Below are 69,371 nucleotides of genomic sequence, written 5' to 3'. Positions count from 1 at the left end.
GGGTATGCAGACCCACTGATTTAAACAGCAAGAGCTCTTCTGTAATAAACTCTGTCCCTGAGTGTTGCTTTCAGTAATAGTTACATTATCAATAACAGTACAATATCATATAAAACCATTTCTGAAAGTGTTCACAGAAGTGAATGGTAAGAAGGAATTGCTTGTTTTTATGGGCTTTCTTTGTTTGGGGGGGGAAGGTCTTCTGTTTTGTGGGTTTGATGTCATTGGTTGGTTTTTGTTTTGTTTTGGTGGGGATTTTTTAATTCATGTATAAAATGTTTTTAAAAATGAGCAGATTAAAAAAACCAAACCTGTTTTGGTTCTGTGTTAAACTTTAGCTGATCCTGTCAGGTGAACCTGGCTGTGTGTGCTGTTTGTGCAAGTAAAGGAGTATAAATCAACTTTGGTATTTGAATTACTGGATTGAAGCTCAGCAAGGATAATTAATAAATGCAGTGTTTGTTTTCCAAAGAAGTCGTATATTTCAGAAATGGTTGAAGTTGCATGGAAAAATTTGCTTACAAAGGCTACTTTTCTTAATTATACCTAACATGATCTTAATTCTTTGAATATAAAAGTGAATCCTGCTACTTTTGTAATGATTATGCCCATGCAGGTTGTGTGCTAAAAGTATGTACATTTTGCAAGTCCTCCTATAGTTTCACTTCTGAAATGGAAATCTCTGAATTCATAGCCATATATACCCTCTAAAACTTCATAAAAATAATGCAGTGAATAATGCAAAACAGAGCTTTATGTGCTGGAATTGCTTTTTATGCTTCCCAGTACTTATCTGTGTCACTGATGTATCAATCTCAAAGAAAAATACCCTTTACCATAAATTACTGTAAAAGGAATTGATAGTTTGTGTTTCTGTAAATGTAATAATGCATTGAGTTTTATTTTGCACATCAGTCTTAAATGCTGAGTCAACCCCACCTGAGAACATCATAGAAGTATCAAATGGTTCAGGCTTCTTAATGAAACAAGTAACAATAGATTTTCAAAGTTTTGGTCACCTCCTGCTCTTAAACTACTTTTATCTCTGTGTGATGTTTCTAGTTACAATAATTAGGAGAAAAAAAACAACCAAAAAACCCCAAACAAACAGATTAAATGGAAGAGAACAAATGTGGGATATATCAACTAATTTTCCTTCCTTTAAATTGAGTGCTATGAATAGCCACTTAATTAAGGCTTAGAGCTTTAAGCTCCAAATTAAAAGACGATGGTGGGGAAAATTAATCAGGTCCTTGGAGACCTGCAGTGATTTGTGGCATTTTTGGATGAACTTGAGCTTGTCTTTCTCTAAGATGTTTTTGAAAATTGTGCCAACTGTCCTGCAAGGCTGCACCCTAAGTCTTGGTAGGAACCAAAAACCTGTGGGGTGATGTCCTTTCCTGAACAACCACAACCTGTTATGTGGTCTTCAAGGATGCAGAAGAGAGAGCACTCAAGTGCCTCGATGCTTAAGCACTTAAAAACAGAGATAACTTCTCTGTTTGGTTCATGATCAAGTTTTAATTTATTTACTCTCAGCATTGATTTCACTGTGAAGATCAATGGAAATAGAGGCTCAAGTTGCCCAGTGTCATGCTGCTTCTTTCTGGGAAAGCATTGTACTGCACACCAGCTGGGACTGTGCCAGCAGCCCTGTTGCTGCTGATCCAAGGATGGGTTTAGGCTCTCATGGGGCTGTTGGGTGTGGATCCCCACCTTTCCAGGTGAGGAAACAGTGCCCTGTGAGTGACTGATCCAGTAAGGTGAGTGGAGGTGATGATTTGATGCCTCTGCTGTGGGCACCTGTTCCCTCAGGACAGGAACTCTTCACCTGCATGCACCGAGGGCAGCAGAAAGATGTGCCTTGCCCAATCTCTAAGTGGAAACAGGATCCTAGTGCATCAGTTTGAGACAAGCTCTTGTAACAGCAGTAGGCACAGTAGTTTGTGATCACACACCCCTAGGACAGCCTTATCCCATAAGTTGTCAGTAACCATAAAGGTGCACTTTGTGCGTTTTCCAAGCGCACAGGGAGGCAAGAGTAGTAACTGCTCCTGTTGGAAACAAAATCAGGGGAGGCAGAACTGTTTTCAGAGCTGGTAAACAGCACAGTTGTGGTCTTATCTGCCTTGCCTTGCTGCGTGCCTAGGGGCTGTGCCTGTGCCTCCATAGCTACCTGCTAGGCAGCCCAGCCCTCCAGCCTGGCATGCCCTGATGTCCAGCCACAGCCAGAGGGGGCATTTGGGGCCACTGGTGTATTGAGGCCAGGGCTCTTTTGTCAGCAGAATTTTTCCTAGAGCTGTTTGGTTTTGGTTCCCAAGGTATAAACTTGTGGATCTGACTTTGTACCAGCTCAGTGAAGGTTTTCTCAAAAATCTTGGCGTTTGGATGCCTTTTCCTTGTTGGTGCCCATGACAACATGGGTATTCTGTGTCAGCTCTCTCTGTGGGCAGCGAAATTCCTTTGCAGCTTTTATTTGACCTCACTAAAACCAGGCAGAAAGATTCACCCTGTTATGCAATTGTCCAGCTGATATCTGTGTATATAAGTAGATTTTTTTAAAAAGAACCACATTTTGCTCATATCTTAGAAGTAGCTGAGTTGCACGTATGTTTCTGCAATGGAATTGAAAGTTACCCGTGCCAGGAGATATAAAGGGTGCTCTGTAATGTTTCTTAAAACTGCTGACAGGGTTTGGGGGGTGGGAAGATAATTCCTTATCCCTGCAGTTGCTTCATAAAATAAAATTTCAGTCAGATCTGGTACAAGATCTAGTAAACTCCAAGTTTCCTTAGAAAAAGAAAAACTCCTTCAGTTCCTTAGAATGGCATTAAACTTATTTCTGTGCTTGACCTTTCTACAGCAAAGCTAATGCTATTTTGCATCTCCCCATAGGTAAAAATTAATTAACTTGCTAAATAGGACATCTTATTTTTTTTTTTAATCGTGCAATGTAGGTGAAACAAAATGGAATAGTTAAATAACTTGAAATGCAGAACAGCTTTGTTTGGAAAGTTGTTTAAAGATGGAGAAATACTTGCCTGATTATTTTATTCCTTTCTCTAATTATGATGGATTTTGATTTGTGTCTTCTGAATTGCTTAAAACTGGTTTATCTGACTTGATCTTGGGCTGTTTTAAATCAAATATGCATTTTCAAAGGAAATAAGATTGTGAAAATTTGTAACATCCTGCATCATCAGGAGACAGATCAAGTGTCATGTTTCACCATTTTTTAAATATAATGTACTCCTGTTTCTGTGTTTACATCACTGTGATTTGAAGGTTTCAAGGGATGTTGAGAAGTCCTTGATGCCCATCTAATGTGATTGTATGCAGACATTTGACACTAACACTGAGAACTGAGTGTGCCAACTGAAACACATCAGGTATACATTAAGCACTGGTCAGGGAATGGCACTGATGTGTTAGGTTAGTTAACATGATTTAAATTTTTGTTTTGTTTTGGAACTAAAATGGCTTGAGTGGAGGAGGGCCAGAACCCTCCAGCTTTCGAAAGCACAGAGAAACTCGGATGTGCAGCAGCAATCTACTTCAGGGTCTTGTCACAGCTTGGAGGGAAAAAGAAATCATAGGCCCACAGATGTTACTGGGGAGAACGCTCTTCTGAAAGAATAATACCTAATGTGTGATATTCTGTAGCTGACAAAAAAAAAAAAAATTGTGTTGTCTTTTGAGTTTCTTGATACAGTATTTTTGTAGGTGCCTTCCAAAGACCAATCTTGCCCAAAGAGAGACAGTGTTTCTCTCAGCTGGTGCCCCCAGCTTTCCTGTGGACAGCAGGACTTGCAGGAAGGGCTGGGGACTGCATTCCTCTCTCAAAACCTGTGCAAATTCTATAAACTCCCTAGAATTGCCGTGTATGTGAGTGTTATCCTATCTCTGCAAATCTCACATTATAAATGAAATCCTTGGGTTGGTTTGTAGCTGTTTGGTTTCAAACATTCCTTATAGTTTGCATTCTAAATATAGACTGAGTCTGTGCCAAGGATCGAGTGCAAACATACAAAACCATCATTGATGGAAGTTCCAGTGTCTTTAATTACTTCCTCTGGAAACTATAATTTGAATCATATGATATTTTGGAGTAGCAGTAGGAGGGAATATCTGAAAAAAATTAGCTGTAATTTAAGCTTTTCATCTCTACAAACTTGACTTTGTATGAACTGTCCCAGTCATTTCATTCCTCGATTATTTGGCAAGACTAACATTTTCTGTAAAGCAGGCCAGATCTAAAGAGAACAAAATCTAGGCATAACTAGTGTGTTCCTGTGAGTTTTTTGCCTTTTTTTTCCCGATTTCTAGCACTTTAAAAAAATGTTATTTTATGGCAAATGCTTGTTGCTAACGCGTAGTTGTGGCTGTGGCAGCACCAGAGCTGTGGGATTGGTTTAGTTTAACTGGTGAGACCAACACCATCTGGCAGTGTGCATCAACCAGGGACTGTTGGCAACGTGTGCTCCCTGTCTTAACTCCTGTCAAAGGAAAAGGCAAACAAGCTCTTTTTAATGGGAGGAAAGCTGTGGGAAAGGAAAAAGTCGGGAATGAGGTGAAATGGGGGAAATGACAGACACGGAAAGGAAATGAGAGGCTGATGAAGAAATAAAGACAGTTGGAAAGAGGTAGATCTGGTTCAGCAAACAAATGGCAGGAAACATTAGGTTAGAGTGGGAGTCCTAAAGAAATGAGGATTCTGAAAGAATAAAATAATGAGTTGAGGACAAAGATGGTGTCAAGCTAGTGGGAAGACAGATGGGAGGTGGAAAGAAGATGATGTCATAGCAGGGCTGGGTGAAAATGTGTGTACTAAGAAGTGGAGAGGAGGATTCCAGCCCTAGTTTCATAGGTGTTCATCAACTTCAAAAACATATCCTAGTCTTGGAAGTTACACACAATTCTGAGGTTCTTCCTAGATGAGTACCCTGGGTGAAAGCTGGGAAGCACTGCTGTATTGATGTGCACTTCCATTCCTGTCCTAGACCAGTGGTTAAATACCTAACCTTTTCTCACCTAATGTCTTTGTGCAGCTTCCATAAAGAGGTGATTTTTGATGACTGCAATTGCAATTTGTTAGACATTTAACAGATGTTTTTTTTTCTTGCATCAAAACATCAGTATGATTTAAAATACCAGGAATGTAAAACATTAGTTTCTCGGCCAGGAGAGTTGAGGATATTGGCAATTTCTACTAAAAAAAAAAATAATCATAAAACAGAATCAAAATGTGTGCAAGTAAACCAAGATGGCAATAAAAAGGATTAATTTTGAGTGCAACTTTCATCCAGCTTATTGGATTTGCGTCCAGTGCAATGACAAATAATGTAAACTTACTGATTTCGCAACCCTGGAGGAGAGCAATAGCCAAGAAAGTAAGCTGAGGAAAATGTTGGGCTTCACGGATATGCTTTGTGGAACTTGCTTAAAATACTCGAGTGCCCGACAGCTCCCACTGAGATTTCTGGCAGGAAATTTGTAGTTCTGTGAAGCTGTTTGTGTGCAAAATGCACTCCTGTGTATAGTTCTCTCCTGTTGCTCTCGCAGTGAGGACAGTGAGCAGCTGACCTTATCTGCCTCTGGGTACTGCCATGTGGAGGATTACAGAGGTGAACTGACTTGCTTACAGGTGTACATTGGGTCACTTCAAAGAAATCTGAACAGTCACAATGAGTGTTCGCTCTCTGTGAGCAGAAAGTACCCACAGAAAGTGTCTACTTGGGTGCAGTGTTTGTCAATTTGTTTTCTGCTTTGTCTGAAACTTAAGGAAAGTCCAGTGACTTTCTATCCTTAAAGTGATTGGCATGTAGCATCTTTCTTTCTGGTGGACATTCGGTTGCCCTGAGGAGCTGTAGGTGCCTCATCCCTGCAAGTGTTCAAGGCCAGATTGGATGGGACTTTTTGTACAACCTGATTATTGGAAGGTGTCTCTGCCCATGGCAGGAATGAGATGATCTGTAGGGTCCCTTCCAGCCCAAATCATTCTGTGATATTCTCATGTTCTGTCCCATACTGTGCAGCTTTTTCACTGAATGCTAACTAATGGGATAAGAGATATTTGTAAAATTTGCAAATGGCATCGAGTTGGCAGAACACAATTTACACTCAAAACAAAATGAAGAAACAATGCAAAATGAGTCACAACTCAGTAATGGCAACTCAATACAGGCTGCTTGGAGAAGAAACCTCAGGTGAACAGTATTCAAGGAGTTTAAACTTCATGGTGTACAACAGAGGAAACAGGCACTGGAGTGTGATGCTGTATCCCAGAATAAAACAAACTGGCTTGTAAATAACATATGGAAATATCTATCTTGTGCAGCTTAGTAGCTTAGTATTGCTGAGGTTTCATCTGTGAAATCATACCAGTTATCAGTGCTGATTCTCAGTTTGGAGACAATCCAGGGGAAAGCAAAGGAGACACGTGAAAACACAAATTGGGAAGAATTTTTTAAAAATGCCTTATTATATATAACTAACAAAAAGGGTATGTGAGTATAGGAAAGAGGTGATTGCTATCAGTGTCTGTTTAGGTCAGGACTGAAAGCAAATATTTGTCTTAGAGATCCCTCTTGGAGGACAAAGATAATTATTGCTGTAAGTTGCATAGGCTTTGGAGTCCCTACTAGTGGAGATTTTTCTGGACAGATTAAATAGTTATGAACAGTGCTCTAAAGTACTGGATCCTACCACAAAGATGGCTTAAATGATCACCTGTAATAGCTCAGTCCTTCACTTCTGAGACTCCTTGAAAAGAGAACTGATCCTAATTCAGATGCTTACTGAGGGATGCTGCAAGAAGAAATCCCTTTAGAAAAGCCACAGTGATGCACGAGGGAGGGGAGCAGACTTTTGGATTCTGTAAGTAAAGATGGAGTTGATTCCAGAGTGAGGGGTTTGGAAAAAAAAAATAAACCAAAAGGAATTACTATAGAGAAGAATTATTGGTAAAATGTCAGACAAAGGTAAAAAAGCTTATGACAAAATTGGTTATGCTTTTAATCAGCTGACTTTAAAAAAATTAAAAATTACTACTTAGCTATGTAAGTAGTATATCAGTCCAAAGGAAGACATTTTAAGAAAATATTTTTTTTTTTCTTTTCCTCCTATCTACAATGGCAGACAAGGATTTTTTTTGTATATTTTCTGCTTCTTCCTCCTTTGTTTTTTTTTCGCAAAAAAACCTTTTATCCCACTCATTGCCAACATCAGCAGCCGCTGAAAAGGAACATCTGGTAACTTAGATTTGAGTGCCCAAATTGCAGTTCCTGTATCTGTGCCTGCAAGGGATGTCCTTTGCTGTTCTGTTCTCCTCTGCTGGCAGGGGAAAGATCTGGGCAAGAGCTGGGGGGAGAGTCGGTGCTGGGGGCAGAGTGTGTGTGGGGGGCACATTGCTCGCAGGTGAGACTCTGCAGAATATGAATATTTTAGCTTTTTTTTTTTTTTGCTTGGTTTTAAGTTCCTGCCACAAACTCAACCGTGTGTAGCTGTATTATTTCACAACCAGTACTCTGCCATTAGCAGTGCCTGGGTGTTTTAAGGCAAGTGGTGAATGCTGTGTTGTCCCAGCCAGTTTTGCCAGTGGATGGCAGGGGACCTAAGTTTGTATCTTTTAGTCTAGTTTTTTTTTTTGTAACTTGCCGTGAGTGACAGTATTTGCTTATTTTGGCACCAGAAATGCATGCACACAAATTATCCAGTCTTTGGTGAGTGGCTGCTCCCCTTAGGGTGAGATGCAGAGCTGGAAAACTTCTGCTGTTTTCTGTGTTTAGGATGTTTGGCTTGTGAATATATCGAGGGAAAGAATCTTTGTGGTTTTAATAGTTCTCCAAGTAGTCACCTTAGGTACTCACTGCCAAGCTTCCTAATTAACCTACAGATTACTTGTTGCAGTTTAATGATTGCTTACCCTAGCACAAGTGTGTAAATGGTAAATATTTTCTGTAATGTGTTGCTGAGGCAATCAATCCATAATTGACTTAGATTTAAAGTGAGTCTCTTGCTGACATTGTGTTTATTGTTTGGAATGCCAGATTAATTACAGCATGTATTGCAGTTGCTGTATTATGAGCTCCATCTGTTTTTTATTAACTTTCTCTGTAAATGAGAAACTGTCAGTGTGTACTGTTTCTTATGTTCTGAAGAAAAATTCCCCCAAACCCTATAATTGTGTACTTTAAAAATTAAAGAACTGTTGTGTTCAGATCCCAAGTTCGTTTATTTCTTTTGTTTCTGAAGCAGCTGACCCAGGCAGAGATGACTCCTCCCTGTTTTGCAATAAATAAATGGACAGAAGAGACCATCCCAGGGCATTTGAAACTTGGCCACAGGAGTTCGTGTCGATTCCCTTGGATCTCAGCAGTTAGACACGCACAGATCCACAGCATCCCTTGTGCCAGCAGCTGGCAGCAAATCCTTCATTTGCTGGAGTTATTTACACGAGCCACTTCAGAAACCAGACCCATCCATTAATTCTCGCCCTTTGCATGCAGTGTAGGTGACAACCGAGAGAGCTTTTAAAGCCACATTTGCTTGAGCCTTTTATCTTGTTTGTTGTTGGCTTGTCAGTGTTTCTGTGCTCCGGGGTGTGGGTGAGCCCACTGCAGCCATGAGCGCTGCTTCTGCACAGAGCTGTAAAACCATTCATTTGTGTTGTCTCGGGGGAAGTTAAAATACATTTATGGTGACACTGGTGACTATTCTAAGGAAACGAATTCCAGGTAGCTCAGGAGCCAGCAGATGTGCACTGTACTTGTAGGTAAAAGTGTGATTTGAACTTTGGTCATTTCTGCAGGAAGAGCATGAACAAGATTTTTGATCTTTTCTGTGTTTAATCAGGACTTGGTGTGCTTTCTGTGAAGAACAGCAGTTTGCTTATACTTGGGCAGATAAGGGAGAGGCAAAATACAAAGACAGTTGTAATATGAAGGGAACTATCAAGGGGCTTAACATCCAGTCAGAGTGCTTGGCAGTAACTGCAGTAAAAACTGTAATTTCAAGCTCTGGAATGCAGTAACATAAACTCTTATTGCTTATTGCTGTAATTAAATTACTTGAGAGTACAAATTTGTCACAATCTTACAGTGAAAACTGGAATTAGTTGATGTATAGGTTTGGATTTTCAGGATCTTGTAGCCATTAGCAGGTAAGTTGCAGTGTGCTCTGCACTGCATTTACATGCAAACTGGAGAGGGAGATAGTGTTTCACTCTGATTCCCATCCTTCTATTTAAACTCAATTTCTGGGACATGAAAAGCAATTTATCAGAATGGCTGCTGAAATTCACCTCACAGAGATGCTCAACAGCTGATAAATTTCCCAGAGGTGAGTTTTGCTCTTGGTCTAATACTGGGGAGAGACTGATGGACAGAAGTGATATAGAGAGAATTCATCTGAGAACGGCTCAGGAATGATTTCCTGATTTAAAAAGCAGCACTGGACTTCTCTCAGGTGTTTGGTGGGGTTTTTTTGTTTGTTTGTTTCTTGCTTTTTTTTTTTTCCAGCATATCACAAAGAAATTACCCTTACAGTGAAACAGGGTAGGCAGAGAGTTGTTTATTTGCTATGAACCCTTTCTTAAAAAGAAAAGGAGAAGCTTTTTGAGCAGGTCACTGTTCTTCAGGAGCTGAAGGTTCTCTTCCCAGGTCAGCTGCAATCAGGGAGTCATGCTGGAGAAAATAATTAAATATCTGTGAATAAGAATAACCTTTTTAATGTAAGATATACAGCTGTCACAGTGCCATATCAATATTGCCATGCTAAAAGCCAAGAAATGGTGGATTATTACATGCTTAAAATGGGTGATTCAGTGTTCACGGAAGAAACGGTTTGTATAAAAGCGTTTGGAAGGTTTTAATAGTTACAAATAGTTGTCACCAAATGGCCAGTCTTTTTGTTGATTAGGTGCATCATGAGAGGGGTTAGAAGGAAGATAGAAACACTATTTCCCCTATCTGCTTATTTGCTTTTTTCTGCCTGGAGACCACGGCCTGCACAGCAGTGATGAGTGGGAAAAACTAGGACACTGCCATACTGGCTATAAAAACAAATATTCACCTTATGCTTTTAAAAATTAATAAAAGAAATAATCTTGTTCAATGAATGGCAGAAACTACTTGATAACAAACATAGCAACTTTCCAGTCAAATTTCATACTCTTTCTATTATTGTAACTTTGAATACGTATGGATGTTTCAAATTTCAAGCCCATAATGTGGAGATGGAATGTATGTGACAATGACTTGTATCTCAGTGAAAATGACTGCCCTCTTACATCTTTACAAAAAGGGCTGAGGAGTTTTTTCTTCTTTAGTACCTACCTGTTGTAAGTAATATAAATTGTATCTGGTACATGGAAAGAAAAAATAAGTTATATGGTCTGCTTGTATTGGAATTCCCCTTCATCAGAGCCTAATAAGCCATTAAATCAGTGTTACTGTGCAGTGTTAGACTAGGGTTTTAGTGAATTGTCCAGTGCTGTAAGAAAACTTCCTTGTTGTGCTGCTGTGAGTCCTTGTCATGCCTGTGTCTGTCACATCTCTGTGCCCTGACACCCCCCGGGCAGCTGGTGCAGATACTTGGTCACTGGGATTTATGAGCAATAAGACCTTTCTGCGTACACAGGTCTTACTTTATTATAAAGTAAGAAAAAGTAAGTACTGTCAATAATGTCTTCGAGATGAGTAAGAAAAGTTCTGTTAGAGCTCATAGTGCATGATCTGATACTGCCTTGCTGTGACTTGAAATAGGAATCATCATGTACTTTGTGTAGCTGTTGCTACTTGGTTAGCTCTCAAGAGCACTGCTGAGGTCTTTATTGGACTTCTAATTTTTCTCTTTATTTAGAAGTAACAAAACAGCACAAACAAAAATTGTTCATCAAAACCTGTTCATCGGGAATACAGTTGAAATAATCCCTGAAAGTATAATAATCCAGGAGAGGAGAACTTTTCTGGGGAGAATTCATTTCACAGTGTGATACTAAATCAGAGCAAGTAATAAAGCATTTGTGATGACCAAAAATTAGCTGCCTTTGTCTTTAGTCACCAGATGTCTGATGTCCTGTTGAGAACCAGCTGTTTCTATATTTCTGATAATGTTTCATTTCATCCTGCTCTCAAGAGGGCAGGTTTTTGTGTCCTCTTCACCCAGGTGTATGTCATGCACTTGTCTTGGCTGAAGACTCGCTGCATCCTCCTGTTCCAGCCCTGGAATTAATGCTTTCCAGAGGCCAGATCAAAACCAACTCACACAGTGCAGTCAGTTGGAGCAATGAGACACTAAAAGGTCCAGCAACTTGGGAGCAGGAAGGTGCAAAGGGAGTGTAGTTGGCTTTGGGTGTGGGAGCGCTGCAAAGGCTGGGCCTGGGGCGTGCATTTAGGCTCGGGAGTCAGATGAGGGGTTTTATTTAGCGAAACACGGTCACAATGATGTTGTTGACAATGTTGTTGTAAGGAACTAAAATTATCTCATGGCTTACGCATCAAAATTGTAATCCTGAGTATGAGTTTGTGTGCAGTGAAGATATAATGGTGTTATTTTTGATAGGAACGTTGTGGGTTGTTTGTCCTCTTTCGAGTGGATCTTATACTATACCTATTGTCTTCCCTTTATTTCTTATTTTCTTTCCCAGGGATTGTGATTCTGCGTTTGTGCTTTGAGATACAATAGCAACAGACATTTGAGTAATGAAGTGTGAATTCATTGGTTCCATGCTGAAAAAAACCAAGACATAACAGGCTTCCTGTCCTGCTGAGAGATTGCCTTGCTATTTTGGGTGGCTGCTTAGGCTAAAGGCTAGAGAGCAACTGCCCAAGAAGGAGCAGAATTGCAGCATGGTGTGTGCTTTTTGGTGGCTGACTGCATTTACAAAATGTCCCTAATGCCTTTTTTTAGAAAAAGTAAAATAAGGAATTTGAGCTAATTGTGGTGGTAAGAAACTGAAATTGTGTAACTCAAATGGAGTCTCTGGGTGACTACAATTAATTCATTCTTATTTCTTCTTTTCAGGTTTTCTTCTCTTCCACCTTGGCCTTCCCCTTCAAATCTGGTCACTTTCCTGTTCAAATTGCCTTAAGATCTGTTACCTCTTCCTTGTCTTACCTCTTTGATTGTGCTTTAAGCGAAGTCTTTTCAACTTCTGTCACTGGTCCGAAATCCTGTCATCAGTAGTTTATTTCTCCAAACATAGGTGCAGGTAATCTGATGTTTCTGGCTAATTTTCACTTAATTCTGGGCGTTCTGAAGATGATTTTTCAGTGTTCTGCTGGGCTGTTTCAAGGCTGCTAAGAGACCCAAATGTGGGCTTCAGCTACAATTTGATGTACAAGTGCATCTCATTTCATTTTTGAGGGTTTTTTATGTAAAGAAGCCTGTTGCAGATTTTGAAGTTGTCTTTTGAGCTGCACTGAAATCTTTGAGAAACGAGATTCTTTGCTCTGCTCTAGCAGAGGTTGCACAGCATTTCTTTGTGTTTCTGTGTGTAAGGTCAGTGTCTTTACTCAGTCTCTGCTTTGTGACTGCCTGTGTATGTATATGTGTGTTTTAAGAGTAGTGAGGGGGGATTGAAGGCTTGACATCATAGAGTTGCTGCAGGGCAGGGTTGAAAAGCAATGATCTCCTAATTAATGCTCCTCAGGTGATTGAAAAGCAGTGACCAAAGTGTAAAAGCGTTGAAGGGGTTGTGTGTAAACTGCTTTCCCTGGAGCTGTGGCAGGAGCAGTGCAATAGCTATTTACTTTTTCTCAGCCTCCTTCTCATGTTCTGAGTTGAGCAGAAATTCCTCTAAAGAAGGTTTGGAGTTAGATGCCAGTAAGTGGGAAAGTCAAGAGTAAAAAAGTTCTGAGAAGACAAAGAGTCTTTCAAGTGTGTGTGCACATATAGACAGCAGCTCTTCCCAAGGACGTTTCATAATCAGTTGTTTGTCCACAACAAACAGATCCCCTAGCATGCCCAGACCCTCAGGATATGTCTACTCTGAAGACACTTTTAATTGTTTGCAGCCCATGTTGGGTTTCATGATGCTTTGGGTAGGCTTTTGATTGTGCCCAAGTTAGCCAGTTGAAATCTTGTTCAGACACGATGATGCTGAAGTCTAATTTCAACTAAAAAAAAAAAAAAAAAAAAAAAGTACAAAATGAAAAACAACCAAAACTATGTTGTTAAGTGATATCTGAGGATACTCAGGAGCCTGCAGTAGGAAGCACTTCATTGTGCTCTGCCTTAATACATGAGTACCTTTTTTCTTCTGTGATTTAAATCCAGGGAGATGAAGTGAGTGCACTGAGAGGGTGAGGATTCTTTTAAACTGATAAGCCAACAGCAACCAGTGGCCAAGCAACGAATTTACTTCATTATTCTATCGAGTTACTTTGCATGTACCCGTGAGCATTTGCTGAATGCTTTTAGCCTTAGTGTTTCTTCTCCACAGCAATAGTTTGAACCTGTATCAAGTCTCTCGTGGCTATTAGCAGTCCATCTAGTTGGGTCAGTGAATATCGACTTCTCCAACTGTACACACAGTATTTCCTAATTTATTTAAAACCATTAAATAAATTGTTTCAATTAAATTACGCTCTTTTCCCATATTAACAGGAAGCCTTACTTGACCTTTTTTCTTAATTCACTTGTTTTAAAGGCCTATGTTTCATCTTCTTCTAGTGGGGTGACTAATGTCCTTGCCCTTTCAGCTGAGAAACCACCATCTTCCGTGGGTTCACTTGGCATTCTCTTTTTATTTTAACTTCTCATATAACTTACTGTGTTTTTGCTGGTAATTTTGGGGTAGATATTTTTGTAGCCTGTCCGTTAAAAATGCTGAGTCTCTTTTTGTTTGAATGGCCCAAGTTCAGCCATACTCTTGGGCTATTCAGATCCTAATCAGCCACTGATTAAGAATGACTGTCATCTGCCCTGGTGTTGCCCAGTTGTCTGGCTATTTTTAGAGCAGTGGTATTTGTGTTACTTAAGTCAAGGCTGCTCATCCTGTAAACAAGCTGGATGCATAGCTGTGGTCTGAAGAGCTGGCCCGGGCATTAAATGTAGCCTCTGAATTGCAGGAGGGGCCTACACAGTTAAATGGCTTAATTATTTGAAATCCTTCTGGCCTGGCAAAAGTTAGTGTAGATGCATTCGCGCCGGCACAAACAAATTTTTGCTTGGAGGAGTTTTGTTTTGTTTACTGGAGTTTTGCACACAATAGTAGCAAGAAAGCTGGAGGCTTGCTGGTATAGCTTTGGACAAAGACAGGAGGGGAAACCCTGCCAAAGTGTGGGGTGAGGAATTTGAGGATAGCAGCAATAAAAGACCACTTGAAGGCAGGAGTCTGGCAAAATGAGGGCTGTTGAGAAGAATTTCCATCATTTTCTGTTGTATAGCTTTAGCTTTCTATTCTATGTAAATATGTCCCCATTCTGGAGAAAGGGGGGAAAACTTCTTAAAATTAACATTTTCTTTTCTATTCTTAAGGAAAAATATACTGCCCTTTGAAATTGAAAAGATAAATTACTGTATAATTTTTAACACTTCACAAGACACTAACAGTGTTGTTTGTTTCTTACGAGCCAAAAATCTTTCCCAGTGTCTGCTACTACACTTGTATTTGAAGCATTAGAGCCCAGGGTTCTGTGGGAATTGATTGGCCTTGTCCAGTGGGGGTTTTCATCCCAGTCAGGGCTGGGTGCAGGTGCTGTGGCCACTTGGATCAGTGTAAATACTGACTGGAGGGTGAGTTTATGCTTATCTGTACTATCAGTACTAGACAAGCATCACATTTATTATACTTTTACACTTGACAATCCTCTTCAGGCTTTTAAGAGTGCCATTTATATATTTTTGGGACTTGGACAGTGTATTGCTGCTGTCACACTCTGTAGGCATTTCAAATACTAAATGCAGAGCTTTATCCAGCAAAGGTTTTTGTCTTAGTACGAAGGTGAGGTAGTTTGGTTTTTTTTCCCCTAAATTAACTGTAACTGTTAATCCATGGAATCGACAGTTGTATCTGGGAAATAGGTGGCAGGGAAAAATTCTATGTTCAGACTTGCCTACTGTAAATACAATAGCAAACAGACCTAACTTGTCAAATGCAAGCACTAAACACCTTGAGTTTGTGCTGACAAGTAGTAATAAACTGATTGGAACCCTTCTTAATCTATTTAGCTCCTTACTGGTGGCAACAACTTCAGAAAACACTTGGAAAACTAAAGTCAACTGTTTTAATTACTCCCTTGTATTGATGCACAAAGACCTTGCACAGTAATTTCACTCCTACTCAGAAATCCTGACGACAGTCTTCAGATACTTTTGGACTTTTCCACAGAATAGTTCAGATAGAGTAGAAATCTGAAATGAAGGTAAATGCAGATTTCATTAGGGACTGGTCTTTTTTTTTTTTTTTTTTGTAAGACATTTGAGGTCAAACACAGCATGGTCTGCACTGGACTGCACTGCAAGAAGTTTGGGACAACCTTTCCTTTTGCTTCTCTCTTGGTAAATCTGTCTGTGCTGTAGTGTTTTATAGTGTTTACAAACAGAAACAGACTGTCCTTTACTTTGAAAATAAAAAACTTGGCCAGAAAAATAAATAAATAAGGCAGCTTCTCTAGCTTATTTTGTATAATGCTTTGTCAAAAGAGAGTGTTTAGGGTTGGGTTTAGCAAAAGAGTTGCATAATGATAGGAACAAACAAGCTAATTGATTCCATAGGTGTATTAAGAAAATTAGTTTCTTTAATACTCAGAAAACCATGTTAGATGATCTAATTGTCTCTAAATTTTTAATCAATTCCTGAAACGATCTGCTTGTTGGCTTAGTGTTATTTGGGTACCTGTGGGTTTTCCTGGAGATCATTCATATTTTCAATGTACTTTCAACTCCTGCAAAGCCAGTTCCAAGTCTTGGAAAATCTTTTAGTTACAAGCAACTCTTCCCGGGCAAAATCTGATGGTGAAGTTATATGTAAATTGTATTTCCCTGAAGGAAAGAATGAACAAGTTCCAAAGGAAGAATTTCTTTAACTTAAAGCTGAGCTACTTCATATCCATTACCAACCACTGTGTCATTGAGAAGTCATGTAAGGAGAGGGTTCTTAAGACCAATTTTGAAAGATCTGGTAGCACAGTTTAGAATTGTCACTGGCATCAATGGATTCTCTTTTGCTTTGTGGGTGGTTCTTTAGTTTTGCTTTTAAAGTGACTAATTGAGCTTTTTTTCATCTGAAAGGAACAAAGAATAAGTGTAGAAATACAGGAATTTTTTTTCTGAAGTTGTCAGGATCAGCAGAAAAGAGGTGTCCAGCTGAGGTGGAAAATGGAAAAAACAGGTGTTCTAAAATGTATTTCCACCCATGGCTAAACAAATAGTATTATGGGATGGTTGTAATATTCTTTGGTACTAATAGGATGCCAGGCTTGATTTCAGACATTTTTCGTATTTATAACCAAATGTGTATTAAAATGTAACGTTTGCAAATATGTGAGAAGCAGCTCCCAGGGGGTGGTGGTCTGGTCTTCTCTTTTTCCTGGTTGCATCTAAAGAGCACTTGGAGCACACAGAATGTGCTAGGATCTGCTTCTGGGAATTTCTGACTGCGACATCCACTTCAAATATCAGTCACAGCTTAAACACATTAGAACCACATGGCTTACTGTCAACTCAAAAAAAAGAAAAAAAAAAGAGAAGAAAATTTGCCCTTAGGACTGTTTTGTTGGGTTTTTGTTTTATTTTGCTCCATTGTGAAAAGGCTGAAGCAGCAGATTTTTGAAGCTTCTGTAGAGTCTGTGTGAGTACCATGTTTTTGTGACTACAGTTTTTCCGTTTTTAAAAATAAAATATGTTTCTCAGAACTCCAAATGCTGCATTTTTCTTGCCTTTCACGAAACTTGGCAGTGAATCCTGTGTTCCTTCAGTGTTTCTCCGTCCCCAGCTGAATGTGCTCAGAACTTCCCAGTGGTGAAGACTAGAGGCTTTTTTATTTTTGTTGGTGGAATGTAAAGAGTATCCAGGCAAGGTTTTAAACAGTTTCAACTCTCAATTGAATAGAACAGGTTTATAATCTAGAGTTGTATTATTTGGCATTTCTTTAGTAGGGAAGTGATTTCAATTATTGAGATGATGGGAAAAGCAGATATGTTGTGTTACAGCTATGTTTTCTCCTGCCATTGAGAATATATTTACTTTTGTATTCCCTAAGATGCATATATTTGCCTTGCTTAATGCATATGATTAATTTATGAGTCAGAAGAGGGTTGAGAATTATTTTTTTCTGAGAATAGTCCATTGCACCTTGGGAGAAAACCCCCCTTTTTGATTGCAAAAGGGCAGAGGAGTCAAGAACAGGGGAAAGAGGCATCACCTGCAATATTATGTCCTTGTTTCCAATAATTAAAAAGGTTGGTGGTAGTTGGGCATTTCTTTGTTTGTTTGCTTTAGTTGAACCTTCCTTTAATGTTTTGAGAGTCACTTTTCACTGTGGCACTTTATGCTTCTGGACACCAGATGGTGCTGCTAAACTTGCTAATGTGGAAATCTCCCACTTTTTTTGAGTAATTGGTACTTGTTTTAATTCCAAAGCCAGGTCTGTACTTTCCAACCAGGTGTATTCCAGGATGCAGAACTGTTCCTGATAGCTCAGGCCAAAACCTGCTGTTTAAGGGCAGTGGTTTGAAAATCACCGTGTAAACCAAGTGGGTCATAGAATCAATATTTTACATCTCCCTGGGCAAAACCTGCCATCAGCTGGAGTTCCTCCCAGGAATACAGCTTAGTAACAAATCTAAATTTCTGTGCTTGACACTTCAGAGATTTGATTTACTAAAGTGTCACTTCAATTTGATTTGATAACTGCAATCAGAAAACTTGGGGTGGAGGCACTTTCTAGTGCCAGGTTAGAACTGCCAAGGTTAGTTCTAGAGACTAATTAAATATAATGAAGTGATGCCGAGGGAGGGTTTGAGTTTGGTGGGGCTTTCCTTAGACATTATCTGTGTTAAGCTTGAGAAAGGCTGCCAAAAAAACCTGTTGCTATTTGTTTGAGAAGACACAATGGCTTAGCTACATAGACAGTGCTTATAACAATGTGATGTACATTTGGCATTTGATTTCTATTAATTTTCATTTGGTTGTCATGTTTAACAAATCCATCTGGTAATCCTAATTGTGGGGCTGAAGGGATGGAACAAGATAATTGATTTTTAGTGAATCCCAAAGGTTGGTGGTGCAGTTTTATCACTGAACTGTAAATAATGGGTTCAGATTTATTTAGGCAGGGAGGAAATTTGTTGATAGATTTTAGTGTATTTTTCTTATAATTTTTTATTTCTTTTATAGATCCCCATATCAAAGTTTCTGGAAAAAAGGAAAATGTTAAAGAAGCAAAAGAGAGAATCATGTCTGTCTTGGACACTAAAGTAAGAAAACTTACTTAGAATGCCCCCTTAACCCCTAATTTTGTGGTGACATTGATCTCTTTAATGGGCACATTGAAAGGGAAGGTATTTATGGGCACTCTGAAGCAAAGTCTCCAGTATATGTCCTGCAGATGTTGATATTGGGGTATACCCACATATTTAAACATTATGCAAGAAACTACTTGCCTAAAGCAGCTTTTCCATATCTGAAGTATATAGAAATAATATTGCCAGCTATATGGCTAAAACCCTGTATGGTTTGTTCACTGGGTTGGGTTTTTTCTTTAAAATCTGAAATAACAGCTTCACTGCAAATGGTAGGTTATGCAACTGCTTCAGAGAACCTAAAATTTTGTTTCTGCTTGAAATTCAAGTTCATGTGGTTTTATTTCTAATGGTTACTGTATTCTTACCCTCTGATACATTAGGACCAGAATATCTAAAACATGGAGATCTTGGCCAGGGGTCTCTTATGTTCATCAGATCTTATTTTCTTGCAGTAGCAAGTCTTTTGGGGCAGTGTCTATGGCTCCTGTGTAGTTGAATGGCAACTTTCTGATCCTCTGAAATTATTACCAAAAGGAAGGCTCCAGTGACAAGCACCATTTTTTGAACAACTATTAATATTATTATGGATTGTTTAACAATGTAGCTTTTAAGAACAGCTGTAGGCAATGTTTGTGTATTTCAAAAATTCAGTACAAGAAAAATTTGGTTGTTAAAAGAGGAGAAAACACTTTGTCCCATGGCTTTGATTTGCAAAGTCTTCATCATGTGATCTGTCAGATCAGACAGGGGTGTGTGACTGCCACTGAAAGGACATAGAATTAAGAAGAATTAGAATGGACTGCTAAAAGACATTTAAGTCACAGTCGATAAAAACTTGGGTGCATTTTAAAAGCCTTAGACTTTTTTTTTTGAAGATGGATTTTTTTGTTATTTATTTCCATGTTATTTCCTCACCGGGAAGAAAATGTGGCAAGTTTGGCATCCAACTGTGATCCATGTTAACAACATCCCTCAGTAGGAACCAAGGCATGGCAAAAGTACTTTGGGAATACAATTTTGAATCTCATTCTTGAAGTCACATAGCTCTTTAGAACTCAGGTTCTGCTGTGAACAGATCTAATGGTGGGTGCTTGATTTCCAGAGCAATCGGGTAACCTTGAAGATGGATGTTTCCCATACAGAGCATTCTCATGTGATAGGTAAAGGTGGCAATAATATTAAAAAAGTGATGGAGGAAACAGGGTGCCATATCCATTTTCCAGACTCAAATAGGAACAACCAAGCAGAGAAAAGCAACCAAGTAAGTGTTGTTTAATACTGAGCTCGTTTATATTGTAATTCCCAAGAGTATAAAACGTTTCTAAACTTCTTTCGTCAGTTTGGGTTTTTTGGGGATGGTGAGTTTGTGTTCAGGGAAATAGATTTTTTGGTATTTACACTCTGTGGAAAGCACAAGGCTTCCTAAGTGAGCAAATCTTTTAAAACAGATGGAAACAATTTGTGAAGGCTCATTAATCACTTTAATTTTTTTAAGCTGAAATTACTTTGTGCTTTCAGAAGTCAACAACTTGGTGTGAATGGTAGAGAAGCAGTATGAAAAGATCTGTAAATTTTTTTTTCCCATTCAACACCTGATTTATTCAGCATATTGATTAATTTCTTGGTGCTTTTTGCTTATGGTGTAACTTGGCTGAAGACTAAACTTAGTGGCTCGCTGACAAAAGTGGATGTCCTATTGTGAGAGTTCAACTTCACTAGAATAAGTCACTGAACCTGAATTGTCCATCATTTCTAGTGCAAATACTGCTGAAATGTTTACCTTCAAGCCCCTCATCATTGTACTTAGAATTCCCCCATCCTGAGCAAAATACAGTAATTTCAAAACATTCAAGAAAAGCTGCTGTTGTTGAATATTAGCACTGAGCACATGTGTACAGTAGTCATTCCATTACTTGACTCAAGCCACTGTATTGGTTGATGTATCCATTTTTTTTCTAGTTGCTTGAACTAATGTAACTTAAGATGCTATAACATGCATAGAATTTTTTTTTTTAAAAATGGTTATAGTTTTCAGCTAGTGTTTAGAGAACACTTAGGGTGTCACTAGGTGTGAAATAAGTGATTTTTTAAAAATTTTTTATTTTTATATTTCTTTTTGTAAGGAGAATACTGACGCCTGAATAACTTTTCCAGTGCCTCAGCTGAAAATGTAATGAAATGTTTTCTCTCTTCTTGCTCTTCCAGGTGTCTATTGCCGGACAGCCAGCTGGAGTGGAGTCTGCAAGAGTTAGAATTCGGGTAAGAAGTCTATTTTAGGACAGTGTTCCCTTGCAAAACATCTGAAAGGGGGAAAAAAGTATAGATTTGAGGACCCTAGGGTTGTCTGGCTCTGTCTTAAGACTGCAGAAATGTAGGAACAAATGTGAGTATCCATGTGAGTAATATGCAAGAGGGTATTATAAAAGTGATTCACCTTCTGGCTAAATTTTTAACTAGCTCAAGGTGGACCTTGAACACAAAATCTACAGGATAAACAAGATGTAAATTATTCCACACCGTGTTGAAAATTACATCTTAACTTACCCACCACAGATGGCCTGTAGAAGCCTGGGCATCTGATGTGAATCTGTGACTTAGGGAAGAAAATTGCTGCCTCTTAAATTTTAACAATTTTCATGTGTAATTTGTGCAAATAATTTGGTGGAATTCGGTGCCATTCTCCACTCATAGCAATTTTCTGTCCTTCTAGTTTTGTATGTTTTGGCATGGATAATTATAAATCAAATAAATTATGAAAAGTCCCTCACAATTGTTTAGTGAGATTTGTATTTTACCCAACGTTGGTCTTGAAAGTCGTGAACGAAGCTGATGTTTCCTTAGCTTTGTAGCTGACTTGAGACTTCCAGTTAATCCATGACAGAAAAGAGACTTCTCTAGCAAGTTTTACAATTATTGACCTGTTTGTAGATCTGCATGGATAAGTCTGGGAATTTACTTGGCTTTCTTGTTATTAAATAATTGCAAATGCTTCTGCTGTTTTGGATTAAAGAACCCAAACAAACAAAAACCAAAAAAAAGTCTATGCAAAAAACCCCCACTCGAGTGTCCCTGGAAAAATTGGTGCCATTTTCCAACTAATGATATGATATTTTTATCAATGAACTCTGGGCAGGGGTTATATTATGTCAGTTTAATCATCACTGACCAACACGTGATTGAGGAATAAAGTTGTTGTCGTTCTAGTGAGTATGATTTTGGTTTTCAATATTTGCTCTCATGTGTTGTTGTAGGAGCTGCTTCCATTGGTACTCATGTTTGAATTGCCTATTGCTGGAATTCTCCAACCCATCCCAGATCCTAATTCTCCGACAATTCAGCATATATGTCAGACTTATAATATTTCAGTTTCCTTTAAACAACGCTCTCGAATGTATGGTGCTACAGTCATTGTCAGAGGGTCACAAAATAACACTAGTGCTGTGAAGGTAATGTGTCTTCTTAGTTCGCAATTTAGATACCTAAGAAGAGTATTGGTTTAAAAATGCGTAGGAAATAGTTTTAAGTTTAGGATTTAGAGTTTTGTTTGTGATAAGCTTTTAATCTGCTTTTCACGTCCCGCACACTGCTTTGGTTTCCAGCAGTTCTGGAATATGTGCTGATCTTACCCATCTCTTAATTTGAAGAAACCCCAAACAAAAATCAGAAAACACACCTCCCGTCCTAAATTCTGCATGCTTAGCTCTTCTCAACATACACTCAAGTACATAGCCTTGAAAGTTGCCCGAACAGTCAGTAAAACTGGTCTTGCGAAACCAGCACTGGGAGATGTGAATTGGGCAGTCAAGGAAAGGAACTGCCATGAGCCTGTTTATCTCAATAAAATAGAGTGTTCTTGTGAAGAACTGGCAGAATGAGACATTGATACGGTCCCACGTGGGTGTCTCTCAAGCCAGTAGCAACATCTTAGGCCAAAACTGAAAGACAAATTTTGCAAGTAAATGTTACCCCAATAAATCTCCATCGACTTTCTTACTGCCATATGTGGCCACAGAAAGTCTGTTGGCACCAAACCATGTGACACTGTCATACTGCCTTTCTCAGTAGCAATGAAATGCTGCATTTGGTCATCAAGTGGGAGTTAGTGGGTAGAGTTTAGTCCATTTATTACCCTTAACAAATTGTGGGTTTAAACCAAACAGTATTTTCTTTGCCTTGCCCGTGGAGCGCATGACAACTAAGGAAGCACTCTGGAATGTTTTGTACGCCTGTGAGCACTGTTTCACCGGTTTCTTTCATTTCCCCCCACCCCAGGAAGGCACAGCCATGCTCTTGGAACACCTGGCTGGGAGCCTGGCCTCTGCAATCCCTGTGAGCACACAGCTCGACATCGCAGCTCAGCATCATCTCTTTATGATGGGTCGCAATGGCAGCAACATCAAACATATCATGCAGAGGACTGGTGCTCAGATCCACTTCCCTGACCCCAGTAACCCACAGAAGAAATCCACTGTCTACCTCCAGGGCACAATTGAGGCTGTCTGTCTTGCCAGGCAATATCTCATGGTAAATACTTTTCAGTGAGACTTGCATGAAAAAACGGCCAGATTATAGAAAATACACTCATCCTGCATGTATTTATGGGTCAAGTTGCAAGTTAGCCTTAGAGGGGGGAGGATTGCTGCTCTCACTGCAAAAAGCTGACTCAGTTGAGTGCTCTATTTTTGGCAGTTTGTAGTTATCTAAAATACTTGTAATCTCTGGTAACATGATTTGAAAAATGACCTTGGTAATAGAAATGCATCATAAGCAATTTAAATTTATGATAACAATATGCTTCTGAGTTAGAGGCAGATTTTTGAAGTGTTATGTTGGTGTTGGATGATGGGTTGTGTTTTGTTTTGCCAACCTGCCTTTTCTGTGTTTTGTCAGGTAAGTAGGTTTCTTTTCAGAGGAAATGTCAGGAATTTCTTAGTTCCCACAGATGCAGGTTTTCAATGAAATTGGGAAACTATAGGAAATAATTACTCATTCTGCAGTCATACACTTTTTTTTTTTTTGGTGTCACAGCCACAGTTCTATGAGGCCTTTTATAAAAATAGCTCTGGTGATGAATATTATTTGTTGAGATTTTTGTTATATTGGTCTTTAAACTTCACAGGAGCCTTTAGGCATTGTTTTAGTGCTAATTTATGTACACCTTTTTTATATATGTGAATATTTATGGACAAAACATGGAAGGACTGGACTCAAATCCAATGCAAAGCTGGTAAGCGATTAAACCATGATATCTTTTAATTCCAGGAGTCCCCACATGTCCCTCAGTGCACTGTGCCTTGCTCTATGACAGAAAATAAAAATATGGTGCCTTTCTGTTTACACAGTTATATTCAGATTATTATATTCTAGAATATTATTGTCTGTAAATGCCAAGAGATAGCCTTATTCTATGTATTTCTTCAGTGAGGTTTAAGTAGTGCTTTTCTGATGGTTCATGAAGTAGAAGGAAATGCAACCAAATTACCACATGAATATCAAAGTACCTCTTTTCTCCAGAAACCTGGAATTATGTGAGGGCTCTTTTTTTTTTTTTTTTAAATACTGAAGTTTGATTTCATTCCAAACACATCAGTACAACTTAATATCCCTCATCAAATCCTCTACATCACCCTTTAAGAACTGCAAAGACCAGGAAACTTGGTCTCTGTCTCTTTGAACTCACAGACCTGACATATCTTGAAACTGTTGTTTCTGGTTTTATAGATAAAACAAGTCTTGTTTCAATTGTTCTTGTTCTCTTTTTTCCTCTCACCCCAAAGCCTTTGGTTTCAGCTGTAGTTTGTCATCAAAAAATGTTGAGACTTGCTTTTTGTTGGTTTTTCATATAATAATGAGGACTGTACCATATTTAAATACAGACAACATTGACAACTTAGTTTTTTTAAATCCAGTTCCTGTCAAAGAAGATTATTTGTTTCTTTCCCTCCCATTATCTTCATGTAGATGCCCTAAACATACAATAATCAAGTGGTGGGGAAAAAAAGAGCCTTTAAATATGCTTATAAAACCTGACATTTCAACTTGGAAGTTTTGGGGTTTGTGTTTTTCTTGTTAACCTTTAGTTGCATTTTCATTCAGCCGGCTTTTGGCCATCGTCTGATATGATTTTCTGCAACTTTTTTTACAATAACATTTTGAAAATCCAAGTATGAAATGCTCTCAACAGTTCTGTTACCATTAAATCTTTGATTATTGACTTCAGTGTTTTTAGAAAGACTATATCCATAATTATTCTTTTCAGACAAGTTCATGTTGTAGAGTTAAGCTGTGTTTGTCAGTCTTCTTGTGGTCAAAATGTTTAGGATGCCTTGCTTTAATTTTCCTGAAGTTAAAATTGCTTTAATTGAGGTTTTGGTAGTGCTGTGCAGCTATAGGTGGAACTGTCAAGAAACGATATTTAATATTAAATTACAATGAACGAGTGATCTGCAGACTAAATGCACCAATTTGCTGCTTTTCATTCTGAAGCCAAAGCAGGAAACTGATTAATTAAAACCATTTCCTTGAGTGTATCTTACTGTAGATTTTTCTCTGACACATGTGATACTGTTTATTGTGAACCTAAAATCACCAGAAGTAGGATTTGTTTTTTACTGACTTTTTACCCTCTATTTTTGTTATTTTATGAGAAGTAGCAATCTGATAATTTCTAGGTATCCTGCATCTATTCAGTTTTTTGTTGTTTCATTGGTCTGGGCCTTTTTTAGGGGTCCTTTTTTTTTAACTCTATAAGGTTTTAGTATGTCAAGTGTGTTACAGATGTCATCCACATCACTGGAAAATACTTATCCAGCTGTTCTGGGACAGGGGAAGAGAAAGCTAAAAGTTAAGGCTTAGGCAATGGTCATTTACAGAAAAGCTTTTTAGAGTTGTGTTTCCTTATCTCAGACATAGTTTAACATGAGATATTTCAGTGTGATGCCTGCTATCTAATTTAATAAGTGTTAAATAAGTGTTAAATAAGTGTTAATAAGTGTTTTCTGAATTTGAATCCCCCAAACACTTCAAAATCTATATAAATAACTAACCAGGGTGCATATGTACTGATTGGAATGCCAAATACTTAACAAATCATTTCACACTTATACTAACAAACTGTTCAGATTCACAGGACAGAAAAATACACCTGTGTTTTTGCATACAAGGAAACAGCCTTCCTTAACATTTCATACTGGCTTTTTTTCCCCCTGAACTTCTGTTATCTCAATGTGTAAATGTTACCATGTCTGTATTGCAGTTTATTGCTAACGTTTTCATGGGGAAAGGGTCAGTTGTAAGCATTGGGAATTTTTGTGCCTTTCCTTTCAGGGTTGCCTTCCTCTTGTGCTCATGTTTGATATGAAGGAAGAAATTGAAGTAGAACCACAGTTTATAACCCAGCTAATGGAGCAGTTAGATGTCTTCATAAGCATTAAACCCAAGCCAAAGCAACCAAGCAAGGTTTGTGCAAATCTTATATATCCCTTTTAGGCTGTCATGGCAACTTTATAGAGCTGATGAGTTGACATGTATGCTCTTCTTCTCTGACTTAATGGATCATAAACTTGCAAAAGGCATATATATTTTGTGCTTAAAATACCAGTTTAAACGAGCCAGCAGCTCTACTTTATGATAATTTGCCTTTCATTAAATGTTTGATAATACAGAAGTTAGATTTTGCATGGAATATACTGATAAAGGAAATGAATTATGAGGAGACAAATTGTATGTGACTAGGACTACTCTTGTCTGATTTTTAAAGAAATTTGTCTAAAATTGCAGCTCCCCCACAAAATCAGTGTTCTCTAGCAATCAGAATTAAACAAAATGAAAAAATATTGTGACTATAAGAGTTGCTGTTACATGCAAGATCCTGAAAAGAGTCATGAAAAGCAAAAATACAAAATACTCCTGACGAAAGGTGTTCATTGTAAAATACTCAGGCCTGTATGGCAGTTGTCTGTGTGTTGTATATAATGTCATTGCAGGCAAAACCTTGAAATATTAAGTGATCATTCCACTGGGCCAGTAGGTAAGCTTCCCTGTGTAGGGATGTATAAAATTGATACAAAGAAACACTGTAGAAAATGTACACAAAACAATGGCTTTTTGCAATTTAATTTTCCAGGTATTTATTACTTTTTTCGCAGACAACTATGGATTTAATAGCTGAATTTTTTATGAACAATTTAATACGACAATTTTCTTGTCCACTTCAAAGTACGGACCTCAGGTAAAAGAGAAGATAGGACTTTTAATGATTCGTTCACTTATCTGGATCTTGGGCCACTTAACATTTGTTGTGCTAAATAGCACCATGGTACAATAATAATTAATTTTTTTTTAGACAGGGAAGTCTTCCATCATTCTCATTGCAAGTGCACATGAAATCCTAAACTTACTGTCAAGGCCACTGAATTTGACTGGCTGGTAATGGATGTTAGCTCATGCTGTCTCACACTGCTGTTATTGACGGACATGGAGAAGTATTAAGAAGTTATCTGTGTTGCAGATCCATGTTATGAAGCTGTGTTACTCACTTATTGTCCTTTTCTGTTGTGTTTCGTTGTTGTTTTCTTCCCCTGCAGTCTGTGATTGTAAAAAGTGTTGAACGAAATGCCTTAAATATGTACGAGGCACGGAAATGTCTCCTGGGACTTGAAAGTAGTGGAGTCACCATAGCATCAAATCCCTCTACTGTCTCGTGCCCTGTTGGTCTGTCTTGTCCTGGTTTGGATATTTTGTCCTCAGCGGGACTTGGACTCACTGGGCTTGGTAAGTGTTTATTCTTTTTATATTTTTATATTTTTAATAGGTATCTATTTGTTTGAAACTTAATTCACTTGTACTAGAAAAAAGGACCAGATGTGTGTTTTGCGTAAGAATTCATGTTAAGGCATTAGAGAATTCCAAAAGCCTTTCAAGGGATTGCTGTTATACAGCTTCCTCCAGGGCTCTTGTAATCAGGTGTGCGACTCATCCCTGTAGAAACAAAATCTCTGGAAGCACTCGAACCACTCAGCTGAAAGGGAGGGAAATACAGGTGAGGTGGGATGTGCCTTTTACAATGTCTTTGGCATCCTGATGCCTCAAGCTGCCCTGAATTTGTGTAGGTACTGAAGCCTGTCAGCAGCGCAGGGAAGTTAACACAGCTAACAGCACACTTCCCTTCTGGCTGTATTTCACTGTAATTTAGGGATACATGAGCTTCTAGTTTAGACCTTGCTTATCAGTATGTAATTCAGGACAGAAATGTGTATGTTTCGTGTCTTAATGTAATTTTATAGAAGCAGATCGTAGCCCAGACTGGAATTACTGTTTTATTTTCAAGCTTTGTGTCAGAAATGTGTAGAAAGCCAAGCGGTCCCAGAAGAATTTTGTGACAAACCTCGGCAAAACTGGTTCATGAAGCTGAGTTCTCCTGTCACCACCATGCTCCCTTGTGACCTGCCACACCTGCTGTGTGGTTCCATGTCAAAGGCTGCCCTGGGGTCACACAGGAACAAGTGTTTGTGCCATTTGACAGTGGGTTTTAATGCTGCTTTTGTGACTTCCTGTCATGCCTGCACTTTGGGGGATTGGAGTTTTTACCTTTCTAGTGTATAGTGCTGAGTTTATAAATCTTCTCACGTGAAGAGCTGGTTTGAGGGAATGCTTTGGCAGTAAGCAGTGCATTTGGGGGGTGGCTTGCAGTCAGTATTGAAGATGCAAAAAGGAATTGAGTGGTCTTTAGTGTGGAAGTAGTGATTCATTCATGGGAGCTTCTGAGGAAAGGGGTTATTGTCTGAAATGAAAGTAAGGTAGTGTAGTACAGTTGCTTTCTTGTCTCTGTGTGATGTTCCTTTGAAACAAACCATCAGAAGCAATAAAGGGGATACAAAGGGATGGTGGGGCTGAGAAGCAACTGGTGCAGACTCTGGTAGGACAACAGTTAGGGTCCAGTAGAAGGACATAAAAGATGCTCCACTTCTTCTTGGATATTTGATTCTGAATTCAAGAACAGGCATTCTTAGTGTGCTCTCTGCACCAAGTGAACAGCAGGGTTAATGTTAAAATTTGTTTGTGAAATACATGCTGGTGCAATTTAGTGGGGTTTTGTTTGTTTCTTTTCAATTGGTACTTCTGTGAAAAATGCTTTTCTGCAGGTCTTATCTAAAAGTTCACTTGCATAATTTTTTGCAGGCCTTTTAGGTCCAACAGCCCTGTCAGTCAACACCTCAGCTGCTCCGAACTCTCTTTTGAATGCCCTAAACAGCTCTGTGAGCCCCTTGCAGAGTCCAAGTTCAGGCACTCCTAGTCCCACGTTATGGGCAACATCTCTTGCTAACACAAACACCACAGGTTGGTGGAAGTTCAATGTGAATTACATGATCTGTGCAACACTTAAGAGTGACAATTGATGAGTCCAGAATAATTTGTTCTCTGGAACCTTGATTCCTACATTTATCTTAACATGGATAGATGAGTAAATATGCACATTTAAAATTATAGCTTAATATAAACTTACAACGTGCAGTCCCATGGGATGTTTTTATCTGTTTTATAAAAAACAGCTAAGTTGATCTAACCAGTAATGGACAGATAAAGCATTATTTTTTGGGATGTAATTCCAGTGGAAACTTTTTAGTAATCTATCAGAGCTACATAAAGACTTGTATAAAGTTATATAATGCCTGAGAAGATTAAATGAGAAACTTAATCAGAACATAACCCAATTTTGTTCCAGGTTTTTCTGCTATTCCACACCTAATGATACCATCTACTGCCCAAGCAACCTTAACTAGTATTCTGTTGTCTGGAGTGCCTAATTATAGTCAAAACACTCCATCTCCACCACCAGGCTTGACTCCCGTCGAAGTCCACGTTAACGGCATGCAATCAGAGAGTAAAAAAGTCTCACCTTCTTTAAATGGTCATGTAAAGGTAGGTGCTGCCTCTGGAGAACCAGATCTCTTTGTACTAGACCTCTGCTGTGGAAAGCTGAAAGAGAAAACTTATCTATGTCAGTAGGTTCTTAAAGCTTTTAAGTTTATAAATATAACAGCAGTGTTTCCAAATATGACTAAAAAAACAGAATATTCAGACATATTGTTCTCCTGTACCGGGGATGGGTTTCTTTTTCTCCTGCACAGATAGGAAATTGCTTTAGTATTTCCTTAAACATAAAAATCACTTTTAGGGGTTTTTGACGATCGTTCCAGGCCTCAAATATCAAGTATGCTGCACTGGCTGCCACATCGCTGGGGGAGAATGTGTTGAGCGCAAACCACAGTGATCCAGTGAGACAAACAAGTACTCATGGTGCCTCAGAACAAGTAGCTGCCAAGTCAAACAGTGAAGAAGGTAAGATTTTGATGTTGCATTCCTTTGTCTGGTAGTGTTTGTGCAGCTGACGTGCATGAAGATATTCCCTCTGCATTGGGTTTGCAACCATGTCACAGGAAAACAATCCTGGATCTCCCAGATTTGTTGTCAAAGAAAGTAAACAGAAGGAGGGAGATGTACTGTTGATACACCTTAAATAACCTAATGCACTTGTAATATTTCACACATTCCCTAGGGACAGAGGGAAGTAACCTATGAGGATTTTTTTTTTCAGCAGCTTAAAACAATCTCTCCTGGTTTAAAATGATGTTTTATGTTTGCTCTTTAACAAGGGGAAATAATTAATGCCTTTGAGAACGTTCTTGCAGAAAATTATGTGTTTAGAACACACAGATTTGTTCAAAATCCTTAGTCATTTCTAATTGTCAGTCTTCACATTTAATACTAATTAATTTTAAGTAAATATTTTAAGAAAGAGAATGCATAGTGTGTCTACTATAAATGTGAATGCCAACACCTTTTTTGGGCATTTGAACTTACATACCTGACTTCCTAACCTTAACCAAGAAGACCACAACAGTTCTGTGAGGAGGAAGAGCAGATTTTATCCCATAGTTGTCATTCCTTTGGTAAATTCACTAGAGCATGAAAGGGTGGTTGTTGTTTAACTGTTCTTTTTATTGGTCTTACAGGTTGCAATGATGCTTTTGTAGAAGTGGGCATGCCAAGAAGTCCTTCCCATTCTGCAAATACCAGTGATCTGAAGCAGATGATGAGCTCTTCCAGGCAGGCCTGTGCCAAGAGGCAAACAGTTGAGTTACTGCAAGGCACCAAAAACTCTCACTTACAGTAAGTTGAGTGTATAAATACAGATTAATGGGACTTTCGCAACACAAAATTACTTAATATGTTTTTGTACGTAGAAGGAGTGGTTCAGTCATAAGATACTCAAAGAACTAATTTATTTTGGCCTTGATTTTTAATCACATTAGGCATTATTATAGTCCCCAGTTTATCTGACAACTGCCAACTTTCTGTACATCGTAAGTATTTTTTGTTAAAAAAAATAAATGTCTTTCTTCTCCCACAAAAGAAAAGGGATTTTTGTCATAGGAACTTTCATTACCTGTTGCTAAAGGATATATTTTTACACTTTCCTTGTTTATTGTTTGCTTTGAGAATAGCTCCTAATACAACTTCTTCCTTTTGTGTGTACCTGAGGCTGTTTGCTTCTCAGAAAAACAATAATCAGGGCATTAGCAGCATGCTCTCGAACAGTTGTTTGGTTGGGTTGGGTTTTTTTGACGAGACAGCAGTGGGAAAGGCTCTTTTGAGTCACAATACCTCTTGGCAACGCAGGTTTTGTTCCTAATGCAATGTTTTTGTTTGATGTAGTTGTGTTTTCACTGTCTCTCTTGGGAGCTGTTTATCACCACTCTTTTGAGACGCATATTTTCTTTTGCTTCGTTTATTTACACTGTTAAAGCTATGATATGTATTTCATTAACTCTACTCTCTTAGTTTAGAAATCCAAGAATTCCTGCTAACCAGATTCTCTTGTTTGTATGTCAGTCAGTTGTTTGCATGCCTTGTTCTTTTCGTTGAGGGCACAGTTCTCACAGTTTCCCTAGGGCATATTTTCGGGGTAGTAGTTTACAGCTTCTACGACATAATCACGTGGCTTTGAAGTCAGACATTACTGTTCTAGAGTAGCCTGAAATGTGGCTGATTTTTTTAAGGGAAAAAAACCATTAAGGTTGCATTAGGAGGTAAGGTAGGCATGTAGGACTGCAATTCTTGAAGGCACGTAGGACTGCAGATATTGGAAGTTTAAAGGCAAGTAGGACGTATGTTAACTTTCTTAGTCCCTTGTTGTGCAATCTGTATCCTACAACTACCTGCTAGGATCTAACAGGTAACGTAGATAGGATCTATTTCTTAAAACTGTCCTATAACTACCTGTTAGAACTGCTGGCCTGAGCAAGGCATTCAATTATTCCAGATACCAGACAGCTCAAAACTGAGTCTACACTCTGCCTCTTAGTTCATAATATAGGAGGGAGCAATACATGTTTTCTTTCACCGACCAACAGGTACAGGGGAGCTGAAACTTTGGGAAATACTGCTAAAAGATGTTTGTGTACTGACACATCTTTAATTTTACGGCCAAACTTCTCGGGGTAAAGCTCTGTTATCAAAACTGCGTTGCATGTTTGCTGCATGTAAAAAGATGGCTGAGTTAACAGTACCTTTGCCCCTGCAGCACCGCAGAGAGGCTGCTGTCAGACGCGGAGTTAAGCGCTCCCGAGGGCCCCGTGGCTGACAAGAAGGCTCCCGGCAGTGAGCGGGCGGCAGAGCGAGCAGCGGCCGCCCAGCAGAACTCTGAGCGAGCCCGTCTGGCCCCACAGCCCTCCTACGTCAACATGCAGGTACACCTCTCCCTGAATACAACCAATTCCAGCACAAAACCTGCTAATTGCTGAGGGAAATTAGCACGGAATGCACAGGTGACTGGAGACTGAATTGTCGTTAGCATTTCAGTAAAAGCATTCACAACCAAGTCATTAACTCTTTTGACCTCGGAGTGGGTTGTCAACAAAAATTCTGGGAGGCAGAAAAGCTTCTTATGCTTCTGTTGAATAAGAAAAATTTAGGTACAGAAAAATTGAGTGGCTGTGTTAGTCTACATAAGCATCATTTGCCTTTAAGAAATCTTATATTGTTACTTTGAGAGAATTGCATCTACAGAAGACCTTTTGCAACTTTCCACAATTGTGTGTCAACGCAATTTTTTTTTTTTTATAGCTTCAGGTTTACTATATGGGGCTTAATTACAGTGGTTTTGCTATGCAAATGTGAATCTGTACACAGATTTTTTTCTTTTTCTTTTCTCTTGTACTGTTCCTACCTGGTTACCCACAGCCTACTACTATAAATGTTACTGCAAATCCCTCCAAGGAGGAAGGGAGACCCCTTTGACTGTTTGTCAGGCAGTAGTAATAGGGTAGTTTTCAGTATAGATCAGAGCATGGGCATTACCAGACTGTAAGGAATAGTGGAACAAGATGAAAGTTAGTGTTTTGCAACTCTTTTCCTTAGTTATTCCTCTAATTATTTGTAGTAGAGAATGTAACACTTCAGGCTAATACTTCTGTTTTGTGTGTTTAGACTTGCTAACCTGTAATTCTGTGAGATGCAGCTTGTTTGATCGGGGGTATTTAAACTTCACATCTTCCATTGTCATAGGCAGTACAGATACAAGCTTTTCTAAAATTCTCACAACACTTAAGTTCTTTCCATTTCACAAGATGAGTGTGTGGACAAGAACTAAACTTGAAAGATTATTAAAAATAACCATGATGCCTGGATTTGCTAAGATATATTTTATCTTTTTGGTACTGTTGAGGAATGTTTTAATTGTGGAGTGCAGATGGTTAAGGAAGAGAAACTATGCTTGAAAAAGTGTCTTATTAAAAACAAATTAAATAAAAATTGTACCTAAGCAGTTTGTAAATATTGCTACACCCTCACTCAAATGGATATTGGATAGTTAATCAAAATCTTTATCTATGTTTCAGTGAACTAAGGCTCTAATTGGAATTTTGTCAAATTATTGTGCAGTACTTCAGGTTTCTCCTAGATATATTCACTGGCCACTCTAAAAACCTTTGTTTTCACAAAGAGATGAGTACCAGAGTGACATTTAGTTAGAATGGCAATTAAGCTATCTTCTGCATGTTTAATTTTTAGGCATTTGACTATGAACAGAAGAAACTACTGGCAACCAAAGGTACGTGCACGAACAGTGACTTCTGAAAAGTTTGTTTTGTACATGGATGAAATGATTTTCTGAATCTTCAGTTCTGTAATTTGATTTTTAATCAAATCTGAAATTGTTAGTGAAACACTTGTCTATTAGTTTTGTATTCCAAAAAATTTTTAACACCAACATAGCATAAAATACAATATGAACAGCTTGCAGATGGGAAATGTAAGTATATCTGTATGCAAATGATCCATATTGTCTTCAGAGTGCTCATAACCGTAATACCTGACTCTATTTGGATGCAAATTAAATTTATGATGTTTGTCATGTTGGCTAAATGGCTACTTACTTCAGGGATTAAGTAAGTTACAAAATTGTTAAGGGACTTCACCATATCTTTGACCTTGTTTAAAAAAAAACTCACACCAAAAGAAAACCAGCAGCTCCTCTTTTGAAAACAGATATGATTCTTTTGGCTTCCATGCAGCCCTGTGGGGCTTAACTATCTTCTGACAGAGTAAATTGCCTTTAGGAAGGGCAGGATTCAAGCTGTGTAGCAAATAGAGATGTTTGGAGTTTGCTGTTTGGGCTGCAGTTGTTGCTGTTCATGACTGCAGGATTAACCTCTCGCACCTTCACTGAGGCTGAGATTTACTGATTTCTCTCTGTATTTTTTCAGCTATGTTAAAGAAACCAGTTGTAACAGAAGTGAGAACTCCAACAAATACGTGGAGTGGTTTGGGCTTCTCTAAATCCATGCCTGCAGAAACTATCAAGGAACTAAGAAGAGCGAATCATGTATCGTACAAACCATCCATGACAACTACATATGAGGTATAAAAAAGTACATTGCAAGGGAATTTTACTTTAATGAGTGATACAGTTATTTCTCTTGAGAAATGTCCATAACTTCTGTAAAAAAAAGTCTTGCAGATAAGATTTTTAATGTTCTGAATATATTTTATGGTGAAAAATGCTTCTTACATAAATATTAAGGCATATGGAATACATTCAGCCCAACACACACAGTTATATCTCTTTTACAGGTCTTATAGAAGTCACAGAGCATGGAAGTCTGCTTAAAATATATTTGTTTAGAGAAACTTAAAACAACTTATGGGGCCAAATATCTTAGTTGTTGCAGACAAGCAGTAGAAATTTGGTAACCTAATGAAAACAGTGTATACATAGCAGATAAACTATATAATGTGAATCACTGCATGATGGAGCACAACCTCAGAACAAGAAATGTCTGCAGCAAATCTTATGTTGACAGAGCTGTAGAACTGTAACAGCTTTCTCTATTTGCACTGTTCACTGGCTCCAGAAATTTCCCAGGCAGAAGGCAGCCAGAGTCCAGCAAGTCTCTTCAGAGTCCCAACATGGGAATCTTGCAGTGAATTTGTTCTTTACTTTCCAAAGGCATTCTAAAGTTGATTTTTAGTGTGTTTCCTTGCTGGAACCTTTCCCCACTTCCATATTGGACACCTTTTTCAGTCCTACTTACATAAAATGTAAGTGGTATGCTTATGCAGCTTCTCTCTGGGGTATGCTTAGCTTTTGATGCAAAAGAAATACTCAACCATGATAATGTGCTGTGATGTTCTCCAGTTGACATGCCAGCTTTTTGAGTCATTCAGCTACATGAGTAGGCTTGGATACACATAATGCAGTAGGAATTAGGGGAGAGAAAAAGATACAGCCCAAATCTGTGAGTTTTTTTTTTGTTGTTGTTGTTGGTTGGTTTGTTGAAATGGGATGGGTTTTTTCCACAGACCATGATGTCTAAAGTCTCGAAGTGGGTCTGTCATTCCAACCAAGAACACAGTGTCTCAGTCACTTGGAGTCTGCCCACGAGCAGACCACAGACCACGGCAGCTCTCTCTACCATGTTAGGACTCCAGTTACCACTGTTTGGGATGAGCTATTGTGGAAACATCTGTGGAGGCTGAAAATCTTGGATTCCTTGTAGTATCCTCCTCTGCTTAGCAGTTTCAACACCGTTTGTGTTGGAGACAGTACCACCAATTTCCGCTGCATATGCACCTTTGAGAGTCACGTGCTGAAGCCTTTGAGAAGATGAAGTATTGGTATCATGATCCAATGTCTGGGAAGTGAATCTGTAAAATAAGCTCACCAAACGTGTTTCATCTTTGCTGTGGTATTTTACTGTGCATTCAGTTTTCCAGAAACATTGGATGACATCTTTCTTTTACTTGACAACTCTTAGACATCATTATTAACTCAAGTAATGTAGAGGCCCTGAGTCTTCTTGCTCTTCTGTAAGACTTAAAGTCAGTCCTTACCTTCCTTCTTTTCTGGAGCCATATTAACTGTAGCTCACACCATCCTGATTTTACCAGTGATAAGGAGCTCTTGCCTTGTTTCTTCAGTGCTGTCAATTTTACTGAATAGTATAAAAGATTGCAGTGTCCTGAGTGATGCTTTTCAATGGCAGTTTAGTGGAAGTGTATAGAATGAAATTGTTAATTTCCACAATTTTTAGCTTATGTAAGTGTGTGGTATCAATGTCATTTTCACTGGGCTATGTCCCCACTGAATACTGTTACCTTATTTTGTAACATTCTTACCCACAGTGATGAGAGGTCATGATTAGTATTTTACAGGAATATAAAATCTCTTAAAAAAAAAACAAACACCTTACAAACAAAACTGCAAATTCACAGGCCATTGCAGAATTGTTGTAATATTGTGTACTTCAGCCACTTATCTTCAGATAAATGTTCTGTTATGTTCTCTTCCCTGTGAAGGGATGTAGTCAATAGACTGCTTTGTCTAGAATTTGTGTGGGAATTCGATACCGTGGAATGTTTTGGAAACAAACTTGGAAATACCGAGCGGTTTATTTTGAATCATGGTCTTTAAATAACTCCTGCTTAAAAACTGTAAACTGTGTATGCTTTAAGCACACCTGCTGTTTTTGTGTCCGGTCTGCAATTATTTGACCACTGATCAACTGCCAAAAGAATGTTTGCAAGCATTAAAAGCTGGGATTTTTTTTTTTTTTTTTTTAACTGAGCTGTTTCAAAGAAAACATCTGAGTCACAATGAAACCTCTGTTTTTCTGCCTAAACTTTCTTTCTGTGATTTGCAGGGCTCATCGATGTCTCTGTCCCGGTCCAGCAGTCGGGAGCACCTGGGAAGTGGCAGCGAATCTGATAACTGGAGAGACCGAAATGGGCTGGGACCCACTGCTCATGATTTTGTCTCCTCAATCGGCAGCCCCAAACGGAAACAAAACAAATCAGGTTAATTAACTCCTAATACCTGATTTTTTTAAAAAAAATAATCATATTGATATCAATAATATTTGCTTTAATATAAATGCATCCTGACGTCACTAGGGATTTAAATTACTGACAACTGTAAAACAGCTTTGTGGGTTTGGTTTTTTTTTTTTTACAAATTGAAATGTAAAAGCACATGCAAGCTAGTGTCACATGATATACAAATGATGGTCCAAAAGGAAAACTTAAGGAAATTTTATAAATGCCAGACATTCTTGCTGGAAGGCTCTTTGCTGTCATGCAAGTGTTTTTTTCAAGGTGTTCTGAAACCAGACCTTTATAAAAGCTTATTTCTAGACCGCCATTGTTCTGCTCTGTTACCAGTGCAAGAACAGCCAGGTCTTTATTGGGCTATTTGCTCACTGAAGAAGTCATAATCTGTGCTGATACTGAATTGTAAAGCACAATTGTGATCACAGGAATCAAATTTACAAGAGCCTGTAGTTGACAGGACAAGGAGGAATGACTTCAAACTGAAAGAGTAGATTTAGATTATATATTATGAAAAAATCCATTGCTGTGAGAGCAGTGAGGCCCTGGCACAGGTTGACCAGAGAGGCTGTGGCTGCCCCATCCCCAGATGGACTTTCTAAGAAAGGATATCTTCAAATACAGAAAATACACTGGAAGGGCAGGAAACTGTTCTGTGGCAGCTCTGGCTTTCCCAGAGAATAAAATGTGTAGAGGAAGGATAAAAGAAACAGCTCTGAGTTGGCTGGACAAGTGTAGTTACCTTAATGTATAGGTGCTGGAGGACTGAAATGTGTGACTTCATTGACACAATTGCACAGTTGTGTTGAATTTCTCCTTTATTTTTAAGATAATGCTTCCTGACTGCAGTAAGAGGAACGATTGAGAATTTCTGTTTGGATATTTTCAGTGTTACTTTGGTAGTGAAGAAATCAAGGCACCACCTTTTAAAGTCTTAAAAACTCAAATTAGTTATTGCTTCACTTGTCAAACCTAACACTCACATTTTCAACACTAAACAGTTTACTGTGTTTTAAAACTCTTTTCCAAAATGGAGCTGAGTTTGACAGAAATTCTCCAAGCTCTGTAAATCCAGTCCCAAATGCTTCCAACTAGTTTGTGCCCAGAAAAAATAAGAAACGTAGCACAACTGGTGGTGAAAAATGGCAATTTTTCACATTCTTTTGGCATTCTGTATTAAAGGCCATAGCAGAAGTCTCTGGGGAAATCCTAATTTTGCTTACCTGGGAAAATACCCTTTGCCTGCTGCAAGCTGCTTATGCTTTCAGTGTTGTTCTTCCCTTGTCAGTAGTGAGGGAGGGAGCACCCCCAATGGCTCCACTTACACTCGTGCTTGATGCACTCCCTGGGAGCTATTCTGTTCTTGTACATCATGAGGAAAAATAATTAGGAACTATGTGATTGTGTACTATCAGTATGCACACATGGAGGAAAGGGATTGCACTGCCAAACCAGGTTTCTGGGGGTTTTTTTAAGAAACTCATTGTGGAAACTTTTTAAAGCTATTACCTTTGGGGAATGTAATTTAAAGTTGTGTAGGGAGTGTATTTCCAGCCTTAGTATTTTATAAACTATTCTATTTATTTTTTGTCTCTATTGTAGTAAAATAATGGCCACATCATATTCCTTTTATCAGGAATACCTCCAGTGTGATTTTTTTTTTCCCCATCCAGACCAAAAAGTGCTGGTTGCATTTGTGTGCAATCATGTTTTCCAAAATAGTCACTGGAGAAAAGAGGAGAGGGCTTAAGAGGAGGAAAAGCCATGGGGTCTTGCAGCTCTTTCCATGACTTTCTGACTTGTATCCATGTGATTTCATCCCATAATGTGATTTTATCATTTAAATGTTTTATCATTTAAAATGTTTACCCAAATAGAAATATATAGAGAGAGAACAAACACTGGAACTTAATGAACAAAAAAATTGTGTCATTGTGTTCATTCTCTTAGCCCCCTGAGAGGCTTTCTTTTCTTTTCTGGAAAACAAAGATTTAAGTATTTTGTGATTTAATGATCTATTTGAATATAATGTCGGTAGAAAATTGTGCTCTTCTGTGAAGTGTCTAAAAAATACCCTTCTTCCCTTTCAGCTGAGCACTATCTCAGTAGCAGCAATTACATGGACTGCATTTCCTCGCTGACAGGAAGCAATGGCTGTAACCTGAACAGTTTGTTCAAGGGATCTGACCTGCCTGAGCTCTTCAGTAAACTTGGTTTGGGCAAATACACAGACGTATTCCAACAGCAAGAGGTTAGTGTTCCTCTGAAACACCTTTGTGTTAGTAGGATTTGTTCCAGCAGCTTTTATTTTCTCTCTTGACCAAAGCCACTTAGAACTCTCCATCTGTGGCAGGATTTTCATGGGCTGTTCTTCAAAGTGTTCCATGCACATTGCAGTTTCCAGATAGTGAGCCTGGACACGGGTGCTGTGTTATCCTGCACCTTGGATTTATACTTAACGAAGAATCAAAGTAGGATTGGATTCTTGTCATTCAAGGAAGTTTAAACCTTGGCTCCCACTTGGTAAACTAGGATGCTGACTAGAATGTCATAGGTTTCAGTCTGTTTCGTGTGTAGGTTATGGAAATCCAATCTGCCTTTGTCAGTGACGTCTTGTCTCGGCCCATGCTGGGGTCACATATATATTCATCCCTGGCCTCTTCCCTGTGTGCCAGTTGACTTCCTTTGATCCACTCCTAACAGGGAGATATGGTCAGTCAACTGTGTGAGATTTCCATCTGCACACCAGCTAATGTTGTATTCCAACTATTCCTTATCCATAGAATGCTGTATAGGTAGAGTCCACTTGGTTATTTGCAGATAGTTTATTCTGCTGACAGATTTAAGTTGGTCACAAAAGTACAGTGAGCCCAGCTGCAAGAATTACAGGCTTAGGCATGGAGCTCCTGAGCTTGTCCCAAAAGCACTGTAGTTGTAAATGGGAAGTTGTCTGTGCCACACTGCTGGAATTGGGTGTAGTGGGGTGGAAAACAGGTGTCCATGTGGGTTTTTTCAGTATCTCACGTGGTACAAGGGAAGGACCACAGCTGGGTTTGGCATCTTCTTGTGTTCTGACTCGTATGTCCACTTTGTGTCTTCAGCAGCACTGAGGTCTGCACACACCAAGAATACATTCAAGTGTGTTCTACAGTGTTAGAAGGGTGGACAGGAGGCAAACTTGTACTATCTCCTGTGCCCTAAGTCACTCCTGTCCGTGCACTCTGAGCCCCCTGAAGTGCAGTGCTGCTGGCTCAGCCTGGGGACAGCTGCATCTGGCGCGTTTCGTGCCTTCATTCGTTGTCTCTCTCCCTAATCGTGCTGCTTAAGTGCTGTGGGGTCAATCCTCAATCTGAATTAGTAAATCCAGCTGTGCCTCAATTCTGTGTACAGCTCCTCAGGTTTATCTCCTCTGTACGCCTCTGAATGTTCCATAATACCCATATTATCCAGTCTCTTAACCCTTTCCTGTTATTTTAGCCACTCTCCTAAAAAGGAGAGATGGCTGTATTGGTTTCTGATACTAAGGGTGGCTTTTGCTTGGCAGCTGTGTTTTAGTTGTGGGTTTTCTTACCTCAAGAGCTGCTGATTAGGTGTGAGACGAGCCAAGTATTTTGGCCAGGGTGAAAACTAAACAATTTTCCACTATGTTTCTGTGAATTGTATCGGGAGAAGAAATACCACAAACATCCATGGTTGCACACACTGTGGAATGCTCGGTGCTTGAACTCAAATGTGTCACCAGGAGTTGAGCAATCCTCCTGTGCTGACCTGCTGGAGTCTGAAGCACCTACTATATCTACAGACATAGATACCTGGCATATACAGTGTTCCCAAGTGTGTTGTAGTGGTTTTGGAAAATACTCAGTCTCAAGACTCATAAATAAGACTAGTTGATCTTCTGTGATTTTTCTATAACTGCTTACTTTTTGGTTTCTCCTTCTCAGTCAGAAATGTAGTAGATTGAGCAACTGTGTCAAGCAGCCATTGAAAAGCTGTAGTTGCTGTTTCCATGCAAGGAATAGGTTGGCTGAGTAGGAATAGAGTACCTGTACAAAGCAGTAGGGGGAAAAAAAGTGAAGCTTTTCTGAACCACATTTATCACTGAATACTTTTGTGGAATAATTTGTTTTGCCTAATTTTCCTTTTTTTTTTTTTTTTTGCTCTAGATTGATTTGCAGACATTCCTTACTCTTACTGATCAAGACCTGAAAGAGTTAGGAATCACAACTTTTGGGGCCAGAAGAAAAATGCTGCTTGCAATCTCAGGTAAATAACACAAAGTGTCATTTGTTTGATTTTTAAGCATCGTCTGTTTGTATTCTCACTCGAGTTGTGTGTTTATAGTTGGCAAAGGAACCTGGGAGGACTAAGACGTAAGTCCACAGAGGTCATATTAGCTTGCCCCTCACCAAAGGTGCTTAAAACCAGGCTTTATAGAGCTTTCTCCCATTACCCAACAGCAACTCAGTTGCAATAGTCCTGTACAGCTGGAGCCTGGTCAAAGTTTGTTTCACTGCAGATCGTGACGTTTTTTGGATGCTCCAAAACGGTGGGTCCAAGAAGCTCTGGGACTGCAGGCACTACAGGGTCTGAATGGCACTACATACCAGTCACAGCTTTTAGTTCTCTGTCCTCCACTTTACTACACATTTCTTAAAATGTGCTGTATATATAAAGCCTAACTAGATTTTGCTAATTGTGATAAATAGGATGAGGTTTCTTATTACGTAGGAGTGTTATGCTCCTTGTCCAGGCAATGAATCTGTATCAGAGGAAGAGTTTCTTTGAGATGCTTCATTGTAACACTAGATTATTTTCCTCCCAATCTCTTCTGCTGATGCCATTAGTGAATGTTTTATTAATTTTAAATAGTGCAGTAAAAAGGGCAAAAATGCATTGTACTTAGTAGCAGTTGTGAATATCTATGCAATATTTCAGTGATTTCTATCTATCATGAAATTTAGTTACAAAAATAGAAAAGTGGTGGAAAAAATATTTTGGATGAGCTTTTGCTAATACAAGGTTAGTGTGCATGGTGGAATGAGAGGTGATCATCTGTTTTTTCTGGAAGTCCTTATTCAGATATTGCTTCAAGTTTTGTGATTCACATAAAGAATTGTGCATTGAGAATGCTCAAGATGGTAGTGAGCTTTTCTGTCATCTCAGTTTACACTGCATGGCTGTGCTGTAGCTTGTATCTCTGGGAAGATTGCAGTCTTTGAGTATTCTGACAAACTTTTAGAAGTGTTTCAGCTGTGTCAGTTGGTTCTGAACCAATACTGCAAAAATTTATCTGCTTCCCAGTGTACCAATGCCAAATAAGAATTGCACCAAATAGATGCCTGTGTCCTAGGCAGCCTCTGAGCCATAACCTGACACTGATTATCAGAGATATCTTCAGTTCATATTGTTCTGTCTAAAATATTTTTGCTTGTTTAAACAGAACCTTTGCGTTCTGGTTTGGATCAAAATATTAAAATTAATTTCTGATGAGAGATTTCTCTGTGTGTGTGTGTTTGACCTTTGCAGAACTGAATAAAAACCGACGGAAGCTCTTTGACCCATCAAACATCCGCGCCTCATTCCTGGAAGGTGGAGCCAGTGGGAGACTCCCGCGCCAGTATCACTCGGACATTGCCAGTGTCAGCGGCCGCTGGTAGCAGGAAGTTGTGGCTCGAAAGGTCAGCTGGAAGGATGATGGACATGGCAATCCTGTGGACAGCCTTCACTGCACACCACCCTCTGCACTTTGGGAGTTTGGGCGTCAAGGACCAAAGCATTTTGTCTGCACAATACTGTGCCAAAAAAAAAAAAAAAAAAACAACAGAGAAAACACATTTTGTCTGTTCTCTTTTGAAACACCAAATGTGGGTTACGTTTTACTCATGTAGATTGGACAGAACTTGCAATAATAATATTATAGGGTTCTTTGTTTAGTATTTTATTACCTATAACTATAATGTATGCACTGAATTTTTTACTTTGTTGAATGAAGGAAGAATGAAGAGCTGGGATGCCAGAGAGGATAGATTTGGTTTTATCAAGATGGATTTTTCTGGTACTGCTTAAAATAATTATTGAGGTCTTTCTGCACTTTACATGTTCTGATTTCTTGTCCTGTGGAAATTTTTTTCTCTCTTTCATTTCCATATCAATTTTTATATTGGCACTAATCAAATTTTTTCAGGTGTTCCTGCATTAAGTCACATCTCACTATAATGGTACTAGAAACCGGTTCTTATGCAGATTTTTTTTTTTTTTTTCCTCTCTCTGTCTCCCGGGTAGTTATCTGAAGAGATTGTTCCAAAATCAAGTCACTTGGTAGTGGACCAGTCCTATTATGCTCTTATGAAGCAGTGTAATGCTGCCTGCAATAATACTCACTGTAACAGATGCAATGAAAGACCAAAATGGACCTTGCAATATTAACCCTTTGCAGTCAACATATTTAACTGCTGCCTCTTATGCTAAAACTGTTTTTAATGGTTGTCTCAAAGCAAAGGGCTATTTTTAGTACCCTGCCACTAAAGGACACTTATTTATATCAGACTTTTATTTTTAGATTCTATACACCTACAATACGTAACAGATTAAACTGATCTACTGCAGATTTATGGTAGAGAATGAAAGGCATTCATCAAACTAGAGCTCTGGGCTGTCAGTTTGATTAAACAGACAACTAATCTAATTTGACAAGACAGCACTGTTGCCATTTAATAAATGACACATGACTTACATGACTATGCATGCAGCGATTAAGTGACCTACATAAAATAGGTGTAATAACATCTGTTTTGTTCAATCCAGATTTGTAGTTGTCAGCTGCAGAAGTGTTTCAAACTCCGGAGATGAACTATTTCTGAAACAAGTTATGTTCAGTGGAAAGAGTCCATGTTATAAGTGGCTAGAGCTAACTTTTGCATTCTTATACTGTGAAAGTCCGAATGATTTGGCAATGTTATTCCTCTGTCCTGACAGATGTTGTGTTATGGGCTTATGAAGGGTTCAGATATAATGAAGGAATTCGTGAAGTGCCTCTTTTTGCAATGCAATACGTAGTTTCCAAGCATTAATTGAAAAGCATTCCCATGAGAAGTATTGTGAATTACCTCTACTGTAATGTACTATTTATGTTCAGTGTACAAGCCTTTTGAGATGGACATAAACCACTGTCAAGTGCTCTTAACAGAAGGCATTAGAATAACATTTACAGTAGTTGGGTTTTACGCAAAAATGGGTGAGAAAGAGTTCTGACACTTTCCATGGATAATTCTTTCTTCTAAGGTGAGAATGCAAAATGATGTATAGAGAAATTTGCACACACAAAGGGAATTTAAAGAGACTTGTTACTTGAGGGCATAGATGATCAAGCAATAATATATAAGTCTTCTTGTGGTTAACTAAAAATTGCTGCTCAGTAATCATTTCAGCCATATCTACTTAATGGTGTATAACTGGGTGACTTCCCCTCCAGGTCAGGTAGCATCTTTGCCTGGTTTTGCAGTGGTACTACAGATCTGACTGTGTCTGGTACGCAGTTGTTCACACCAGTTACTGTGCTCAGTGCCAAGAGTCAGTATCCACATATCTCAGAGATACTTGTGTGTCACATGGGCAAGAGCAACTTCACGGAAACTCTCTTTGGAAGACATGACTTCTCATTCTAAAACTATTTTACACTTGTGCTTTACTTCTGAGCACGCAGGTAGTTCCATTCACAGGGACTACTTATGTGCTTACAGATAAGCTGTCATTTCCATCCAAGAGCAGCGTTGGCAAATCAAATTGTATTCAACCATGTTATTTTATAAAATATTTTTAATGAAATAAATATTCAGCAGCACTTTGTACAGAGTTTTCTGCAACCCCTCCTTGCTTATTTTGCCTGAACTTCAAAGCATCTGAAAACTTTTTACACTCTAGCCCTTTGTAATTACTTGCTACGTATCCAGACGGTACTATACTCAGAAACTCATTTTATTACAGTATTAAGTTGATGTGGTCTTTTGCTGAGCAGTGCTTATATCATCTACACCAAAGTGAAGAATTTCCCTTGAACAACATTGTTTTTCAGTAGGGCTTCACACACACACACAAAGAAAAAGAACACACTGGAAGTAAAAAAATTTCTCACTTACTTTGATTCCACAAAGGGAATATAACAGTACAATGTACCGTATTGTTAGTGTTATATTATGCACAAATATTTGACTTGCTACATAAAATGTTAGTTTTAAATCTGTGCCTTAATAGTGACCAGTTATCTGTAAATATAGAGCAGATACAGATTGTATTTTTGTGGGTTGTGTCCTTTTAGTGATTTTTTTTAAAATAAAAGTTGAAATTAAGACATTAAAAATGGGAATTTTCAAAACTAATCAGTGTTGCATAAAATAAATTTATATAACACCCTTGTATTCTGATTGGTTTGTGAAGTATTTTTTACATAGACCCAGTTCCAGGGATGCTTGCTTGTTAATAAAATATAGAAAGCAGTATTTGACATAATTGCAACATGTTTCTTTCACATGCTAGTGCTTCGTGTGTTTTACTGTTCTTTTTATCACATACACTGCCTGGCTTTTAAATGAGTGCTTTATTTGAAATACTTCTCCTTAATAATTAATGCAGAGGAGTTAAATTACCTCAGGTTCAATTCAAATCAGGCTTTATTGGTTTGGCTTACATAAGTTTGACCCTTTCTTAGGTCTTCCAATTTGAATGACTGTGTTTTGGTCAGGTTAGCAGGACAGTTCCTTGTGTTCTTTCATGGTGGTCATTGTAGTGTCACTTCCAGTATAAAAGAGGGGGGAAGAAAAAAAATAAGGAATTTTTTCTCTGGGATGCTGGGAGATGAGCAGTCAGCCTCCAGGGAGAGGCACAGCTTTCCCACTGAGTTCACGTGTACACAATGTGCATAATCACTCCTGTCTCTTTGCTCCACAGGCAGCGGTGCAGGTTTCACATTGCTCACCTCGCTGGGTGCACCCAGGCCTGGCCTCACCTGGTTTCTTTGTTAACTGTTTTAAACACACACCTCTCCACTTCAGTGACAGCGCTCTCAGCTCGCTGAGCTTTCAAAAATCTGTGAGTTATTCTGAATAGCTACTGAGAATGAATGGCAGGTGTGGGAACAAGTCTGGGAAGGAAACAGAACAACGAACTCTATTCTGTAGAGGCCAACTGAAGTGTGTGGGGCCGAGTACAGATTTAGCAGGCACTGACATAAGCTAAGAGGAAATGCCCAGGCAAGGGGGGCTTGCAAATGGCCCAGCATTTCTGATGGCTGACTGACAGTGAAATACAGAGGTCTGGAACAAGGTAGTTTCCTTTGAGGACCATTTATTTGGGCATGCTGCTCCCCATGGACCACTGTATAGCTTCAGTCAGCAGAGTGTAAAGCTGGTGTGGGAAAGAAGAAGAGGTGATAGTGTCAGAGCTAGTTGGCCACTCTCCTCGTGGTGCAAGCAGTGTTCCCAGCAGCTGACGTGGCACAGCATCAGCAGAACTGCTCCCTGAACCAAGAGGCTTCACCATCCGACTGCTCATCACCTCTCTCTGCTACCAGTCACTGGAACAAAACGAGTGCTTTCCAGCCTGAAGAAAGAGATACCTACTAAGAAAGCAACTCAAGAGAAAACAGATGGAGTCTCCAAACTATGTGAAGATTAAAACTGAGGCATCTCTTTTTACTGTTTAACCCCAGTCCAATGAAACACGTACTGGAGGAGACTTACTTTTCCAAAACCCTAGAAAACACAGTTACAAAAGGTTTATGAGTGATGTTGTAAGCTGGTCAGGAAAAGTGTGATAGGCAGGGATATGCAGAAGTTTGTGCTTGTACTGTGAAGTAAGCTAAGAAGAATTTGATTCCAGACAAGTCTGGACCCTGCTGATGTTACCTTTTACCCTTGAAGAACGGGCTTCCTTTGCTGTCACAGACATTTGAGCAAAAGGAAGGTTTGGCTTTTATTTGGAGTCACTGCGAAGTTTCTCTGGGATTTGAGAAGATGCAAAAACGAGAAAACTTGTAGAAAAATTTCCAATATGCAGGATTGGTGTCTGCCATATTTTTAACAGCTTCTCTGAAAGTGGAGAGCTGTAAGGACATGCGAGAAGCCAAGGGAAGGTGTTTTAGAATGGTTGAAGATAAGAGGTCTTATTTTGAATTAGGGGTAGTTGTGAGTGAGGAATATCTTGTAACCTGAAGAGCACACAATAAGCTTGTGGTCTTGGTATAAAATTCCTTTATTTTTCTTTTGGCTTAAGATACTATCTGGAGCAGAAATTACAAGAATCCAGATATTACAAGAGGCTTTTTGAGGATGATGTATTGTATTAAGGAAAACTTGAGTTTTATCTTTGCTTCCTGTGCTGCAGATGTAATATTTATAGTGTTTAGAATTTTAACATTTTACATGATTTCATGAATCAACAAAGCAAACTTCAAAAATAAAGTAGTAGAACAGACCTATTTACCAATTTTGAATATTGACATGGCTATTAGGAGAAGCTAATGGTTAGCTGAGGTGATTTTTTTTCCTCTGAAGAAAGTGCAGCAATGTTAGCAAATGTTAGCAAACTACTTATTGTAGTAAGGTTTAATAACAAAATGAAGATGAGAAAAGCCAAAAAGCAAATTTTCAGCTGTGAAAGAAAAAAAAAGTCACAAACTTTCAAGTTTGGGGTTGGTTTGGGTTTGTTTTGTTTTGGTTTTAAATAGTCCAGAGAATACTTTCTGAAATTCTTGGAATTACCTGTAAGTATATTTGCAGTACATTCTTTTGTTATTCCCAGTACCCTTTAGAATACCTGAAGCTATAACAACAAGAAGTATGCTGTGAAATCCTTTTGACACTGAATTGAATCAGTATAAATATAAATCGTGTTGGGAAATGAAGATACTTGTTTATGAAGATGTAGAAGTGCTTTTGCGTTAGTCAAAGCATCATTTAGTGTCAAGTTTCCCCATTCTTCTAAGGAGTAAGATTTGGGGAATATTTTCTCTAGTGAGAAATGCAGAACGATTCCAGATGTTGATGAAAATATGAAGAAAGATGAATACATTGTGATGGAAATTACCAAGTTTGTGCCAAAAGTGTGTTGCAACTTCACGGAAACTAACAGATGGAAAAAGCAAAGCATAATATGAGGGAAAAAAAACCAAACAATTATATAATGAAGTAAAAATTTGTCACTTCTAACAATCTGCGATGAATGTTGTAAGAAATAATATTGTTACTAATTTAATAAGCCTAGGGCCACAAGTTGATATGGATCTTGCTACACTTTTTTGCTATGATAAAAATCACAGTTTGTCACCCGTGAAGGACAGAAGAGTTGAAGAGGCCTGAAATGCACATGGCATTAGCTGATGGTTCCCAAAATTAAAACCAGCCATGGAAAATGCAATCTCATGCCGTGTTTATACAATATAGAAGTGAAGATGTGAGGATCTTTTGAGAAAGAGAACATAAGAAACCTTCAGGAGACAGTGGATCTTGCTATGTATAAGACATGAGCGAACTAAGCCAAAAGGAAGATGGAACCCAAGGATAATTTTCTTTTTTGCTTTAAAATGGATCCAAAGTTCAGATATAACAAAATACAACCTTTTCCTTTAGCAGGAGTTTTCCCACCATGCAGCAGAGCAGTGATTTGGTTTCCCAAGAGTAAACCTCTGTTTTCATGCCAAAGCTCACCTCAGTGAGAAGTTGCTACTGCATGGCACCAAAAAGATCCTTACTGTGAAATAGCTTGAATAGGCACTGGATGCTTAGCAGTGACAGTTCAGTACTTAAAAATGCTGATTCTGCTGATGCTACAGGATGTCTCTATGTAGCCCAGCACCTAGAAATCAGTACAAACAAAGCTAACTTGGTGAGACTAAATTGCTGACAGATTTGAACCTTGCTTGGAAACTGGATAGGAGACAACTAGCTAACTAATCCCTGGGGGGCAAGGGATATTTTTGTGCAGCTATATTAAAACTATCTTGGTGCCAGCAGTGTTTCTCCTTGCACCAAATGGTGACAATAGCCAGCAAGCTGGAATGTTGAAGGCATCTGTCACATAGGAAAGCTCCTCTTGAGCTTGCCTCCAGCACTGCTTATCTTCCATCTTCACTGAAAGTGGTTGCAGATGCTCCACTGTTGACTCAGTGCTTTCTTTCCATTATCCTTTTGGACTCCAAATGCTAGAAGGGGCTAATTTTTGAATTTTTACATGCAGTTCCATGAGCTTTTTGCTTGCACAAGCACAGTATTTTCTTCTTTTCCTAGGAGTGATTAATATGGACAGTATCCAGAACCACTAGAGTGGATGAGAGCTTTGAAGGATTTTTTTGAAGGGATTTAAAAGTCATGACTGAAGACTGGAAATAACACTTCTGGCACTGCTGCCTTTCCTGGCTGCTGGTGGTGTCTGCTCACCTCTCCTAGATCTTGGCTCTTCCCATGCTTGGCTCAAGTTTCTGCTCACTTCTGACGAGCAGTCAAGTTTCAAACAAGTACTTTTGGGAAGTCTGAAGCATTTTAAATTTTCAGGCAGACTAGTGTGTTCTTTACTTTTTGTGCTGGACTTAAAAACTATGGCAGTGAGGGCACAGATGCTAATGGTCATCCTCGGAGAGCGTGAGGAATTAAATTTGTGAGCACAATGTAAACAGTACACTGTGATTACAAGGCCAGTGTAGATGAGGGTATAATTTCTTTAGGTGGGTCGTTGTTCATGAAGATCAAGTAAAGGAAATGTTTGTTTGCTTCTTTGGTTCCTTTTTTAAAACATTCATAGAAAGGAGCATCCTTTTGCACAGTGTTCTTATTACAGTTTAAAAATGATTATGCAAAGTGATTCTACAGGACACTTCCCATAAGCAGTAATAAATGCATAATTATTCATAGACAGAGGGATTCTTCACCATTAGTTATTGGAGGACAACAGCACATTTCTTTCTTGCTTCCCACCTGCCTGTAATATTTCTGTTCAGGCCAACGCATCTTTGGTTTCATATTAATGTGGGGTTATTCTGTGTCCTGGAGCTGCTGCAGAAACAAGGTAATGAAACATCAGGGACAGAATTGCTTCTCATCTAGTTTCTAGTGCATCTTCTCACTGTGTAAACACATCAGGAAGTATGAGAGCATTTCTGGACTGAACAGATGTGTTGGTCTGCTGGAAACTTTTGAAACCCAGTATTTTCGAGTCCTCCTTAATCTCTGTGATGAATTTGTAAGCTTCAAGATGTTTTACATCTGGTTCTGTTTGTCGAATTGCTTTCAAGTGTTCAGGTTTTTGTGATTATACCATCTGTGATAAAATGGGCATTAAATCAAATACTACATGAAGATGCATTGTCTGTTCAAAGCTATATTAGAAATGGCATATTTTGTAGCCTTGGTCTGTTTTGGGTTTAAGTGAAATTTTATAGACCTTTCAGAATTTGTGTGTATACATAAACCCCCAAAATGTTATGACAAAGAATCACAGAGACTCTGTCCCTTCCTTCTCCCTTCCCAAAACCAAACATGTCAGTGTTTCATCTTAAAGCATTTTTTTATCTAAATGAGATTTTCCAAGCTCACAAAATTTGGCAGAAGATAAATCAAGTTTTTATGGTTCCTGACGGCAAATCACTTTCTGATAAACATTCTAGTGTGTTTTCACGTGCTATTCAACATGGGAGGTGTGCAGAAATATCAAAAAGATTTGGAAAGGTTTCTTGCTTGTCCTCTGACTCTTCACCGGGTCAACTTTTCCTTTTGCTTGAATCTAGTGAAATTGTTCTGTGTTTAAGCACGGAAAAGAACTCCCCAGTAGGGCAATACTTCCTTCCTCTATGCATGCTGTGATCTTACCTACATTTTTTGAAAACAAGTTCTCCAGGCTTCTAGACCTGGTAATATGTTGTATGAAATGTTTAGTTGCTACCTGTTCACCTACTCGGAAATGAGAAGCCTGTGCTCCGTGGCAAACAGGCTCTCAATTTGTGTCCCCAAGGGAACTAATTACACTCGTGTTTCATGCTCAAGCATGAAAAGACAGAACTCCAAAATAGTATAAATTTTCAAGTCTTCCTTTTCCCGTAAAAGCTGTCTCTTGCTATGCTGCTTTTGTGCAAGTAGACTTCTTTCAGTTCCTGGTAAATGAAGTGGACTGTTCCAAATCTGTCAAAACAAATGTTAGGGTTTATTTCCTGGCAGCTACCCAACTCTGCATAAAAGTGAATTTTACTCCTTGGGGACCCATAACTGAACCCAAAAGTGGCAAATGCTTTCCTAATGGTTTCTTTTCCTTTTGCAGCATTCACAACTTTGATTATGTAACATCCTAATGTGAGAAATTAAGCAGCATGATTTTTTCTTATTTGGAGGTGTAATATTACCATGTTACAAACAAAGTTGGACAGTCAAAGGTGAGGAGGAGCTGGATTGTCAAAGATTAACATGAGCAACCATTAGGAAAACTGTGCAGGAAAGTCTCCATATTTCACTTCAGTAAGGGTTGCTGCAACAGGTCTTTAAAGAACAGAAAGTATTGCAAACCTTTGCTTTGCTATTGCTTGTTAGCTGGGGTGGTAATGATTAGGTGAGAAAACCAACTGTGCAGTGTAATCTTCCATCAGTGTTTTCAATATCTATTAAGTACTGAGCCTCTTCTTTATAAATGTGGGTTCATATCAATATTAAGAAAATGTTGGAAAGTTTTCAATAATGATACCAACAAAAATCTCTACTGTATATTCAGTGATTTGCCAATTTTCAGCAGGGGGTTGAATGGGCAGTTTCCCTTCTAGGCAAAAAGTCTAACCTTACTTTAAATATAGATAAAGTCAGAATCAGTCTCAAGCCATTTCTCAATATTTGTCATATAAATTAGATGGCATCATACCTCAGATCTCCCCAAGTATCTCACCAAGTGTCTTACTAAGTGCCTCAGTTAGGTTGAGATCAAGTCAGGCTTTGATTTCTGTCCCTGCGGATTGGCTGGATGAGGCTCCACACATCTTTTACTGTAGGTTTGGGGATCCCTCTAACTCTCCCATGGGCTGGTTTACTTTCCCTCTCCATGCTCCCCCGTTTCAGGGCTCCCAGATTACGTGTCCATGTCCCATTCCGGGGCTGGGTGTCTCCCAGGACACTGCTGTGCACGGGGTTTATGGCTGTGATGGGTACGAAGTGGCCAAGCTGCCGTGGGCCAGCTGTGGCCAGATGTCAGTGCCCCACCTCAGCAGGGCAGGGGGACATCCCTTATGGAGCACTGGCACAGGAGAAACGCACTCCGCCTGGAGAAAATTAATTTAATTAATTGGCAATTAAAATAGGTTTAGGTGATGAGAAACAAAGGCAAATTGACCCTGTTGCCACCTCCTTCTGCCCCCTCAGCCCGCCCTGCTTTCTCTTCACTCCTGGTGTCCAGGCAGGGTTTTCCCACCAAGGCCCCACCCGAGGGGCTCAGCGGGGGTGGCCAGAACGGGCCAGAACCACCTGGAACCGGCCGGAACCATCTGGAACCGGCCGTGCCCGTCGTGAGGCAGCTCCGGGCTCCCCTCACAGAGACCCCTCAGCGCTGCTGCCGCCCCAGGGACCCGGCGCCGCCCCAAATCCTGCTTTGGGCCATCTGAGGGGCGTTTGGGAGCGGCCCTGGACAGCTCAGGCACAGGAGACACTGCCCCTGATCGCGGTGTTGCCTCCAGCCAAGGAGAGACGGCACCTGGGGCCATCCCTGTCCCTCAGCCCGGCGCCCACAGGCCGGGGAGCTGGGGCAGGTTTGGCACACACAGGTGAGGGTGTCTCCCAGCTGCCATGTGGGAGTCACGGCCTTGGTGCACGTGGCGGGGCTGCTGGAGAGCTGCCCAGGTGGGGACCATTGGTGGTGACGAGCTTCCCCCAAGGCATTTCCTTCCCCGGGCAGGGTGGGGTTTCTCAGCCCCGTGGTTTGAGGTTGTGAGCAGGGTGTGGAGCAGCTGCTTCCATCGCCATGAGCTCCTGCCTGACTCCCCCCACAGGGAGAGCACTGGCCCTGGGGAGCAGAGGGATGAGGCCGGGCAGCAGGAGCCGGGCAGCGGGAGCGCCCACAAGGGTAAGTCCTCTCTTGAAACTGAGTAGCAGAAACAAGCTGATTGTAAAGCTGTGTGTCACCAGGCAGCGTGACCCATCTCTGCTGTCTGTTGTATACCTGATAAGATGCTTCATATCGGGGTTTGGGGCTGCTGTCCCTGGCAGTGATATGTTGTCTGTGTGCTGGGTCATCCCAAGAGCCTTTAGTGTTTGGCCTCAGAGTTGAGCATTTCCCTGTATTTTGACCACAGAAGGACCGTAGAGCATATTTTAGTCTCCAAGTGCTTGATTTTCCTTGTTTAAAATGCTTTCTGTAGCCTGGCATATTTTGAGTTGCGTATCTGGCCTCACCCAGGGCTTGGTTTGTCAGGTGTGGGTGTAAATGCACATTAAGTTAAAGAGCACCCTGACGAGGGTCTTCTGCACTGCTGCCTGCTCAGTCTCCAGCTCTGGGTGCTGCCTGGGCAGAGACTGTGCTTTTGTGTATGATATTGTGTGGTTTTAAATTGCATTCCAGCATGATAAGTTGTGTGATGAATTTAGGGCTTGGCTTTGGGAGAGAATCATGTGTTATTCACAGAGGTCAAAAATCATCCAAATCATAGTTCAAAAAAATGTTTTTGTTAGAAGTAGGTTTGGGGTAGGCTGTTCAACATATTTAGTTATTTACTGGCTGTATAAATCTAACCTTGCATCTTTATCCCTCCATCTGTGCTGATTTGTTATGTTTGTGTGAATACAAGGGCAATCAAAAAAAGAGTCATGATTCAAATTGACAACCCTTTAAAACATCTGATCAAGGAATTGCTTTCTATTTAGAGTCACTGATATTTTTGTGAGGCATGGGAGGGAAAGGCAATAGCAGATGGCAGAAATTTCCAGCAACATGCAGTGTGACATACAAGCAGAGCTTTCCCAACACCCCTGCTGCGACAGCAGATGGAGAGATTGGCAAGTCGGGAGGGCGCTGCTTTTCCGGCGTCCAGTGCTTCGAAAGCCGGGCTGTGCCGGGTGAGCCGGGGTTGGCAGGGCTGGGGGGAGAGGGACAAATGCCAAGAAAGGCACCGCAAACATGTAGCAAAACTCCTAATGATGTTTTGAGGTTTTTCTCTGCTTTAGACATTTGATGGCTTTTTCCAAGTCAAAATGTCAGATTTGTGGCTTTTTCCAAGTCAAAATATCAGAACTGTGGCTTTCCACCAACCTGAGCACACATGCACACACACATACACACAGAGGTGGGTATTTCTGCATTTTGTAAAATGCTGCAAAACATTTGGAAACTTCAAAACCTTTCTGTTGTTTCTGGGACAAAGCAAACTGAAGTATCTGAGCACATCATTCAGATAATTGCTTGCCACCTGCACTTGCTATCAGGAGTGTTTAATATAATGTCTGAGTGTGCTAGAAAATGAAGCCACTTTTTTTCTGTTACAACTTTGATTTTTTCCAAAGCTGATAGAAAATGAATTTTATGAAAGCTCCTAGGTTAGTTCTTATCTTACATCATGCATTATCTACCCCATTATGTTTTCTTATAACCTATTTTCATTCAACCCATCCAAAATGATAAAACTTAACCATCTCTTTTATAGGTGATCATTGTAGAACTGATACTTGGAACTGCAGTTCTAGTGGTCACATTAGTATGTGCAAATCTTCACTTTTTAGGCTTGTGTTGATGAGGCTGTTTGTTTTAGGGGCTTTAAAATGTAGGAACTTCATAGAAACTCCGGTGTTGTGCCATGAGAAGTGCCCACCCACTCTGCTGTTAGACTGGTATATGGCAGGGTAAAGAGTTCCTGGTGGCAAAGAGGAGCAGCAGGAGAGTTGCAGCTCACATTTAGGTCGGAAGCAATAAAAGAAACCTCCCTGAGTGTGTCACTGATTAACCATTAAAGCAAAAGATTTTTTTCTTCCTTTGTGTGTAAAGCTAAGCTATGTTGAAATTGGCCTCGGTGGGTTAGCACAACACCTTAGATCTCACTGAAGCTTTATCTGAGGACAGTGACCTGTGAATTATATTTTTAAATTTGCCCCCAAGCTTTGAGGTGGTCGGGGGCTCTGTCTGGACTCGTCAGGAGTCGTGAAGCAGCTGTATTTCATAAGAGTCTGGAAACTATCCGGGTAACAGCCTCTCAAAACAGCATCGTTCTGGCTGAAATGATAAACTTCATTAGGTCAATACAGCTACACACACTAAAGAATTTAAAATGTACTTTTACAAGACTACATAAAAACATCACATGCTTACAGGCCTTGTAACTAGTAAAGGCTGAGTGCTTATTAAACTTCCTTTCATCCTCTGAATTATGTAGCTGAAGTAGGTCAGTGTTGTTGACTATTACTCTCTTACTTTTTAACAGAAGAAAAGTTAAACATTTTCACAGTTTAGACACTTCAATACTAAATAACTCTGTATTTTACACAGTTCGTGGAACTTCAGTAACTTCTGCTTCATTTTTTTGTATTTGAGCACATGATTTCTGGAACTTCAGGAAGGCATGTAAAAGACTTGAGGTGAGATTAGCGAGCTAATGATGAATGTTTTATTTCTGTGAATGTTGTGTTCTAAATAACTTTAACTTTTGGAAAGCCCTTTTTTGAGAAGACATAGGGAGTTGCTGGTGGTGTTCTGAGTGTATTTATCCCAGTTCTTCTCAGTGGTGAATACTGAATGAAGTGTAGTGCTGGGGATGGGAGATTTCGTGCATCGTCTGTTGTTTGCACAAAAGCTTAAGGTAGATTAGGTGTTTTGATAAAAGCTGATGGTGGGAATTAATATAATCATATGGAAGTTTTGTTTTTTGTACCACAGAAAGTTATTTTTTGCATGCATGTGTGAACATGGAATTTTGATGTAGGTTTCTACAATTTGCTACTTTTTGACCCGTTTTAAATTTAAAAGATTAGCTGATAATTCATCTTGAGAGGTGTAAAAGTTTCTGAGAGGAGGATCTTCCTGGCAATAAACGAGAAACATATATGTGGCTCTACAAGCAATAGAAAGGAGAGAGATGAAACTTTCATAACTGCAGTGTGCTGCACGAACACTTGAGTCGTATGTACTGAAAGAAGTGACTTTGCAAAGCCCTGCTTGGTCAAAGCAGGCAGTGAAATACCTGGGAATGGCTGCACTGGGGTGGGTCAAGGTCTGCCTGGTCCAGGACTGTGCTGCCAAGAGCCATTTCCTCCAGCAGATTACTCAGAGGCTTCCACACAACAGGATCAGCTTTCATTTTGATAGTTATGTTGAGAACAGGGGAAAAAAGATCCACCATTTAATTGTCTAAATGTCTTCTTTTCTGAGTGCACGTGAGGAGAACACAGCCTGGGTGCCTCCCTGGGGCTGCCCCGTGACCCTTCCTGGGGTGTCCATCCCTTTCTGCCCATTTTGCAAGTGGGGACAAATTTCCATTCCTGCCACAGCCCTAACCAAGCTTCTTCAAACTCCTGACTTCTTGGGGTCTTGGGGATCTATGGTCTGTTTTTTTTTGGGGTGGAAGTTTATTTTCTTTTTATGTTTAAAAATGTTAACTTTATTTATTGATCTACCTTAATATTGTCTGAGTAAAATACATGGGTGAATGTGGTGTGTTGGGGGAGGGCAGTGTTATCCCCTATTCCACAGTACTCCTGTGTTACCCACACAGTAAAAAAGAGGTGAAACAAATTCTTCAGTGGCTCAGGCCAAGTGCATTCCTTGATGATACAGGTTGCAACACTCTCTGCATGACTGACTGATGCTCTCGTGGTACAGTGCTGGGAAAATGACGAGTGGGTTTTTTTGTTTGTTTGTTTTAAGAAGAAAACTGTTTTTATTGTTATTGAACTGGCTAGATTTCTTTTAAAAAGTTCTGCACAAAATCTCCAGAGCTTCCCCTTCCCAACCAAGGCTGCCCTTGATTTGCTGTTGACCCCTGTGGGATGAAGTCATCGGGAGAAAGTTCTTGTTTTCCTGTATCTGTTTTCCTACACAGCCTTGTTGCTTTATTAATGTCACCAGAGTAGGCATGTGTTTTCAGTCTGATGACTTGTATTACGTTAGGAAATCCTCCCACAACACAGACCTCTCTAAACGTTGTTTGACTTACGGGAACAAGATTGTTCCTGTTGCTCGGGCTGACATTTGTGTGTTGCAGCCACATGCCCTGGGAGACAGGGACAGCTCGATCGCTTTCCTGTTCACAGAACCAAACGAGCAGCAACAAAATAACAAAGCTGTTGTGTGAGAAGGGCTTTTCTGTGTCAAAATGTGTGCCAAGGCAGCTTTGAAGAGGCAGCGCTTCTATTACAGAGAGGTGTTTGCAGGCAGGCAGGAGGCTCCGGAGAGCCTCGCACGAAAGCGTTCAGGCGGTAGGTGGTGCTTCTGTGTCCGTCAGCCTGCCTGAAAGAACCGGGGCAGGAGCGACCGATTGGAAAACAAACAGGCACCGACTTCCCATCGTCCTAATAATTCCCATCCACCGAAAGAGAAGCGAAAAAGTTGGGGAGGGGGCAGGGGGGGTATTTGGCATCTCCCCAAGGAATGCAACAATCCCAAGCGTGGTGTGAGAGCACTTCACGATCGCGCATTGGCACTCGCTCCCCACAGCGGCTGCCAGTTTCCCTCCCACGCGTGCTCAGTCTCGGAGGTAATGCGAGTCTGGTTGCTGGACAGTTAATCAACTGCAGGAAAATTAACATTTTGGAGGCTGTTCCTCTGTTGCGAGGTGCTCGCTGTTTAACACAACGCAGTTCACTGCCACGTATCACATACTTGCGGGACCCTGCTGGCTGCCTGCTCTGTTGGCTTTTGGTTTTGGCTGGGGTTTAGCGTTTCTTCTGGTGTTGAATTTCTCCTGTTGCCATTGCTGAAGGGAGGATGGGCTGTGCCGTGCCACTGAAGGCATCTGAGTGCTGCCCTGGCTACCCTGGCTTTCTCCAGGACTGCACACCCTCGGCAGAGCAGTGTCCTGCTGTCCCTCGGTGATCTGCGTGCACCTGGGAGAAAGGCAATGTGGGGACCTTGTGAGACTGTTCGGAGAGAGGATGATGGAGAGGGGAAGGACCATCTGCTGAGGGGTGCACGGGTGCGTCTTACAGTGATTTCTGTGCAAACGGGAGGCTGTGAAGATTTTTGCAAACAACGGCCGTGAGCCTGCAGGCGTGGAGCCAACATGCCCTTCTGTGGCAGACTCCACCCTTGAGGACAAGGATCCCTGTGCGGAGAGGCTTCCCAAAAAGAGCCTGACCTCAGTGGCGGTGTTGTTCCCAGGAGGGCAGAGCTGTGGACAAACACAGGCCAGCCCTGGAGAATACAGGAAAGGAACTCTGCATGCCAGTCTAGCACCTTCTGTTGTCTGCACCCGACAGTGGTCAGAACCCTGGCAGTCTGGGTGAAAGCCAACCCACCCCTAAAAAGACTTCGAAGTCATTCTTTTGCTAGGATGAAATATATAAAAAAAATATTTGCTCTGAAAAATAACTTCCTGAAGACATGTGTGAAATGTTTTGCTCTTTGCTGCCTAGAGTTTGGGTAACAGTTGTGCTGTCCCCTTCCAGTGAGGGTGATGTAGGGAGAGGTATGTACGTGATGTATTTAAGTTCCACATGAGCAGTTCTGTGCCTTTGGAATGTGTTGTTGCCCAATGTGGCCCAATCCAGGGACCCTGTGCTCTGGCCCAGCTCACGTGTTTTGCTCTGGAAAGGCTCCATTGGCTCTATCACACTGGCCGGTACATGCGTACAACTGTTGTAATTTTTTTGCTCAAGCTTTAGCTTTGGTTTGCTTTTATAATTTAAATAACTGTATAAAATATGAAAAGAAAAATAGAAGAATGTGTGTCCTGTGATTTAATATCCAAAAGAGACTGCAAATGATACACCCTGACTCTTAAAGAGGATTTTTCATGTTTGCTTTGCTCAGATAGAAATCTCCATTACATAACCTTTTGCTAAGTCATTTAAATACTCTTGTTTTTCAGCTCCATGACATTTGTAAAATGTACCAGTAGTCTTGTTTGCTCATTTGCAGCTTCTTACAGGGCTTAGCACTCTGCCAGCCTTCCTTTGCTCAGGCACTGATCTCTGTCTTGGTAAAACACCCACAAATTCATCACTGGAAACATGTCATGGACTGAAGTTGCTCTTATGAAAGGTTTCTTTTTTTTTTTTTTTTTTTTTTTTTAATGTGGAGTGATTTTAGGAACATAAGGAGAAAACATTCACATAGCATATAATTTCATTGACCTTCCCCTTCAGAACAGCTCCTTCTGTGCACTGGGGAATGACTGGAGAAGCTCAGCCAGCCCAAAAAGCTGGTTGATGTTGAGCAGTGGGGACAGTGCGGGCAGAGCATTGTGCTCTGGGGTTACACTCACAGACCAGAGAAGGAAGCCACAGTTTGGAAAACAGCAGAGGCATGTGGCTGGGAGAGGTATGCAATTCTGGGCTTGTCCAGAAACAACTGAGGTAAGGTTTTAGAGGGATAATTTTGCAAAAGGAAATTGCTCTCCTCCCACCCGTTGCACACAGACAGGCAGATGCAGGGAGGGGTGGCCAGACAGAGGCAAAGGAGGGGGGGGATGTTTTGTTCTGACGCTGCATCGGCGTTGTCTGGAGAGCAGCAGAGACTTTGTCACTGTTTCAAAATAAACAGAGGGCTTTGGACACAAGAGAAAAAACAGCAGCTCCTCAAGAAGACGTTGAGCTCTGCTGTCAGCAGAGCTGCACTCACTGCAGGAAGAGCGAAGCTTTACCCCATCTTTCAGTGAGAACTGGGAAGAGTAACTCTACTTTCTGGCATTGTATTGCTGACCAGGCAAATGAGGAGCCTCGGGGGTCTGAGCTACTGCCCATCTAGGTCTCCTCAGCCCGTGGGGGCCACTTGCCTTTCTAGACAGAAGCACTGCGATGCTTTTGAGGAAGGACAGCACGTGACCTCTTGCTTCTATGCTCTAGGATAAAAACCACTATAAAGTCACTATGGCTCTTTCCACCTTTAAGAAACAAATGGAAAATTCAGTGGGGAAAAAATATACTTGTTAGGGTGTTAACCTTTCCTCACCAATGAAACTGGTGAACAGCATGCATCTGCTCTTGTTAAGGAGCCAAAATACACTCCCACTTCAATTTACCATCTTGTGCTTTGTTTTATCAGGTATTTTTATGTCTTGATATTTGTCTGAGGTGACTCTCTAAGGTTCTGTCAGTAAAGCAGACATTACTCCAACCAGCTGAGAAGTGCAGGATCTTGAGCTCAGCAGGGCCGCTCCCGCCCTTGGGAAAATGCTCCATCGCGCTCCTCCTTACCAGTGCTGGCCTGTAATAGCTTTCCTGGTGTTGGGTGCTGAGATTTGTTGATGTTTGGCCTTTCACAAAGCAAGGCTTCTTGCTGAGCTGCTCTGCTTATTGCAAAAATGTAAATCTTGCCCTGTGACTCCCCTGTGCTTGAGCTCTCCTCTCTGCCCCTATTCTCCAGCAGACCAGGGCTGGCCAAGGTCTGTTAGACTATTGATTGGGGGTTTTTTTTTAAATTATTTTTCCATCACAAGGCTGCAGGCTCAGCGTTGCTTGGCATTGATTTCTGACAGCGCCACAAAGGGTGTTGTGAGGTGTTGTGTTTGCAAAGCTGGCTCCTCTGTGGGGGAGAGCTGAGCCCCTGCCCTGCAGAGCTGCACCTCTGTATCCCCCAGTGCCAGAGGGGAAAGCACGGGGGGAGAGGGCTGATGGGAGAGGGGAAGGGCAGCACCCATTGAGTGGCTGGTAAAAACACACTCCTGGGTTTATCAGTTGGGCTCTCTTGACCTCTGACTGCAGAAACTTGGAGTTTGCAGAATCACAGAACATACACCATTTCTCCATCTGCTCCAAGAAAAATACTCTGCTGCCTCAGTACTCAACTGGGGCTGGGTTTGTTCAGCACCTCAAGGCAAAGCAGCAGTGAATGGCACATCATAAAGCATGTTGTTTCCAAAGAATTTGACCCCAAGTATTTTGGGTCCTGCAATGGTCTGTTCTCCTTTTACCATTATGCCCCAACTGTCTAAAACTGCACTCACACTTCCAATATTTGTCTGCCTGAATAATTTCTAATGGGTCCAGGACTCTTGCAGCTAGGGCTGCTGTTCAGGCTACAGGGCTGTGTGCTTCTGCCATCCACGTTTCAGTTGGAGAAAAACACAGCCTTGCAAAGTGTTGGATCTAGGTCTGGACACGAAATTTAGTATTTCAGTGCTTTTTATGCAGCCTATTGGGATACACAGAACACAACACTGGTAAGGGATTTTAACTGAGAAAATCTGGGAGTTCAGTCCGAGCTCTCTGAAAAGTTTCCAGCTCTGGTTGCATCCCAGGGCTGTAAATGGAAGTCACAGGTTGGGGATAGTGCAGCAGCAAGAGCCATAACCTACAGGCTTTTGAGCTTAGAGCAAGTGACAGAGGTGCAGGTAAGAGCTTGCCGCTGGCTTTTGTGTCCCCAGCAAACACAAAGTCGTGGTCTTGGGAGGAGTATGTGGTGGAAAGCTAATGTCAGAAGGAAAATACTTTCCCTGCTCTCCTCCTTTCCTTATGCCCTTCCCGTGGGCTGATATTTGCAGAAGTGTAAGGCAGAGTTTTTGCTGTAGGACTGGGGTGTTTTGTGAAGGCACAGAGGCTGCCAGGAACACACACCTGCTGCTCCCAGGGAGAGGAGCAAATCTTCCAGGGCTCTTTCTTTAAATCCTGTGGAGCGATGGATCCCCTGCCAGCACTTACAGATTGAAGGAAGATTAAAATCTGAGATCTATTCAAGCATTTATTCAAGTCCTTTCAGCAAAAGTCAAATATGTGCTTCCTCCCTCTTACATCCCTATTGCAACAGTTCAGGGTCCCCATGTAATAAAAGGCAAATTAGTTTACCAAGTCCCAGGGAACTCCCATGTGTGCAAAGACTCCTCTCTTGCTACTTTTAATACATCTCATGTGCCACTTACACCACTTGTTTACCCCACTTTCCTGGTGGCATTCTGACAAGGCGAATTTACCTGAAAAGAAATGAGATAAAATGTATAACTAATGGCTATAAGGTTGCTTGTTTGTTTGTTTGTTTTTCCTGTAAAGCAGGAAATTTAGGGAAAAAAGAAACAAAAAATCTGTTCTGAGTTCTTCTGCTTAGGTGTGAAATTTGCCAGACAGCTTTCAAGCCATGTAGGCACTTAACTCGCAGGAAGAAGTGGGATTTGTCTCCATAGTAATGAAATCACTTTTTTTAGAAGGTGTTGGTGCTATAAGATAAGAGGTTTTTCTTATCCAAGTGTGCTTTTTCCATTGCTTTATCATTCTTATCATAAAGTAACCTAAGAGTCAACAGAATAGAATTTAATGATGCATTTAATAAGCTATCAAAAGTTTTTATATTTGAAAAGCCCGAACAAAGCAAACCTCAAAAATGAAAACAAACCACCCCCAGCAAATCCAAGAATTTAGACTTGAATTTTTTTCCTCCCTTCAGCTCAGTCTGAGCTTCCTGGTGTCCATTTCCAAAACAGCGTGGTCAGTGCATGTTTGGAGAATGAGAGCTTGACTAAACCATTGATATGAAATTTCAGCATTTCACACTAACAGCCATTGCAGAGCCATGACTGGTGGTTTGTGTTTGTTGGCTTTTTTTGATGGAGACTTTTCAAATTGACATGCATGCAAATTCATGTATTGTTTTGAAATTAAAGTGAAACACAACGTGGGAACTGAGACACACAGAAGCTTTTCTCTGCTTAAAATCTCTACTGAGTGTCTCTTCACAAGCTGGGAATGGGCTCTTACCAGGCAGATTTTTGTTCCCGAGGAGCAGCATCATCAAAATATTTGCATTTGCCTTTCAATCTGAGTCACTAAGACAAATAGCAGCTTGATTAACTGGGGCTGCTTGTTCCTTGCACAACCACTTGAAAGATGTGAGGGCCTGTAAACACAGAGCAGGTCCTGAAGGGAGGTTTAGACCTACAGAACAAGGATGTGAGGAACTTAAACCCACTTACACAGACCTCAGTGGTGCACTTTGTTGGAGCTGCACTTGCTGCAGGTGTGCCTGTGCTTTCCATCCTGAGCAGCAGCAGCTCCTGAGCAGACAGGCATTTCCTAAGGACTAAACTTCGGAAGCAAATCTGCTTTGGAGCAGCTGCATCCAGTGTGGGAGCACTGGAATTGTATCAGTGGGCACGAGTCAGCCTGAGCTGTGGGGCAGAACTCAGTGCTGGGACACCCCCAGACCCACTGCTGAGCACAGTGGTGGTGCTGTTTGTGAAGCCTCAGAGGGACTCTGCTTCTTGCTTGAGATTTTTTTGGACTTGTGCACTGCAGTAATGTGTTAATCTCACAGCTTCTAAAAACATTTACAGTTAACAATGAAAACGTGCTGGTCTTTGAGGGAAGCTTGCTGCACTTCCAGAAATTATGTCAAGGATGGAACAAATTCCCATGTTATCATCCAGGACAGTTTTATTGTCATTCATAATGTAGCTGAGAGTGCAAAACACTGTATTTCATCAGGACTTTGGTATAAATTTCTATAGTGTATTTGGCTTCCTTTGAAATACTTTGCATAATTGAAATTGTAGAAGCCTCTTCTAAAAATGAAAAAGAAAGACAGCTACACAAAAAACCTAAATGTGAATATTCTATGCATTTTTCTCTCACACACACACACACAAAAATCTGGTCCATTTGTTTTTTATCCAGTTTTCCCCATGTGTTGGGGAAATTTTATGGACCTGCATGGACTAGGAAGAAATTATATCCCTAGGATAAGGAATAAGTTATTTACAGATGTCTCAATAGCAGTTGTGTCTCAGTTCTTAGGAAAACCCATTAGAAGTATATTGTTGGAAAAAAATAAATTTGAACACTCCAAAGTGTCTAGGTTTACATTACAGTATTTAAAGCCTCAGAGAAAGAAGTGAGTGAAATTTAATCTTCTAATCAAACCCAAGCTTGCCAAGGTAGATTTTGCTTAGTGGAGGGAACTGATGGCCATAGCCTTGGTGACTGCCACGTCCCTGGTGGAGGGAGCCAGGGAGGCAGTGCCTGGCCAGGGCAGCTGCTTTGCCTTCCTGCTTTTGGGGAAAACCCTCCCCGGTGGGTGAGCTTGGCTTTTGTGATTGTCCCTTCAGGCAGCTGTGGGAATCTGGGAAGTTATGCAGCCCAGTCAGTCTCTTCTTCCACTGCAAAGTGAAAAATCCTATGATAACACTCGAACAGAGCTGAAGTGCTGCCCTTTAAAGAAAGGCTCTTTCCTTGGAATACAGAAACCAGCCCAAAGTGTTCGGTGGCTTTGGACTCTGGGTGTGGTGTAACACCGATCCATTGGTGAGGCAGAGAGCTGCAGTCGTCCAGAGAGATCGTTTCCAGCCAAGGATTCATCCAGATGAGGAGTAAAAGTCCAAGAGGCAACTAAGTGAGGTCCAGTAAGGAGAGCGCCGAAGGCACTGCAGTTCCTATCATGCTGCTGATGTTCTGTGAATCAGTGCCAAAGGCTTTGGAGCATAGGCTGGGAATGCAAAACCCATCACTGAGAGCAGAATTAGTCAGGAAAAATGCTTGTGTTAAATGTATGGTAAGCCCCTAAAGCTCACATAGAGTTAAGGCCAGCAGAAGCCTCTCTCATAACCCTAGAAAATGCATTTTAAAGTTAGGGGGAAATATAGTCTTTGTTTCCCATTTATCTGTTTCTGTATTTTCCCATTTTCTTCTACCTAGAAAATGAAGTTCCCAAAATATGAAAATTTTCCCCCTTTCACTTTCTGCTGTGACCACAGAAGTTCTGCAACTCTGACAGGAAACCTGTTTTCATGGACTTCCCAATCTGTACCCAGCTCAGGCACTGCCTCGGCTGGAGTTCAGCAGTAAACCAGTCTCCAGATGTTTGGGGCTGGTACTAATAGCTGAGTTCACCCATTTGTTCTCCAATTATGTGCCTTTTGGGCTGCTGAGTGTTCTTTGACAGACAGCCCAATATTGGCAGCCTGGCTACTGACTGCGAGGTCGATGACAGCTGCGAGGGCTCACACTCACAGATCCATATTTCGGAGATGGGCATGTGCTACAGGAAGTGTCAGACCTTGCATACACAAATCAGCACGTTTCAGCTATGTTAGCTGGTGACCTTGGACACAAAAATCATTAAAATAAGGCAACAGTAGCGGCCCAGTTTCTGAGTTACTTGGCTATAGCATCACCCTGTGCACTGGGCTGTAATTTGCTGTCTGCTGTCACAGCCAGATTGTCTTCGCTGTCGCTGTTTTCTGACTGACAGAGTGCCAGTTGATTCCCTCTTTCCCAGATGTCTCAGTGTAGGCAATATCCCACACAAGCCCTGTTTCATTAGCTCTGCCATCTCGAGGTCTTTCTCTCATTTCCAGCAGCTCCTTGGATACTTAGCACCATCTCTACTTTAGAATGGAATCTCTCCTGAGTCAGGACCTAAGCTTGCTCTGTCAAAGCTCTGGTAGATATTAGGAGGACTCTGGTTTATGATTACACTTTTTTTTTTTCCCCTGAAGCTCTGTGGACTGCCTTGTATCAATTTAACTACATTTCAGAGCAAGCCAACTTAATTAATGGTTTCCCTCGGGATATCAAACAGCAGTGTATCAGATTTCTTACTGAAATCCATAAACATTATATTATCTCCAATTCATTTCTTCAGTCTTTAACTTCTCCAGTTTTTTTTTAAAAAAATAGACTCAAGCTTGTTTGCCAGTATTTTCACTTAATATTTAATGAACATGTGTTACTGTGAAGACATGAATCACCTTGACCTTGTTTTCAATTATCATTTCATGCTCAGAGCTCAAGAAAGTGGCTGAAAATCCACTTTTCATGTGAGACTTCGGAAATTTTAATTCCTATTTGCCAAATGACCAGTTTTTCTTCTGCTTTACAGCAGCCCTCTGTCAGGGAGCCTACTAAGCAGGGAAGGGTTGCCCTTAGACTCCTTAAAAATAATGATTTACTGCTGAAAAACATTCTGCACCAATTTCCCTCTCTGCTGTTGTTATGCCAATTGTGCTGCTGAAGTGGAGGGGAGAGAGATGTGTAGGGGGTGAGGGTCATGCTGAAAGCTGCACCATCACCCTGGGGATGCTCTCACAGAGGCACTGGGGGTGTGACAGAGTGCAAAGCCAAGGCTAAGAAATAAAGGAGGGATATTGAGTTGAAAAAGTAGCACCAGGGTGCAGAGCTTAGGTTTCTTAGGAAGTGGGACAGCTTTTGGAGTAACTGTTCACAAGAAAGATGGGCTTCACCTGAGCCAAGCCTGGTTGGCTCTGGTTATTCTGGTGGCATTATACATTTCCAATGTTTGGATGCATTTCCTTTTCACACTGGACGAGCCACTGTGCATGGGAGACTTCACAAATCTGAGTGGCACATCACAAGCAGGTGAAATAATGAAAATCCTGTAATCCAGGATTAAAAATTATAGAGGATAATAAATTTGGAAGGAATAGCAAAGTATATTACAAGTAAATAGCCCCTGGTAACCACAGCACATAAAACCAGACAAGAAACAAATCCTGTGCACACAAACAAACAAAAAAAATACAGTGCATGAAATGCCCAGTCTAAGTCAGAATATAGACATGAAAAGTATATCAAAAGCTTGATAGAAGTGGAATGCTGTAATAAAAGAACCACTGAGAATCCATAGCAATCCACTGCTCCATCAGCTTGTAGCTGTGTGGGAAAACATATGACTAGTGAGGGATGAAGTTTGCTGAAGGTGTCATTTGGGATGGTTCAAGCAGGTGTTACACAGGGATTATTCAGGGTGGGAGGAACATGGTTCCTACCATTCTGAGCAGCTCAGTAAGAAAAGGGCAGGGACCTCAGAACCAAAGAAACTGAATTTTAAGTTCAATAGCAGAAGGAAACAGCTCCAGCCACGCTAACACAGGGATGGGCTCCAAATGAGCTACTGCCTTTTAGGAAGGAGTTGGTAAGGTTGTTATGGAAACTTGTTTGAAACTGCCTGCTCAGTGCCATTAATGAAGATATCCCATGAAGATTTTTTTTCCCTGCTGTCAATACATAGGATTTTCCTTATAAAATGTCTCTAGTTTCAAGTAAAAGATCCTGTTATTGCTAATGAGTAAAATAAATGAAGTGCATTATCCATCCCTTTCACTTCTCATCATAATAGTCTGGCATTTGGAAGTGTGTGTGCATTCCTATTTTAAAACATGTCATCTTAGTTTGGGTTTTTACTTAGTTTCTGGCGTAAAGGTTTTTCTCTGAATTTGCTCAAAAGCTTTCTGTCAGAATTTTCTTTTAATCTGCTTGCATATAATTTCCTTAGTGTTGGAAACCTTCACTTCCTCTGCGTCAGGGATTTACTTAATTCAATGGAGATCCAGTGCTGTTTTAATGCAGCTGAGGTGATGAATAGTTTGCAAAGTGGGTGGCATTTGGAGAGTCTCTTGAAATAATTTTTGATTTTGTTTTATATATGCACTAGTTATCTATGGTAGATATTCACAGCTCTTCTGTTTGCTCAGTTTTCTCTTGACATTAGTAGGCTTGTGTGCATTTGGAGAATTACACCTGAAACAGTTATTTAGTGAAAACAGTAAACTGATTTCATAAAAGTTTAATTTCTGAAGGATTAGTTCTTTAATAAATTTCATTCAGAGATTGACTGCAGGGTGTTTAAAATCAAGTGCTCTTAAATAATCAGAAAAGAACCTTGTGGTGCAAAAACCTTTTGACATCTCCCTCATGACTTATACCATTTATTTACTATAAAAAAAAAGAATTTTTGCAGTATTGTAATATGGATATGAATATTTAAATTGTGCTGGGATTCCTGAACAGAGCAGAAGGAAGAAACTCTTCTGCAGTAGCATTCAAACTGAGAATTGTATAGGAAAATAATTAAACCACGGTAAATCTCCATCTTTCTTTCCTGGCTCAATGCACAGGCAGTGAAACCACTGCCCCCACATTCCAGCTCACTTTTGCTAACCCAGCTGCTGGGTGGGTGAAATTTATCTCCTCAAGGAGCTGCTTTTGGGATTTGTGCCCAAGGGCAGCCAACCAGGTGCCCAAGAAGTGGGGCCCACCACAGTGCAGAAAGCAAGAGGGAGTAGGTTCTTTTGCTTTATGAAATTCAATCACCAAAGTGAACTGTAAAACAGTTTTTTGTGATTGAACAAGAGGTCTATCTGCATACAGAAGTGTTCATATTCAGATGCATTTCGTACAGAAATATTACACAACATACAAGCTTTTCCCTCTTACTGCTCAGATATTCATTCAGCAGATTTGTTTCCTGCAAATTTGTTCACTCTGTTGACCACACAGACACATTTGCTGTTCTGTACTGAGCTGATCCACATTTAAATAACCCTCAGAGGGCTTTTCACCGGTGTTGCTTTTCATTAATGCTTTCCTGATAATATATGCAGGAAGATGGGAAGAAATAAGTCACTTATTGTTTCATTTGAAGTAGTCACTTAGGATTAAGAAGATTATTATTTTTCTTTCTTTCATGGAAAGTGTAATAGCTAACCTTTAAGATAATGGGCTTATTGTTCTGACAAGATATTGAAGTCCATTTTTAATGAAAATATGTTTGCAAAGCTTCACGTTCTTAAATGAGAAAATATAAATTATTTAATTTCTCATCATTACTTATGCTGCACCACTGAAATCATAAACGAGAATTCAAATGCAAAAAATATTAGTGGCTGCCTCTCTATTATTCTCTTCTTCTTCTCCCATCCCCTTGAGGTCTGGTACAACCATGAATCCAATAGGAAATAATATGTTTTAGGAATGAGTGTTTTCTTGATTTGGAGCTCAACCAAAGTTTTAAATCTGGAATACATATAAAGAATTATCACTGTATGTTAATTGCTAATTCCTCAGGCCTAAGCTGAAGAATGGTTGCAACTGTCACAAATATTTTCTTTAATATCTTTTAAAATGGAGTTGCTTCTGTGAGAGCATAAATACATCTGAGAATCATACTGGCTCAGTTGAATTACAGACAGTTCCTCAGAAGGATAAGCTCACCACCCTGCAGCAATTTATTTTCCTTTAATTAAGAAAGCAATGTCCTATTTTTACCATCCTCTGAAAATATCTCAGGAGTATCTTCCATTAAGTGAGAGCTAATCTGAGCTGGTATCAACTCTCCATTTCCCCACGACTTAGATGGGAAGATTAACGTAATGCCTTGCTTTCAAATAAGAATTGAGTCAAAGGATCTTAAATAGGATCAAATAGGAGAATTTAGACTTTCATACCATCCAGTGCACCTTCCTCCCGCTGGGATATGCCAAAATTGCCTACTGGATGCAGAAAACATAGCAAGGGAAGAAATGCCTTTCCCTGTGCATTTGTTGCACAAACAGCAGAGGCTCTGGTAGGTGCAGGGTCTGTAACCCCATGGGAAGGCCTCTGTTCTGCCAAGCCTGGAGTGGGATGCGCTTCCCCC

The 69,371-nt window shown here is 40.2% G+C and overlaps 1 protein-coding gene across 1 annotated transcript; it reads left to right on the top strand.

Moving 5' to 3' along the window:
• Nucleotides 1–12,028: 12,028 nt before the first annotated feature.
• On the top strand, nt 12,029–45,235 carry BICC1 (BicC family RNA binding protein 1). The gene is made up of 19 exons (XM_027898279.1): nt 12,029–12,211; nt 18,343–18,422; nt 19,573–19,731; nt 20,676–20,729; nt 21,722–21,916; nt 22,743–22,994; nt 25,797–25,928; nt 27,056–27,242; nt 28,650–28,808; nt 29,194–29,390; nt 29,669–29,810; nt 30,485–30,641; nt 32,056–32,221; nt 33,543–33,582; nt 34,238–34,392; nt 36,674–36,827; nt 38,948–39,108; nt 41,024–41,123; nt 42,387–45,235. The coding sequence occupies exons 2-19, from the start codon at nt 18,402–18,404 to the stop codon at nt 42,515–42,517; spliced, it is 2,562 nt and encodes an 853-aa protein (XP_027754080.1). The 5' UTR covers nt 12,029–12,211; nt 18,343–18,401; the 3' UTR covers nt 42,518–45,235.
• Nucleotides 45,236–69,371: the final 24,136 nt, after the last annotated feature.

The sequence above is a fragment of the Empidonax traillii genome, unplaced genomic scaffold, assembly GCF_003031625.1.
Source record: "Empidonax traillii isolate 1590-97213 ecotype Southwest subspecies unplaced genomic scaffold, ASM303162v1 scaffold588:size748185, whole genome shotgun sequence".
Classification (NCBI taxonomy): domain Eukaryota; kingdom Metazoa; phylum Chordata; class Aves; order Passeriformes; family Tyrannidae; genus Empidonax; species Empidonax traillii.
Note: the sequence above shows the minus strand (reverse complement) of the source record. Positions and strands in the feature narration are given on the sequence as shown.

What these genes read in the sequence shown, in the direction of transcription:
- BICC1 (XM_027898279.1), top strand. Translation starts at nt 18,402, where the DNA reads ATGTCTGTCTTGGACACTAAA. An exon ending in CTGCAAGAGTTAGAATTCGG is followed by an intron (nt 20,730 to 21,721) that starts GTAAGAAGTCTA and finishes GTGTTGTTGTAG; the next exon opens with GAGCTGCTTCCATTGGTACT. An exon ending in ATAACACTAGTGCTGTGAAG is followed by an intron (nt 21,917 to 22,742) that starts GTAATGTGTCTT and finishes CCCCCACCCCAG; the next exon opens with GAAGGCACAGCCATGCTCTT.